At 57.0% G+C, this 70,251-nt stretch overlaps 1 protein-coding gene and 1 long non-coding RNA gene across 2 annotated transcripts; one reads left to right on the forward strand and one right to left on the reverse strand.

The window, feature by feature from the left end:
- Positions 1 to 8,806: 8,806 nt before the first annotated feature.
- On the reverse strand, positions 8,807 to 47,529 carry LPCAT1 (lysophosphatidylcholine acyltransferase 1; the record flags this gene model as incomplete). The annotated part of the gene is made up of 14 exons (XM_082652509.1): positions 8,807 to 9,064; positions 10,253 to 10,394; positions 12,800 to 12,898; positions 13,207 to 13,360; positions 13,902 to 14,027; positions 16,348 to 16,430; positions 18,141 to 18,195; positions 19,047 to 19,081; positions 20,624 to 20,682; positions 20,976 to 21,036; positions 22,353 to 22,465; positions 24,754 to 24,968; positions 30,589 to 30,731; positions 47,395 to 47,529. The coding sequence occupies 14 exons, from the start codon at positions 47,527 to 47,529 to the stop codon at positions 8,880 to 8,882; spliced, it is 1,605 nt and encodes a 534-aa protein (XP_082508635.1). The 3' UTR covers positions 8,807 to 8,879.
- Positions 47,530 to 69,382: 21,853 nt separating this feature from the next.
- Positions 69,383 to 70,167, forward strand: LOC309819693. The gene is made up of 3 exons (XR_014296457.1): positions 69,383 to 69,477; positions 69,606 to 69,726; positions 69,980 to 70,167. It is a non-coding gene; the product is annotated as an uncharacterized lncRNA (long non-coding RNA).
- Positions 70,168 to 70,251: the final 84 nt, after the last annotated feature.

Consider the following 70,251-nt stretch of genomic DNA (forward strand, 5'->3'; position numbering starts at 1 on the left):
TGTTGTTACACGAATCCGTGAATTCCTTTTCGTTGCTGAGTAGTGTTCCATCGTATAGATAGAGCATATAATCTATTCATCCATTCACCTGCTGATGGACGTTTGACTCTTACAAATAAAAGCCCTGTGAACACTTGTGCCTGAGTCTCTGTGTGGACATGTGCTTTCATCTCTCTGAGTTAAGTGCTTGGTTGTGGAATGGCTGGGTCATTTGGTTGATGTGTGTTTAACTGTTTTCAAAAACTGTCAGGTTGTTTTGCAAAGTGGTGACACTGTTTGACATTTCCAAGAACAGTGCAAGAGTTTCCATTGCTCCACGTCCTTGGCAACACTTAGAACGGCCGGTCTTAAATCTTAGCCATTCTAATAAGTGTGCAGTAGTACCTCATTACCGTTTAGATTGGCATTTCTCTGATGACTAAGTGTTTCAGCAGTCCTTCATGTGTGTGGTTGCCATCAGTATCTCTTCTTGTCAAGTGGACGTTCAAATCTTCTGCACATTTGGGTTGTTTGTTTGTTATATTATTATTGAGTTTTGAGGGTTCTTTACATATTCTGGATACAAGTCCTTTATCAGGTGCTTTGTAAATATCTTTCCCAATCTTGGATTGCCTTTTCATTCTCTTAATAGAGTCTTTTGAAGAACAGAAGTTATTAATTTTGATGAAGCCCAACTTATCAAATTTTTTAATGAATCCTGCTTTTAGTGCCGTGTCTGAGAAATTTTTACTTAACCCAAGATCACAAAAATTTTCACAAAAAAAGTTTTCCTCTAAGAGTTTTAAAATTTTAGGTTCTACCCTTATGAATAAGATCCACTTAAAATTACCGTGGTGTAAAGTATAGATCAGTTTCGTACCCTTGTCCTATTGGTCATTGGGAGAGAAGCGTTGAAACCTTGAGGCACAGCCATGGGGGCTGGTCTTATAGTCCTTGTGGTTCTGCTGTCTTTGCATGGTTCATGTGGAAGCTCTCTTAGGGTTGCCATGGCCTCCTGGGAGCTGAATCCTTACGTGAAATGACCTCTCTTACACCCGCTGACCACTTGGGCTCTGAGATCAACGTTTGCCCTACCTTCTTTGGATGGAGTTGGCACTGTCCTCTTCCTTTCGGCCCTTTGGTGGCCGGGTAAAGCGTGCTTCCTGCAGGCCTCTTGTGGTTGGTTCTTGCTTTTACATCCAATCTGACGATTTCTGCTGACTGATTGGGGTGTTTGACCATTTACATTTAATGTAGTGCTGATACAGTTGGGTTACATCTACCATCTGCTACACTGTGCCCTCTGTCCCCCTTTACCACCGTTCCTGCTGTCCTTCAGACTGAGGAGTTTTCAAGTCCCACGTTCTGCTTCCCCTGTTGGACTCTTAGCCGTATCTCTTTGCTGTGTCATTTTCGTGTCACCTTCCAGTGGCATCACACTGCTGTACATGTCATTAGGACGGACCTGGGGCCACTTCTAGTCACCCCTCCCGGCCTCTGTGCCATTGTCACCTATGTGCTATGAACCCCAGAAAGCACTGTCAGTTTTACTTTACTCAGTCATCCTTTACAGAGATTTAAATGATGAGAAACAAGTGTTTCTATTACCCACGTGATTCCAGCTCTGAGCCTCCTCAGGCCTCCGTGTGGATCGAGATCTCAGAATGGAATCACTTTCCTTCTGCTGTAAGGACTTACTTTCACACACTGTAGTGAGGTCTGCCAGCCAGTGACAAATTTTTTTAGCTTTTGTGTCTAAAAACATTTTTATTTCTCTGTTGTGAAAGCTGTTTTTGCCGAGTGAAGAATTCTGGGTTGACCGTGTTCTTTTTCTTTGCGTGTTTTATGGACGTGGCTTCTGTCGTTCTGATGAAGAATCTGCTCTGTGCACACGGTCGTTGCCGTGTCCTTTTCCTCCGGTGGCTGACCTTCTCTTTATCATCTGTTTTAAGCGTTCGATTACGATGCTCCTGGTGTGTTTCCTCCATGGCGCCTGTGCTTGGAGTTCATTGAGCTCCTTGGACCCAGGGGTTTATAGTCTGTACTGGATTTGGGAAAGTATTTCTTCAAATATTTTTGTTTGCCCTTGGGACTCCAGTGGTATATATATCGGGCCACTTGAAGTCTCACACTCACTGGTGCTCAGTGCAAAATTGGCTCTTTTTTCTCTATTTTGTTTTGAATAGTTTGCACTACTACTCTTCACGTTCCCTTGCTGTCTCCTCTGTGATGTCAAAGCCACCCTTAATCCCAACCAGGGTATCTTGCGTCACAAACATCGTAGTTCTTACCTGTAGAATTTCGATTTGTGTCTTTTAAAAGACACCTGTCATGTCTTAACTACACACGGTTAGTCTTGCTTCCAGCTAGCTTTTGAACACGGATTTTGCATAATGATTGTCAATGCCTTCATCTACTAATTCCATCGCCCGAGTCACTTCTGGGTCTGTTTTCGTTGATTGTAGATCATCCTTCCTGCTTTTTTGCGTCTAGGTGACCTCTGATGGGATGCAAGTCATTGTGAATTTGACCCCTTGAATGCTGGGTAGTTGTACCTTCCTCTGAATATTCTCGAACTTTGGGCTGCAGGTAAGCTACTTACAAAGAGTTTGGTCATTCCTTCAGGTCTTGCTTTTAAGCTTCGTGTAGCAAGACCAGAGTCGAGTTTGGCCGAGGGGGTTACGACTTCTTCACGACTCAGGCAAAACCCTTCTGAGTTTCCACCCGAAATCCCCTTCCAGGATGGCAGCCTCTGCCCCTCCATCTTGACCAAAAGCAAAATTGTGGCCTCATTAACGTTTATTAAGTTGAAAAGAACTAATCAGAGCCCGAGCAGCTCTTGACAATCCTGTGGTAGACCCCTGCCAGACTCTCGTGTGGCTGGGGGGCCATGGAGGTCGGTCCTGCCCCTGGAATGTGGGCGGCTTCCTTTGGATGAGAGAACATACACTGTACGATTTAAATATTTTGAGATTTACTCTCGAGCCAAGCATGGAGTCTATTTTGCCAACTGCTTCATGTGCATTTTTAATGGCAATGAAGTCAATTTGGTAAACAGCATTTTTCAAATTTTCTACAGAACTGTGCTCCTTTCCCTGGTGGTTCTATAGACGACTGAGAGAATTGTGTGAACATCTCCAGCTATGTTTGCTGATTTACTTATTGCCTCTTTTCATTCTGCCTATGTTTGCTTAGTATATTTCAAGGTACGTCACTGGGGATGTACCCCTTTAGGAGGACTGTGTCCTCGGGTGAACTGAACCCTTCATGGCTCTGCAGTGTTTGTCTTTGACACCGTAATCCTTCTCCTCTTAAAGGTCACTTACTGTGATATTATTAATCCTGCTACATCAGCTGTCTTGTGGTTATGTTTGCACATTACATATATTTCCGTTTTTTGTTTTTTTTTTAAACTTTCAACATGTGTTTAAACAGCATATAGTTAGGGTTTTTTGTTTGCTTTTTAATTTGGTCCAGCGACTGTCCTTTAGGAGTTTTTAGTCTATATTTAATGTAATTACTGGTACGGTTGGATTTAGGTTTACCAGTTGCTGTTTGTTTTCTAGTTGTATCATCTGTCCTTTGTTCTTTATTTTTTTCTTCTTACTTTCCTGCTTAGTCTGGGTGAAATTATTATTTTAAGCTATCCCATTTTATTTATCTATAGGCTTATTAACTAGTCATACCTCTGTGTTTTTATTTTGTTTTCTCTGAAGGCTTCCAATACGTTTTTAAGTTTTCACGGTCTCTCTTTAAATAACACTAATTCTTTCTGCAGAGCCAGGTTTCCACATGCATGTCACTCTTACCTTCGTTCCATGATAGTATTTTCTTTTTCTCTGGCTGCTTTTAAGATTACCTCTTTACCAGCGGCTTCCAGAATTTTTTGTAAAGTGCCTTTTGCCGTATTTTTGTTATATTTCTTCTGCTTGTGGCGAGTGGAGCCTCTTGGATATCTGCGCTGCTAGATTTGGGAAAACTCTGGCCGTTACTCTGTCCAATAGGTTTTTCTGTCCTAGCCTCCCCTTCCCTGGGCCTCCGTCACCTGTGATAGGGCCCCTGGTGTTTCTTTCGGTCAGCTTTCTGCCCAGTCTTTGCTCCATTGGGCCCACACGTTGCTACACGATGGGCTCGTGGTGTTTTCTCTGTAGTGCGTATCTCAGGTGCCCCTGCCCAGGGCGGGATGCGGCTGGTGGCTATGGGCCTGCCTCTCTTCCCAGCCGACCCAGCGAGTACAGCACGGCAGGGGACGGAGGCGCTGGGTGAGGCACGGATGCCCACCCGGAGCCGAGCGACCAGAGCAGCCCCGGCTGGCGTGGCCGGGCCGGACCCCGCCTTGTCAGACACGGGCCCAGGACTTAGCTCCCAGCGCGGCCCCTTCTCTGGGCGTCGGCTTGCTCGCACCGGACCCCCGTCCTCGAGGGGAAATGCTTGTCGTCATCCTGATGCACTTGTGCCGGGGGTGGACGTCCTTCCCGCCCCTGCGGCTCTGGCAGCACGGCCTGCGGACCTCACTGGCGGCTGACTCCCGCCGCCCAGCTCGTGCTACGTCAAGAAGGGATTTATCTTACCGCAAGGGAAGCCTGGCAGCTCTGAGCGAGCCCCCACCAGAAGCCGCCGGCCTGACGGGAGGAGAACGACTTCTGACGCTTCAGAGACCGGCGTCCGTCCTAACGGGTGCCGCCGTGGCATGCAGGCTGTGCTTCTCACCCTCATGGCCGGGGACCGCGGGGTGTGGCCTGTGTGATTCTGCGTCTGTGGGATGCCCTAGCCTGTGGGACTCGGGTGCCACGTGCTGCGCTCCGGCCGGGGACATGTGAGCAGCGGTAGGGTTTTATTTCTGTGCAGAAGCGTCGGGCTCTTCTCTTCCCTGTGCGGCCGCCTGGCTGGACCCGGGAGAGAGGCTGCGCTGGCAGACGGGGACGCGCGGGGACAGGCAGCTGGAGCTGCCCCAGGACAGGTGAGCGAGGGGTAACCCGTCGCTGCCCTGAATCTTGGCCCAAGAGCCAGCCACATGCTTCTGTTCTCTTCTCTGCAGCTCTGGGCTTGTCCGTCTTGAGGGTCTCCGTTCCGCTGGATGAGACACTCCTACTCGGGACACCGCGGAGCCTCCGCGCTGCAAGTTCAGATGGCCACCAGCCGTTGGGCTCCTCCGGCCGGCGACGTGACAGGGCCGGGGGTGTCACGGGTGCTAACGGCAGCAGGGGAAGGGGGCCCGGGGCTCCTCTGGGTGCTTCTCCGCACTTTCAGGACAAATCCTGTGACCAGCAGAGGCAAGACCACAGGCTCCGGATACTTTGGAGTGAAAATGTGAGTCGTCTCACTGGGCAAAGACCCGACCGTCCAAGGTGTGGTGGGGGCCACAGGACAGGGGACGGGGGACGGGGTAGGGGGGACGGGAGGACGGGGGAGGGGGGTGGGGGAGCGGGGAGGGAGGCTGGAGGAAGGGGGATGGGGGCGGGGGATGGGGAGCGGGGAGGGGGTGGGGGAGGGTGGTGGGGGAGGGGGAGGGAGCACGGAGGAAGGGGGACGGGGGACGGGTTACGGGGGAGGGGAGGGAGGAAGGAAGGAAGTAAATACCGGCCTCAGCCACACAACCGGCCCCGGAAGTGAGGACGGCAGCGCCCTTGCAGCCGCCTTCCTGCCTGGCGTGTGTGTGTGTGTGTGTGTGTGTGTCCTCAGTTTACAGAGGGAACGGCAGTGTTGAGGAGCGGGCACTTTGGGAACTAGGGAAAACCTAGTTTTCCGTGTGACAGAGCATCGTGGGGTGTCTGCCAGCACCAGAAGAGTGAACATCTCCGGGATGGACGCGAGGGTTCCCGGGATCTTACTTTCTGGGAGGAGGCGGAGCCTCTGCGTTTGCAGAAGTGACCATTACATCACGTGCGTCACTCCCTCGCGGGAAGGAGCGAGGATGGGCCCTGCGTGGCTGGAGGGATGGGCTGTCCTGGCCACTGGCCGCCTGCTGCTCTCGGCGGCATCCCCGTGTGCAGCGCTCTGCCCCAGGAGGGGGCCGGGGTCTGCCACTGTCCCACTGGCTGGAAGGCTTCCGGCCGGATCAGCAAATGGGGGCAGGGGGTTGGGCAGAGGTGAACCTTCTGCTTCTGTAGGAATCGCCACCAGGAACACCTTGAGCGCCCACCACTCCTTAACACCCGTCCCCTCTGGGGCGCTGGGAACCCCCTCAAGCCGCAGCAGTGTGCCCCCCCCCGCCCCCACCGCAGCTCCCAGAGGCTGCTTGTCCCCTTCCTTCGACTGGGAAGCTGTGTCCAGCTTTGAATGTGAAATGTCCAGACCTTAGCTTGCTTTGGCCCTTTTTTTTACTTAAAGACTTGAGCAAACTTTAACCAATTTCAAAGGCAACACCCATTTGTTATGTTAGGAAGGGCCAATGCCTACCCCTGGTGCATGAATGTCATTCTGGTGCATTTCGTCCGCCGCCGCCCCGATGGGGTCAGACCACGGGCTCCCTCTCCGGCTTCCCTGACTTACGACATGAACACGATGCGAAGGGTCACTCCATCCGGAAGCCGCTGGCTACACAACCTCAATTTTCTCCTCTACAGTTTTCGGGACGGCAGTACGCCAGCTCTTTCTTTCACTTCTATTTCTAAATCCCTCACTGACTTAATAGGACGAATTCAAGATTCCTGTCTCTCTCCGCTCGACAAAGCGTACATAGAAGGTGCGTGTTTCGCAGAGAAATTATAGAAACCAACTCAGCAGGTCGGCAAACAGCCTACGAGGTTGAGTTCTGTGAGGCGTCAGCGGCTGTCTGCGTGCCAGTGAAACCTCCGACCCTCCCTCTGCCATCCAGAAAGCTTTTTCTACAGAAGTTCAATTACGATGCTTCCCCAACGTCCTAGAAAAGCACTAAGAAATCTCAGCGGGACTGGTTCTCCTGTCACAGCCTGCGTCACGTCCGCTGTTGTCTTTCTGATGGAAAAAAACCGCACGTAACAAATACGTCCTCAAGTACATAAGACTTTGCGTTTTATTCGTTCCATTGAAAACCCCGAGTTTGTTGGGAGGCACCCGTCCCACCCCCTCGCGCCCGGCAGGGCCTCTGCAGGCGGCGGGCGCCCCTGCGGCTCCTGGCCCCACACAAGGGGATTCAGTCCCGAGCTCTGTACGTTCACAGTTCTGGATGCCCGCGACCCTAAGTCGCTACGAAAGAGAAGAGTTATCAGGAGGAACAAACATCCATTCGATGTCTGTTTATCAGAGATTTTTTCCTGAAAACGCACAGCGGCATTTCATTCAAAAACCCTTCATCCACAGACGCAGGGCCCAGGCCCTTCCTCGGAACATCTCAGTTCGTTCACCTCCTTCATTGCCAGGTGTGGGTTTTTCTCTTTTAAAAACGAAACTCCACGCATCCCACGATCATGAAGTCAGTCCTGGTCGCTACCAAGGCCGTGCGGGAAGCTCTGTGCCCGACGGGCGGCGCCCTGGAATGTCAGTCACCCCGCACCCTGCGCGGGGCAGGAGGGGCTTCGGAATGAACGCAAGTTAAGGGTGTTTCCTTTTTCTGACGTCTAACCGTAGACACGCACATCTCCAAGCCTCAGGCAGTTAGTAAACATTTCCCCTGTACTTCTGGCTCTGGTGGTCCCTTCCTATGGAGATGCCCCCAGGAGAAATTAGAAACCAAAAAAAATTGCCCAAACAGACCCAGAGGCTTTGCTTCAGGGAACAGACTCAAGTGTGTGGTTGTCATTGTGCTTTGAGGACAGGTTTCTAGTTATGTCACAAGGACATGAATCAAGGTGGTTTCATGAGAGTGAAGACAGCACCTGGAGCCCCTCCCCGAGCCCGGTGGCGCTGCGCCCCACTGACGCCCCCGGACATAGAGAGCGACTGGAGCCCCCCGGGCCTCCCGGGCGCCCCAACTGCCCGTTGCCGCTGCTTCCCACCCCCTCCTTCCCCGAGGCTCATCCGTCTCCAGATGCCCCGAGAACCTGGTGCGAATGGGGGGACAGTCAGCGCAGGCGGGGCCTTCCAGAGTGTCACCATCCCCTGGGGCACCCGGCCCGGGAGACAGGAAACCCTGCCCCCGCCATTTACACCCCGGCCCACCTCATCTCCCCGACATTCAATGCTCTGATCGGAGCTGACACTTTGGTGAAGTAGATCATGTCGCACGGAAACAGAAACCCCAAGCTGGTATAAAAAGAGGGGGTTTGTAAAGGACCGAGGAGACAAAAAAGTGGTTCCGGGCCGGGTGCCTCAGCGGAGAGGAGTTCCCTGGTCGAGAGAGGCCGGAGGGAGAGTTAGCTCAAAGCCCCAGACAGCCTCAGGGTCTGTCAGGAAAAGGGCCTGTAAGTAAACATCCCCTGACCCTCCAAGGAAGATGAAGTAGAAAAGCAATTCTCTTTTCGTAAAAAAATGCTGAGTGTTTCCTGAAGTATCTAAATGAAGTTTATAAAATACTCATGAGCTCCTGCAAATATAGAAACGTTGAAAAATCAGATGGCGGGTCTGCCCACCGATTCCACCGAGGTCGGCAAAGACTTTGTGCCGGAATCGATACGCGGGTGACACGTCCCGCGTTCAGGTGCGCGTGGCAGCCGCCGGCCTGCGCAGCCTGGAACGGACCAGCAGGGACGGTGGGAGAGGATGGAAACAAAACGGGAGGCTCGAGGTGAAAAGAGAGCAACGCCCGGGCCGGCCCCCGAGTGCCGCCTGGAAGGGAGCTCCGGGAGCCGCCCCCATGAGCTCACCGCGCCCGCCCGTCAGGGCAGGGCACGCACAGCCACGGCCTCGGGCCCGCGCTGCTCTAGGACTCGGGCCCGAGGGCAGGAAAGGGACAGCGCGTGTGGGAGCGTGGAGCCCGGATGCTGTCACAGCAAACGGGGCGGCGGCTGCGGAGATGCCTCGTCTGTCCAGAACCTTACGTCCTAGTCCAGCTTCTTACGAAAAGGCTCCGTCCCAGCGGCCGAGTTTTCGGGGCTGAAGTCAGCGCAGAAGCCGTTGGGGGTGGGAGCCAGGGGTGTCTGTGCGCAGCTCTGGGAGTGCGTCTGCTCGGGGTACAGGTATTCCTCCGCGAAGTCGGGGTACGCTTCGGCAAACCTCTCGAAGTCGCCTGGAAAGACAAAGGCACCTTGGTTACCGGCCTGCGGGGGCAAAGGTCTAGAGTCTGGGGTCTCTCCCTGGCGCCCCACTCACACCCTGGGGGCGTCGTGGCATCTACATGGACCCTCGGGAGGCCACGAGAGGCACCGCACCTCAGTTTTCTGTGTGAAGACCAGGGTGGCTCTCACGTCATTTCGGCTACTCCTGCTTTGGGGAAACTAAAGGGTCAAGTCAGGGATGTATTCTGCGTGCTCACATCCTGGCAGCGGCCTCATACCCCCGAGGCAGGAGCCTCGATGGACACAGCTAGGCCCTGGGGACACTGGGTGCACAGAGAGTCACCCCGAGCCATCATGGGGCCTGCGCGGCTCTGTGTCTCCTCGTGGCCCTGGGTCCCGGCGTCGGGGTGGGGAGCGCCCTCGGGCTCGCGCTGGGGCACCCTGGGGGCTCGGTGATGCTCAGAGGCCCGGGCCCAGGGCACTGCAAGCTCCAGCGGCTGCAGGGAAACGCGTGCTCCCGCTGGGAGCGGAGCTGCCTCCACGGGGAGTCTGTAGTCGGTCAGGGCTCCGAGCCTCGGCAGTAGCACCCGCTCCCCGGGAGGCGCGGCCCCCTTTAGCGCAGACACGCGCGCACACCCGGACCAACGCGCTGCGGCACCTGCCTGACATTTGGACGCGATTAAAAACACATCCAAACACAACGTGCACAATGACCTTTCCTGAGCAAACGTCTCCTCTTACTTTAGGGAGATTATGGGCTCATCCTCAGATGTGCACGCGGGCTGGCGTGCTGAGCGGGCCGCCTTCTGGGGCTCCTGCTGCCCCCACACCCCCGGCCTCGGTCCCCAGGCGGGTTCCGGTCCCAGTTCCCGAGGATCTCGGCTGTCCCGCGTTGTGTGGCGACAGGTGACGCAGCCAAAACCCCGGGAGAGGAGATGCCCCAGGAATCGGTCCTGACGGGCCGGGCACGGAGTCCCTCCCCCACCGGGGACCCTGACCTCAGCCTGGCCGCAGCCCCGGGGATGGCGCCTACTTTACAGCTGGGCTGGGAACGTGCTTCTGTTAACGGCCTGCAGAAGCGAGACTGGAAGCTCGCACCCCAGCCCTGCCAGGTTTCAGGAGAGCCTGGCGAGAGTGCAGGGGGCAGTGCCTCCCCCACCTCGCACTAGGGGCGTCCTCCCCAGCTCCCAGCCACTCACCGAACGTGATCCTGCCCTTCTCCTCTTGGTCGATCGCCCGGAAGAGGTCGGTCACGGTCAGTTCAGCCACGCCCAAGGCGGTCTTCAGGATGCTGGACAGGGCGTGCTCGTCTATGCTGCCGTCCTCCTGCGACCCGTACATCTGCAAGGCAGGGGCAGGAGTCACCCCGCGGCCCCGCCAGCCCCGACTATCCAGGGCAGCTGCTTCTCCTCCTTGGCGTTCCCAGCTCTCCGGCCGGCCCAGATAGCACAGGGTCAGAAGGGCCGGAACTCAGCTGCACGACCGAGCCCTCGGGAGCCCTCAGCACCTCGGGCAGGTGGTAGCCGGGAGCCCTCAGCTCCCTGCTCGTGTGTTTTTATTTTTGTTTTTGTTTTTGCGGTACGTGGGCCTCTCACTGTTGTGGCCTCTCCCGTTGCGGAGCACAGGCTCCAGACGCGCAGGCTCAGCGGCCATGGCTCACGGGCGCAGCCGCTCCGCGGCATGTGGGATCTTCCCGGACCGGGGCACGAACCCGTGTGCCCTGCATCGGCAGGCGGACTCTCAACCACCGCGCCACCAGGGAAGCCCTGCTCTTGTGTTTTAAATCCACCAAGAAAGGGTGGTATATACACTGCAACGTGAGGACCTGGCGTTCAGCCTTTGGCTGCGAGGTGCCCACTTCACGGATGCCCACCTGAATGAACACTGCGGCTGTGAGTCGCGGTGACCAGTGAAACCACCAGGAAAGGAGCCAGGCCGCCCCGCCACCATGAGGTCCCCCTTCCAGAAGGCCCTGGGTGACCCGCATAACTGACCACCTCAGGGACCCCGCTTCTCCTCTCCCGTGCCCTAATTCCCACTCTTACGCTTTAAATTCGCCAAGAGTGAACCCCCAAAACCCTAGGCCCCTACCCTCAACCCTGACAAAGGCAGAGCCCCAGATCCACACTCTCGCCCCGTGAGCTGTGACCTCGCTGCCCCCAGGGCACGCCGTGTGCCTCCAGGACCTGTGAGTAACAGACCTTTCTTTTCCAAGCTCCCTGATGGCTGTTGCCGAGGGCGCACTGCAGTCACCCTGAGAGCCCCAGGGGCCAGTCCAGCCGCAGCCCTGGCTACCGACGGGCTGAGACCAGCACACGACTGCATTCCATCCTGCGCCGTGAATTCCTGACGTCCTCCTCCTGCTGCCCTAGTTTGGGAGGAGCGGCCCCTGCCCCCCCCCCCCCACCAGCCTGACCAGGGCTGCAGGAGAGCTAGGGGCCGTCACCGTTGCGCTGTCTATGGGCTCTCCTCCCCACGCTGGGGGCCCCCTGACCAATCTGCTCCCCAACCCCTGGAACTTCTTGGAGCATTCACTCTGCCCTCCCGCCTAGAGGTGGGCTTCCCGCGGCGGGATGTCCACATGAGCAGGACACACCGGCCCCGCTGTGGGGATGCCCGGGCGCGGGGCCGTCTGCCTTCCCGGGGGGCCCGTGAGGGGTGGTCACCGCAGGGGAGGTCGCCGTGGAGCAGTGCCGGGACCCACAAGGCGGCACAAGCGGTGTCGTCCTCCCCGCAGCCCTCGCACCTGCCCTCCGGTGGGGCCTGGTAGCGCTGCTACAAGGTGCTCATGCGTACGCTCAGCTGTTTCACTGAGCAACAAGCTGGCCACCTCCCTGCCAGCCACTGTCGTGGCAGCAGAGTCCACCGCAAGATGTCAGAGAAGCTGCTGCAGGGCCACCAGATGGGCGTGGCCGAGGCAGCACCGGCACGGGGGCGATGAGCCCAAGGGCAACCCTGGGAGGTGCCCGCCAAGGCCGGAGGGGACAGGCTTTCCGAGACAGGGCGCTACCAAGGACCGCCGCCGTCTGATTAGCCCCCGTGGCCTGGCCCGCAGAAGCCGCCCTGCACCGTGGGGGACTCTCCCAGTCTGCCATGGAGAGGGTCTGCTAGGGTCAGGAGGGAGAGAAGGGGTTCTCCCGGCAGTGAGTGACCGCGGCTTCCTGACCTATACATCATATTTTCGTGAGTCTGGCTAATGTGAGTTGCACCTGTGAGACACAGACAGAATGTCTCTAGGTGGCAAAGCGAGCCCAGCTCCACCCTAGGGGACTGACCAGGTGAGGCCATGCTTGAGGGCAGCCAGGTGGATCTGCGGGCAGGCCGGGACCCCATAATGGGCCTTCCCCAGACTCACTGCACCCATGGTGAACGGCCTGGCTCTGGGCTACGCTGGGGCAGGCGGCTCCTTAGTCCCAAAGCCCTGCTTTCCTCTGGTCAACACGCTGATGGGGAGGCCGTGTTGGGAGACAGAACCCATTGGTCCCGCTCAGGCGTCCAGGACTCAGGAAGACCCTTCCCCACACTCTTCTTACGAGTGAGGGCTCTTTAAATTCCAGGGAGAAATAAAGTAGAGGAGGTTTGCCGGCCTCTTTACAAACAACGGCTGCAGTACAAGCTTATGTGAGAAGAGCAGGCAGACGGCAAGTTTACCAAAGTCATAAGGGCTATAAAAGGTCTCACAGGCCTCACGTGACCCAGGTCTCACCGACCCCACAACTTACAGGTCGCGTAAACGCCACACTTACCTTGAACGCCAGCCGGATGGTGTCCAGGGTCTGCGACGGCCGGCAGACGACGGACAAGGCGACCACGTACTCCCGCATGTCCATCTCCCCGCCGCCCTTCTGGGAAGAGACGCTTTCAGGGACAGCCCTGCCCCCTCCCGAGCATGGGTGTGACGTCACAGGCCTTTTGGCAACCCGCTTACAAAAACCTCAACTACAGGCGTGTTTATCAGCAAACGTTGATTTAAAGCCAAATTTCTAGGTGCATTCGACAGCATCTTTTGGGGAGAAAATACCCCCAGAGACTGGGTGGCTGGCAGGATGGGCAACAAGGGCTGGTCTCCCCTTCTCTGCTTCCAAAATTGTCTGAAGAACATTTCTATCACAAGGGAAACAGCTGCCCCCAAGCCCCCCCAACAAGGCCGTACCTCATCAAACAGGGCAAACAGGTCCTCCAGCGCCCGGGACTCGGGGACCTCCAGCTGCGCCGCGAACTTGGGCAGCGTCAAGCTCCCGCCCTGCTTCATCCTCGCGCTTTCTGCATGTCGGTCCAGATCGCGTTCGAGTTTTTCTGGTTTTAGCCTAAACAAAAAATGAGGGGAACATTCTTTTTCAATAAAATTACAAAATGCTGAAAATGGCAGATTTACTGTCATGTATTAAGACCCAACAAAACATTAAAACGATTCATAGACCAAGCAGCAGTCAGTCCTCGAGAAGAGAGGCTCTTCCAGGAGCTTGAAGGCACGAGTGTGCCCTGTGTGAGCGTCCGCACAAGCACTGACACCCCTGTGGGTGTGCGGGCCCCACCCTTAGGCAGGTCCTCAGGGGATGGCGGACGGTGGTGGCGGGTGGGGCGCGTCCCTAAAGAGACAGCCAGGGCCGACCATTCAGGGTTTAAGACACTTACTTCTGTGTGGAATTTGAAAAAAAGAGAAAAGAAAAAAACCCCAAACCTCAGAAAAAGCACCATTAATTATCTCGATCGCCCGCCACCCGTGACCTCCAGCTCGGTCACCAAGTGCCCAGGCGGAGACCCTGCGGTGGCCTGGTGGGCGTCACAGGCGCCCACAGGAGCACTGCCTCCAACTGGGTGCTCGAGAGAAAGCAGCAGGGAACTCACCCCAGCCCCCTCACCAGCCTGGCAAACTCGAGAAGGCATGTGTCCGCGGGGAGACGAAGCTGGCCTTCCGCCAGGGCCAGCTGGCAGTCCTCAAACGTGTAGTCAGTTACGGAGACGCCCAGGGCCCTGCGGGAGAGAAGGGCACTGCCATCAGCCGGCCCCTCGGGGCAGCAGAGCAAGCGCGCTGGACGCTGAGGTGGGCGGGAAGGTGATGTTTAAAGGCCACGTTCAGGCGGTCCCCTGGTGGCCTAGTGGTTAGGATTTGCCACTTTCACTGCAGCGGCCCGGGTTCCATCCCTGGTCGGGGAACAGCCCTACATGCCTCGAGGTGTGGCCAAAATAGAAACAGACAAACAAATCAATAATAGAATAAAGACCACGTTCAGCTAAACATAAAGGCCGAAGAGCTGACCCCAAAGCTCAGTTACGTGGAACCTGGGGCCGCCCCGGCTTCGTGGTTAGCCTCTATCGCTGTGGTTTCCGCCCTCTAGGGAGCTAGCACGCATCTAGCGCCTTGAAGAGGGCGACGCTGCCCGCACTGGTGCTCAGCTCAGCTCAAGTCATCTTTGCGGGCAGCAGGGGCCACTGCTATCTGTGCTGGTACCACCCTGAAGTGAGAGGGAGAGTCAGAACCCAGTCATTCCAAGAGCGGCGTCAGATTTCAAGAAAAATGGCCTCCTGACTATCATGGAAAGCGCGTTCATGGCAGGAAATTTACCACATACAGAAAACTGGCCCCCAAGCCCGCCTCCGTCACTGAAAGGGCGTTTACTCATTCCGATGGGACAGTCGGCCCTCCGGATCCGCGGTTCCACATCCAAGGACACGGGGGGCGGCTGCACTAGACTGTCTCACAGGAGGGACTCGAGCATCCTTGGGTTTTGGTCTCCGAGGGTCCGGGAACCAGCCCCTGGCGGTACTGGGGCACCGCTATAGCTCCTTGCTGCCATGGCAACGCTGTGTGCGTCAGGTAATAAGGAAACAGCGAAGCTGAAGGCCTCTTTCCGGGGCTGCTAAGCTCCCCTTAGGAGCGCGTAGGCCTGGTCGCGTGGGGACGGACGCCAGAAGCGCCCCAGGAGCTCCCGGGCTATCCACAGGAAGGGGGACGGGGCTGGCTCAGGGCCGCCTGCAAAGCTGTCGGGACCCCGGCCCTTCCCGGGTGCAGCCCCGGTGTGACTAAAGACCAGGCAGGTGACGGCCCACGCCCGTGGTTCTGGCTGTGAGGCAAGGGGAGACCCGATGGGTTTCTGCCCTTTTCCACTGAACACGACGTGTCTCTGTTAACACCGATTATAGGATGCCATAGAAGTTTCTTTAGGATACATATTTAAAATATTTAGTAGTTAATTTGTCTGAACACGAACAACGACAACAAAAAATTACACCTAACCTGTCAGGCCTGCGACTCTGTGGGTATTATTTTCTTATCTAGAGGTTGATCAAGGGTGTCACTCACTGCCCTGACTTCCCAAACGCTGGGAGTTGAGAATCTCCCGCATGCCGGCAGCTCTGTGTTCGCATGTGGGATTCGGAGAAGGGGGGCCTGAGGGGAGCGGGCGCGTCTGGCTGGACTCCACTGCCGGCGCCTAACACTCTGAGGGCGCCTGGGCGGACTGAACGCCTGGCTGAGTTCAATTCACGTGTGCCGAGGTTAACGCATGACTTTGCTCAGCGTGTCTCACAGAACGCACTAGAGCGGGGACGACGCATCCCTCGTGAGGAGATGGACTTTCCCTTAGAAACTAAGTCGCGCCAGGCAGCCGTGTGCACCTCCCCACAGGTGACGCCGTCCGAGCACCCCTCCAGGCACCGCAGTGGCCGAACTCAGAGGCAGCCTCTGCCCCGGAGAAGAGAGGAGGGGAGGGAGGGGCTGGGACTGAGAGGAAGGGTGACGGCACCTGGGGTCTGCGCTGAGGCTGCCAGGGCCCGAAACAAGCGGGAACTGCAGGGAAGTAGGAAGTGAGAATATTCCTAGCTACACACACACTGTGGTACGAGCAGCGCGAGATTAAGTGCACAAATACCACACTCAGCTCGGCGGGACGGAGGCAGAACCTTAGTAACGCTGTCTGGGTAGATGGCACGTGTCGAGGACGCACCAGCCCAGGCCCCGCTGCCTGTCTCCAAGGGACGCACACGGACGCAGCCCCCGTGGGGACTGCTGGCTAATGGGGACGTTTGCAATGTGCAGAATTAAGTGGCAATGAACCATCTTCCAAATGTTGAACAAGCAGAAACGTCCTCCAACAGGATCAGGAGACAATGCACGCAGCCAAGCACACGCTGGCTGATGCCCAGCCTAGGCTGGCTCCAGCCGCCTCCCCGACGCCGCTGACTGGCTTTACAGCGAGGCCACGGCACTGGCGGACACGGACCCTGGGTAACAAATACTCAGGGTGGCCAAGGGCACCGGGGCTTCCCCGCCGCGGAAGGGGCGCGCACTCACTCTGCCATCACGTGCCGCACGTTGCTGGCGTACAGAGCGGGGTCCTGCTTCTCCTCCTCCGACGGGGTGTACACGGGAAGGAACTGTGCACACAGAGACGCCGGTTACCCGCACGAGCACAAGACACTGCCCTCGCCCCCCCCCACCACCACGATGACAACCTGCTCCCGGACAAATCAAGACCTCTGTCAGAGCGCCCTCCACCGGCATCGTCTCTGGAGTTGTCACTGCTGCCCATGCACGCACACGTGTGTAAACTCACAACCCACCTTTCCTCAGCAGGAGCACCACTCCTCCGACACAGAAGCCAGAGAGTCGTGCTTACGACTTCGCACAGGGGCTTAGTCTTTGGAATCGAAAGAACCGCAGGTGTGCTTCCACCTCTAAAGTCTCAGTTTTGTGTTGCGGGTAACACGACAAATTATTTCCACTTGAAAGACTATTATTAGCTTTTTGACAACTACTGCATTTGCAGAATATAATAAACTGTCCCAGGAACGTGTGTCTCTGCGTGTTTTAAATAAGTACGTCTCACAGCCTGTGCCGACCCCCCATTGTAGAAAAGGAAAATGACCATCACTGAGCCCTTTTCTCTAGTATGGACATTCAAGAATACAGGAACATCCCCAAATCCTATCAGTTCTCATCGTATAATGCTAGTCTCTCGCTTACTGCTACCTTTTTAAAAACTTTGTAAGTTGCAACAGTTCCTCATATCAGCACTGGCGTCTTGTAGGAGTGACGCAAAGAATTTAGAGTGATTTCACAAAGCCATACAGTTTCTTTCCAACTCTTCAAATTAGAAACCAGTCTGAAACAGAGCATCTTCCTTGGAGTCTCTCCCCGCTGCTGCCTCTCGGCCACCAGCAAACGAGCCACATAAAATACCGTGGGTTGCAGGCCAGCCACCCTTGGACCCGGGCCACGGCCCTTCCAGCCCAGTCCTTCATAATTAAGCGGCTTATGTTCTACTGAAGTGAAAAACCTGGCTGAAAGCCGGGCTCATTTGTAAATTCGGTATTACTCTGCAGTATTTATCAGAAGGTAGCAAATGAAATGCTTTAAGTTGTGTAAGACTCATCTCTCATGTTCAGGTGTAGGAGTAGCAGGTTAACTCCCCTTTGAAGAAAATAAACCCTATTCCTCATCCACTCAATTAAGTTTACAGGCTGCATGAATGTGACCATACTTATTTGAGTAGGGAGGACAGGTATTGTGACTTTGGAAACGGGCTGAATGCGGGGAGGCAGTCTACCTGGTCTGACCAAGTATTAAACAGGATAACAGTATGATAAGTTTAGCAGTTCGATATCAGCAGTGTCAGTACTGGGTAGAAGTAGAAGCCAAAAGAATCAGTAATTGCAGGTATGCCCTTAAGCTATGCTAACCATAATAAAAGAATGACGGGCTTAGCTTCCTGTTGATTTTTAAAATCCTATCTGAATGGATAAACAGTCACGCAAGAGACACAAAGTTGATGCAAACCCCCTGGGAAGCACCTTTGAGGAGCCATGCGAAATGGAAAAAGTTCAAAGCAAGACAGATGACGTATAACTTTGGATCTGTACAGATAGCAACATGACGTTGTATAATATTATATCTACAGAGACCCCTATATATCATTGTATCCATATAACATTATATGTATAGAGACATCAAAATAACATTGTGTAACGCTGTATCTATAGAGACCACAATGTAACATTATAACAATACAGACAGAATAACATTGTAGAACATGGCATCTGTATAAACTCCCACACAACATTGTGTAACACTGTATCTATACAAACCTCAATTTCCACTTGATTGTGAAACTGACACAACGTGAGCCACAGGATTTTCAACCTTAAAAATGAATGGATTTCAGCACTGGTTAAAAGCTTCCCAATTCCTTTTAGTTAAAGTCTCCAGACCCCGCTCCCCTGCAGAGAGCACCACCGAGCAGGCAATGCTCCTTCCCGAGGGGATGCGGTGCCTTCCTCAGCCTAAACCTGAACCTTAAACACACCGCTGAGTGACAAGGCTACTTTGATTAAACAGAAGCCGCCACTGAGCTTATTAAACACACGCACACCCGCCTGGCTGTGCCCTGTCTGACCTCCGGCTCAGGAGGTCTTGTCTACCCGACCCGGGCCCCTCCTGGCTGTCCCAGGCCCTACATCATGCCATCCCCATGCCCAGGCCACTGGGACCCTGAAGGATCCCCTTCCCAGACACTCCCCAGCTTCCGCCCACTCCGCCCTCCAGCCTCAGCACTGCTTCCCCCCCCCCACCCTGGATGCGCCAGGGGCCTCGGAGGGCTCTGCGTGGCCTCACCGCCCGGCCCTCCGCCTCCGAAAGCCAGCCCACATGCCGGCGCCTGGACCCCCGTACGCCCCCAGCGGCCGCGCGGGAGGAGGCCCCACGCTCCCCTCTCCTCTCCGGGCCGACCGTGTGCAGCTGATCGCCGAGCTGACAGACACAGGCGGGAAGAGAAGTTCTCAGTTACGTTCCCGCCAGGGCCCTGGAATCCAGGAGTGGGAAGAAGGCCAGCCTCGTGCAGCTAGCCTCCCTGGGCCGAACCGAACTGCCGCCCAGCAGCAGTGGCCCTGCGCTCCGTTTCTGCCTTTGCTAAAGTACGCAGCACAGCGGTCACTGGAGCGGGCCTGCTTTCCTGGGAGGACAGGACAAACAAGACAGGGCGGGGTCTGACTTACGCTCCGGGGCCTTGCCACGTCCAGGTGATGGTGTCCTGGGGGCAGGAAAGGAGCGATGAGTCAGGAAGGAAGCCCTGGGCGCCGCGCCCCTCCTCCTTGCCCGCGGGCATGCCGGCCTCGCCCCGCCCGGACCCCAGAGGCGCTGTCTTCCCTACCAGCCACGTCCCCTCTGGGGCAGGGGAGAAGGGGGAGCCCACCACCGCAGGTCCCCCCAGACTCGCTCACCTCTCCTCCCACGGCCCCGGGGTCACCCATCCCAGCATCCGCCCAAGACCCCGTCCTGCCCCCCTTCTGCCTCCGCCTTCTCCGGGCGCCCGGGGCAACTTCAGTCCACACCCGGACCTGCTCTGTGCTCTGCAGGCCCCGCCCTGCCCATCACCACCACCTAGCCAGGTGATGCTGTTGGCAGCCCCGTTCCAGCTCCACACCCACTTGAGCCCCCAGGGTCCCCGCCTGGACTCTCGGTCAGAGACGCGCCCCCGACGGTCAGCCCCGGACGGGGGCAGGGAGCACGGAACAAAGTCACAGGGCCGCATCTCCCCCACCCCGTGCCTGCCCGGGGTCCCACAGGAACATTTCAGATGCCCTCCATCCTCAGCCACCTTGGTGAGGACCGTGGGTGACACATGTGCTGCTTCTGCCCTGACACCGGTCACCCACCAGGGCTTCCTTCTCTCGCAGGCCTGACACCCACCTGCCCCCTTATGGCTCCTGGAAACCCACCTGCCACGGGGCGTCCCACACGCAGTCCCCAGCCCAGCCCCCTCCACGCAGGTCGGTGCTCAAACCTTAGCCAGCCGAAGAGCACGTGACACAGACTGTGAGCGCAAGGCGGGGGTCACCGTTCCCCGAAGAGCCCAGCGCCGTGCTTCCAATACGCGGATGCAACAAACTTAAAAAGGGGAAAATCTAGAATCCTACACACAGGTGACGGATTCTCATTCTCAGAAGCTGGCTAGCGAACGCACCTCTTCAGAGCTGTAGGAACAGCTGTGTCTGCCGGCCCGTGCGGCTGCCACTTCTGACTGGCGCTCACACACTGGGCCTGTCCACACCCATGGGCACACGGTCAGTGCACTGACCTTGGACCCCAGGGCCCTGGCCCGGAAGAGGGAGGGCTGAAAGCCCCTGGTGCCCACAGATGTCACACGGGGGTTACAGGCAGGGCGGCCCAGGAGGAGTGCCCACAGGCACCAGAACCTCGTCCGGGCCCCCCACCCTGCGAGCTGAGCTGGGGCCCGTCCAGATCACCTTTCTGCACCTGGCAGAGGGACCACGGAGGTACTTAGCCTCTTTCCCTCCTGCTGCCAGCCTCTGGGAATTAAATATTCTCAGTTTTAAAGTGTCCCAGAGTGCGAGCTGGGAGGCAAGAGCCACTGGGGACCCGGGGGTCTCACACCTACACGTCAGGCTCAAGGAAGGGCCAGGGCTTTGCGATCCATGAAAGCGGGACTTGTGAGCTAGTGCCTGGGAGTGTGGCAGAGTGCCAGGGTAGATGGAGACAATGTCCTGAGATACCGGGCAATTCTCAGGCCCAGGAAATTCACTGGACATTCATGCCAGGGAAACACACTCACCAGTTTGTTTGGGTACCGCAAAACCACCGGCTGGACGGGAACTCCTGGGATAAACGCACCTGCAGAGGGAGAAAGGGACACCTCTTATCTCCATGGCAGCAAGTCCCCTGCCCATACTTCCCGTGTGGGTCTCAGAACAAAGTGGGCTTCTCTGACAGGCCTTCCCGGTCAGCGGTCATTCAGTGCTGGGCAGGTTTCCTCAACATCTGTGCCAGCCGTGGACACTCAGAGAAAACCCCAGGGTCACAGGAAACAGGCACAAGGGCATCTCCTGGGTGAGGCGCTTTGGTGGGAGTGAGGGTCTCCCCCACCTTCTCGAGGCAGAAAAGAAATAATTAAGAAAACTACTTACCAGGCTTGAAGGTAATTAGGCAGGTCCTGTTGGTACAAGTGCCTTCTGGGAAAATCATTATCTTGAAATGGAAAAAAAAATCAGCATCAAAGGGACAGTTCCGAGTTCACAGGGGCCAATTTCACAACCTATTTCCTCCAGTCCTGATGTGACTTAGGCACTTTAATTATATTCAGTTGAAAAAGTTAAGATGCATACAGAAGGCTTCAGTAATTTCCCTTCTGACTGCTGGTTCGACTAAAACCTGGAAGCAACGCAGGTACGCGAACAGCGCGTGCCTCCTTGGGCGGTGGGATATGTGAACAGGTGGCCTTAGCGCCCACCTGCAGCTGCTGTGCGGACGAGATCCCCCTGCCTGGGGCCGGCAGCCACGAGCACAAGGCAGGACGAAGGTGCAGGGATGGAGAGCCCGTGGCTGAGTACGGGACCTGGGGTGGGGTCGGGGAGAGGCTGGGGCCGGGCCAGCAGCGCAAACACCCATAGCATCGGCGGCGGAGTAACGCCTTCCTCACCAGGACCTCCAGTCACTCCAACTCCTACTGACTTCCATCAACATAACGTAAGCTAACTTTCCCCTGCGTGGTGGAAAATACAGCCCGTGAGGCTGCTTTCAATCCTGAGCCCCAGAGAAAGATCATCTCCAAGGGGCACCGAGTCAGCGTGGGACCGACCCCAGCACGCCTGCGGGTCAGGCAGGTGAGCTGAATGGCGGAGGGGCTCAACCTGTTCTTGTGTGGATGGCAGCTGGAGGCCCCGGAAGCACAGCCCCCAAAGTGCTGCCCGTCCTTGGGCACGGGTGCCACAGCAAGGCCTTCAATGTCTTCTGAGTGGCCAGAACCCAGAGTCCTGTGGGACCTCCGGCTTCTCGAGGTCGGCTCGAGTGAAAAGAAAAACTACACATACGCAGCGTAGGTCGAACGCACCCACAGCTAACACTGGCCGAGGCCCCTGCTCCCCGGCCCGGGGCAGCCTTCCCGATGCCCCGAGGGAACCGGACGCGCCAGACAGACAGACAAGCCCGGAACTCTTAGAAGCAATGGGGTGCACCTTGCAGCCTAAGGCAGTGTTCAGACGTGAGACCATGCTGACCCCAGGGTCAGGGCAGCTGGCTCTTTCCGACACAGAACTTAAAAGACGATTCGGGAACTTGAGATGCATGAGAATCGTTTCCCCCATTTCTTTTATTTTTAAAACGCCAGAACCCAAACTACCTGATAGTCGGCACGTTCTTGGATTTGCACTCATCGAAAATAAAACGCAACGCAAGGAACCCAGCCTCCGGGGAAAGCAAGCTCTGGCCCTCGTGCTTCCCCTTCCCCTCCAATCCCTAAGGTCGCCTCTAGGAGAACTGCTGAGAACGCAAGCAGCGCGGCACACCTGCGGCCACTTCCCGCTGGACTGCGCCCTCCTCTTGATCACTTCCACCGTCTTCCTGCGCGAATCCTGGTCCATCCGGGACACGAACACCGGCCGGATGTACTTTATCAGAGCTGAAAGAGAGGGGGGCGGTGCTTGTGTTGCGGTGCTGCTCACAGCGCCCGGTGAGAGGTGAGCCCCCACAGGTGCCCCGAGGGCTGTGCCGTGGCGCAGGCAGGCAGCCAGCCAGCCAGCGCGGACCACGAGGGATCGGGGAGGGGGGGCACTGAGGCTTCAGTGGACTTAGAGGATGGCCAGAAGCCCTGCAAACTGCGGGGCCCACAGTAACAACTCCAAGCGTTCTCAGATGACAAATCAGGAGAAAGAGACAGATGGGGCTGACCCCATGGGGCGTGGAGAGCCTTTGGTCACCCGTGTCACTGGTGGGGGGCTGTGGGGGGGAAGTGGGGAGGCCCCAGAGCCAGAAGGGCCTGGGGCACGTGGCTCAGACCCCACCAGCCTTGCTGCGGGCTGAACTGTGTCCCTCAGAGACACAGGCTGACGTCCTAGCCCAGGTGCCTAGGACTGACTTCGTTTGGAAACAGGGGCTCTGCAGATGCCGTCAAGTTCAGATGAGGTCACACTGCGCTGGGGTGGGCCCTGATCAGTGACTGGTGTCCCCGTAAGGAGGAGAGAGGGAGAGATCGCCACGTGATGACAGAGGCAAGGACGGGGTGATGTGGCCATGGCCGGGGGAGGCCCAGGAGAGCCGGGACCACTGGAGACCGGAGGGCGGCCTGGGATGGACTCTCCCTTGGGACCAACCTGCCGACACCTTGATTTTGGACCTCTGGCCCCCGGAACAGTGAGAGAATATACATTTCTGCAGTTTTGAGCTCTGTGGTCTGTGCTGCTTTGTCACGGCTGCCCCAGGACACTCACACAGACCCCATTCCAGCAACACACACACGGCCCCCAACACGCGTGTGAGGTCAGGGCTCCCTGACCGAAGCTGATGGCGATACCCAGCCCACTGGTCCTCTCGAACGAGGATGTAAAGGCGGGAAGATACTTCTTAGAAAACTTTGCACTGATGGCAGGCAGAGGCCGTGGCAGTTGGTCCCTCCTGGGCCGGTGAGGCCACGTCCCCACCTGCTCTGCCCCAGGGCCACACCTCGCTGGTACCAAGATGAGCTCTGAGCTTCTTTTCTGAGCATTTCTGTTACTTGTAAAGAGTAATATTTCATGACTTACGTCTTGGAGGTCTTCCGAAAAGCAAAGAAAAACCATTTTAAAAAAGAATAAAATCCTATCTAGTTGGGTCCATGGCGCTCACAAAATCTAAGTGGATCTCAGTGATAGTTTTTCCCATGTCTCGAAACATTTTGCTTCTTCACCAAATTGGAACTCTTTTATCCTTCCGCACCAATTACTCCTGATGCTGCTAAAAAATGACCATGAGAAGGAAAGGGAGGTTCGGTGGAATCACCCAGAAGGATGGGGCGCAGGGAAACAGGTGAGCCCAGCGACCGGCCTGGCCGAGCACGGCGCCGCTTCCCAGGGGGCGAGGGGGAAGGAGGCCGGCTCACCTGGCGGGGGTGGGTTTTACCGGTCAGAGCTACTCTGTCTACACGGCAAAGAGAAGAAAGTGGATGAGGAGGCTTTTCCCAATTCCTGGACGGACGCGAGGCCCAAGGCGCGGAACCCCGAGGGCTCTCTGGACCCAGGACGGCAGGGGTCCCCGACTGCGCGTGTCCGTGGGGACCCCACCCGAGTCCCACCCGAGAACTGCACGCTTCTGAGGACAGAAGGGACACGCAGTCTCTGTCCCGCGAGCCCCGAGCCCGGACAACAAGGGCCCGATGCCCGCTTCGCCGAAAGGCCGCGGGCGGCTCTGTGGTCAAGACATTTGAAGCGGTGGGTAAATGCATGGGAGGGGCAGGAAGGAGCCTCCCCTGGAGCCTCCGGAGGGAGCGGGGCCCTGGGGCACCTTGATGGCAGGCTTCTGGTCCCGGAGCTGGGAGAGGACGAATTCCTGTGATTTTAAGCCCTCAGCTTTGGTGACGGGTTACGAGGTCTCAGGACGCTCATACACCTGGATTTACGGTACAGAAACTAACTCAATGGGACAGTTACTGAGCTGTCCCCAACTTCCAGAGCTTCTGTGTGATGAGGGTGACACGTTCTTCTTAGAACTTCAAGGAGCACTTCAACACCTCACAGCCAAGGGCACTTGCGTGTTCATAAAAAATGAAAATCACAACAATATCACAGAAGAAATCACAGAAAAGAACACAGGGATGCAAGGCCCAGGTGCCTGTTTCACGTGGGTGTGAGCTGTGTGGGCGTGGCTGTGCTGCCACCGTGACCCGGACTGGCCGGCACTGGGGCTTCACTCCCAGCAGGACAGGGGCTCACTCACTTCCCCATATCGGGATGTCCCTGCTCTCCGCCTTCATCACGATGGAGGACATCGTCATGGTGACGGGGATGGCATCGAAGTAGGAGGAGTGCGGTGCCAGGGTGAGGATGGCGGCCTCGGCGGGCAGCGCCCGCCGCCCCTTCACGGCCACGCGGTGGAAGCCGCCGGCAAACCACATGGTGCGCATGATGGCCTTGAGCAGGACGTCCACGACCCTGCAACAGAAGCGCAGCTGTCAGACCCAGGCCTGGCGGGGGACGCAGCCCCACTGCCCACACCCCATCAGGGACTGTGCCAGTCCCAGGAGACCTGCCGCCACTGTCACTGAAACATCCGAGGAGGGAAGGGAAGGCGGCTGTGCTTTCTTCCCTCCGACTGTGCACGTGGGCAGCAGAACGCTGTCGCATCCGTTCACTCAGGAAGACGGAAGCCGTCTCAGCCCCGTTACGGGGACAGCAGCATGTGAGAAGGGAGGCCCCCAGGACAGAACGAGAGACACAGACACGTCGGGTGAGCTCTCAGCATCCTAAGGATATAAGTTTTAAATGAAAAGAAATCGTCGGCACCTAAAATGCGCGCTGAAGTGTGGAGAGGCGGCAGAGCTGAGGCCAGGAGCAGAGACGCGCTGGGCGAGCCCCACCCTCGCCTCCCGCAGGCGGCCTCAGGCTCCGGGATGCAGCCTTCTCCGGATGAAATTAGATGGACAATCAACTTGGAAAACAGAGTAAAAATCGGGCTAGATTAACTGAATTTGCTTCTTATTTATTCTTTTTTAAACATATGAGAACGTAAGCATCTAAACCTGCACATTCCCTTTCACGGGAATCTCTGACGCTACAAACCAGATCACTGTTCACGTCCCTGAAACCGCGGTGAGTGACGGCCCGGCGGGCGGGGGACTGCAGGCCACGCACCCGAGTCCTTGGGAGAAGGACCCATGTCTCGCTGTGCTGCTGGGCTACGTGGGCGATCAAATTGGGCAAAAGCCACTGCATAGAAGCACAGGAGCCTCAATCCTTACTGGACTGATTTCCCAAGGGGCTTAACAACCCTCGCAAGAGAATTCCCAAGACGAGCCCCGACAGGTCTGAGCAGGTCTCTGAAGCGGCACCGCGCCTGCAAGGAGCCACCGGGAAACGACCTCCTCCGACCACGGGCAGGCCCCGCACGGTCAGTCGCCCACGCAACGCGGGGCCATGCTGGGCGCTGCGTCTAGAGCTAGGCGACCACAAAGCGCGCACTTCCATCGCCTGTTCTGCTGCACAGTTTTAAATGCACTTCTCTGCATGCGTGTTATTCTTCACGATAAAGTCATGTACAAAAATAAAAGCCAATGGATGTCAGCTGATGCACAAGGAGAAAGAAGCAAGACTGCGGGGGAGGCTGCAGTGGGAGCGCAGCCAGTCCCAGGAAGGCAGGTCCAGGAGGAGAGCTGGTGAAAAGGGGGTCAGATCTCAGCCCCTCCATCGGAGACACACCCGCCACCTCTCGGGTCCAAAGGTCAAACAGTGACCGTGATGTACAGGGACAGGAAAAACCAAATCTGATAATTCTCTAAGGTCTTGGAGGAATTCTGTCCCCAAGCTGCCTGTGGGGAAGAGATGCCTATGGGTGTGGGTACCGGCCTCAGAGCAGAGCCCCAGCCACTGCCCAGTGCAGGGCCAGCACCACGGTCCCCAAGGCAAGGGCACCAGTGACACCGGAGATGCCAGAGCTTCTCCAGGGGAAGGGAATCGGGAGACAGGTCTACATGCTCAAGGGCAGGGACCTGCACCCCGACTCCATCTGTCGTTCATCACACAGGTGGACACCTCAGACTTGGACGTGTGGGCAGAACCAGCTACATGATGGATAAGAGGAGTATGACCCTGAGGAGACCCGAGGGCAGGCATCGGAAGAGACGTGTAAAAATCCACACGAATCGGGACATTACAGTGCCAGGAGAGAGGGATGCTCTGAAAAGGTCCAGAGGACAAGAAAAAGAAAATACTCTTGCAAATCAAAAGTCTCATGCAGAAATACCGGTTCCCTAAGAAGGCTCAAAAACGCGGAGAAGGGGACCTCCCAGAACATGCAGGAAAAAGAAAAGGACGGAACTATCAGATACAAAGAAAACAGTTTCTCAGAGTTGAAGGAAGACCCAGATCTCCAGCACCATCGCAAGGTGCTCAGCAGAATGAATTTTACGAAGAAGACTCATGTTATTTCCTTTGAGAATTTTTCAAATTTCCAACGACAAAGAGAAGACTTTAAAACCTCCCAGAGAGGAACAAACGGGTTTCTAGCATCAAAGCTGCAGGTGTCAGCAGCGCATCTCCAAAGCTCTGGGGACGCATGACGTGAAACCTGCAATTCTATACCCAGTCACACTACCCACCAACACAGAGGAGAGAATAAAGACATTTCCAGACACAAGATGTGAATGAGTTCCTCCTGCACATCTTCCTTCTGAGAACCCAATACTCCAGAAAATCTTGGAACAAAGACAAAGAAAACAGGCCCAGGAAATGCAGATCATGCCTGAGAGCGCAGCAGAAGAGAAACACACGCCACGCAGCGGCCAGGGCCCCGGACCCTCCGGGAGGAGAATGAATCCCAGGCAGCGGCCGCAGGACTCTGGGGGTGGAGAATTTTGAGGCTACACTCAGGGCTCATTATTCTCTTGGTTAACAGGCAAAATAAAATCGGAAATTCTGTGAAATGGAAAACACAATACAAGAAGTAAAGTTCAGACTGTACTTCACAAAGCAGGCAGATGTGCAGGTGACTTTGGAAAACCGTGTGAGAGAGAAGCACATGGTGATGCCGCCCACCACCGTCACCCACCGCGGGGCCCCGCGTGTGCAGACGCGCAGGCCGCCCGGTGCCCCTCGGGGTTGGGGTCCGACCCCGACAGGCCCAGAGCTCATGGCTCCTTCCCCAGGGTGACAGAGGCAACGGCAGAAAAGCCACACACACGTGCGGAGGGCGTCTGTGTGGCGCTGGGAGGAGGGACTGCAGGCCTGCCCTCGGCCACCCTCCCTTCCCCACCACTTTGCCGTAACCACCAACTCGCGTTACTCCAACGAAGGTGAGAAACGCCACCAGCATACACGTGGCGACTCAGAGTCGTCATGGAGATGACCCAGGGATGGACGTCCCCACACGGGGCACTCAGGAAAGGGCATCCTCTGCGATGGACCGACTCATGTCACCCCACATTCCTGTGCTGGAGCCCTGACCCCCAATGTGACTGTATCTGGAGCTAAGCTCCAGTGAGGTCCCGGGGTGGGACTCTGATCCAGGGGACCGGTGTCCTTACAGGAGAGGAAGAGGTCTTGCCTGCGAGGACGCGGCGTCTGCAGGTGGACGGAGGTCCCGCCACGAGCCGTGGCTGCTGCCCCTGACCTCCCACTTCAGCCTCTAAAACCGTGAGAAACGAATCCTGCTGTCTGAGCCCCGCCGTGGTACCCGGTTATGACGGCTGAGCTGACCCTCCTGAACCCTGAGTCGGCCAAGGGCCAGGGCCTGCAGGACTGGTCAGCAGCGTCTCCTGCCCTGCCTGGTTGGGTTCTGTAAGAAGTTTTTACAACACTCTGTGTTTTGAAACACAGAGTCTTATGCGAAATTGTGTCGTTCCTCCTTTCGTTGAAAACCCAAGATTTTATTTTAGGAAGATCTGACTGACGTTAACTTATATTCAGCAAAAATCCTCCCTGATCAAAACAAAACTCTGCTCAAAACCACACAGCTGTGCCTGGCGTGAACCAACCCAAGGCCGCAGCTGATGACGTGACGTCCTCTACTCGGAGTCCCGTTACTGTAAACTTGTTTCCTCCTAACTCCCCGTGTCCCAAACTCAGGACCTGCTGTCACTGTGTTTCCTTTGAGGAGCTCGGGGCCGGGTGTTTGTTCTTGCTTCCATGGAGCCCAGGGCTGTGCACCGAGTTCCCGAGAAACACTGCTGTGTGGAGAGCCCGTGGGCTGCAGGGGGTGGGAATTCAATGTGGGCGGCATGTGCAGCTGGGGTACATGCCAGTGCACATATAAACACACACATATGCGCACACACTCACACGTACACAAACACACACGCATATACACACAGACACGCCCATACACACATATACTCAGGACGACGCTCAGGCTCTGCGTACCTGAGCACCCAGAGCTCCCGGGAACCTTAACCCCACATCTCCCCACGTGGGGCACATCAGGTGTGCACGTCACACACACACGCACACACACACGGTGCCTCTGTGAAGCGAGCGGGCTGTCGGAACTAAAGTTGGCTGTGGCCCATTTATCACCCGATGAGACCAAGTACATTACCGCAGACAAGAAAAGCTACAGGGAGTCAAAACAGGGAAACCGAAACAGCCCAGAGTCACCTGTTTTGAAAAGACAGACGCCGAGGTTGTGCGAGGTTTCTTCCTTCGTGGGAGAGGACAGCAGGGAGGCAGGGGAGCCCAGCCCCAGGACAGAGCAGGGGGAACAGGGAATTAAGACGCTTTTGATCAAATCATTCGTAATTTGTAAAAAACTACAAAATCTCTGCTTTCTAGCTCTGGGTCCTCAACCAAGTGAAAACTGAAATTCTGATTCCGATTTGGTCTGGATTTATTTTGCTTGATTATATATTTGATACCAAATTCATACTTTACAGTTAAAACTTTAAAAAAAAACCCCAAATCTCAAGGTAAAGCATGATTTCCAAAGAGGTTAGAAAACCCAGCTGTCTATGCACTCGTTCACTCTTTCATTCATTCATTCACTGACCCGTTCATTCATTCATTTGGGAGAGACTTTCCTGTCCCTCAGGCCAGGCTCCGTGCAGGGGGCACACCCACGGAGACAGCCACGTCTACCTTCTGGTTTCTAGGGAGGGGGAGAGACCATGGTTCACTTGAAACTGGGGATGGTCTGAGGACGTGAAATGTTACCACGAGGAGGGTGAGGGGTCCCCAGGCACCATGCTCGTGAAAGGCTCAGAAAACCCTTGAACCTTAACTGGCTGTCTCTGCCCTGCATGTAACTGCTGTTCTGACCATGGCACGTGGGCAGCGGGGAACCAAGGTCCAGGATGGGCGCCCGTTTCCACAGCCTCTCAGGGCATCAGCATTCCAGCAGCTCAGACACTGGGAGAGAAAGGAGGGGCCTGAGCTGGTCCATAAACCTTGCGGGCCGGGCAGCAGGTAGTTTAGGCTTTGTGGGCCTGTGGCCTTGGCCACAGTGACCCCTGCCCTCCAGGACAGCAGCCCTGGATGGTGTACAAATGAACGGGCAGGGCTGCACCCCAATAAAACCTCATTCACAAAAACAGGCTGCAGCCGACCCCCAGCCCTGCGCTAAACTAAGAACACTTCTGTTCTGAATAAACCGTCCAAGGACCTTAGGATTGATCGGAGATGCAGACACAGGAGGTGGCCAGCAACCTGGTTTTATGACCGGAACGGTGTCTTCTAACACACTGGAAATACTCACCAAAATCCTTCCCATAGCTCAACGTTTTCCTTCACTAGAAACGGCGTGTAGTTTGAGTTAAGGGACAGCTTTAGGTATTTAAATACACAAGAACATGCTGTGGTTTCATGTCCTCTTGTGAGGCCCCTGTTGGATCTTCACTTAAGGTGGATTCACACGTCCATCCACACGAAGCAGAGACCACACCAGCGGCAGCAGGCTGACATGCGGCCTCGAGGGCAGCGGACAGGCAAGCGCGGGACCCCTGTGCTCAGGGCACAACACGGCGGCCACTCGGCTTGCGGGGCCCTGGAGGGAGCCTCAGGGCAGGATGCTGGTGGGGGGAGCGCGGGCCTGCAACACCCCCCAGGGCCCCCACAGACGTGCACTCACCTCCGCCACAGGGCCAGGGGTTGCTCTGGTTCCTGCTCAGCGGATCCCAGCGAGGCCACAAGCGCCAGGGGCCAGGCGAGCAGCATCATGACGGCGGCGACCAGCAGCCGGATGGGAAAGAGCGTCAGCGTCATGACGGCCACCTGCGGGGACAGGGCACGGTCACGCGCGGGACTGTCCTCTGGGCTCCTCGCGCCGCCCCGGCACCCGCCTCCCGCGGACGCTGCGGCCCAGTCCCTCCTACAGCCACCGAGGGGACGCCTGGGGTCGGGGTGCTCTCCTGGCCGACGGCGCTCCGCCCACTCCCAGCACCCCCCGCAGGCAGCCCCGCCCCCGAGCCCCCTCCTCAGCGCGCCCAGCAGCCCCTGCACACAAGGATGCTTTCACGGGGCCACAGGCACAGAGCTGGCAGGACTGGGCTCAGACCACAAGGAAGACGGGGACTCGGGGACTCTCCAACCCCAGGAAGTCACAGACGGGATGGGGGCCCAGCAGGGAGGGAGGGGGCGTCCAGAGCCACGGGCCTGGTCCGGTGGACGCGGGGAAAGCAGGCTAGGGCTCCGTGGGGGGGCAGGCCCTGCGCACGAGGGGGACACACGGTGGACGGGCAGCTGTGGCTGAGGCACCAGCACTTCCGCAGGCAGTGATGTTCTGCCTCCACACTGGGGGTGGGGGACATTCAGGAACAGCGTGTTTTGTGATGAACTTGATCTCAGGCGGTCGATTAGAAAATAGGGGAGCGGAGGGATGACAAGACAAAACTCACGGAGCCTTACAACCAACAGATATGAGTTTTTGATTATTTGCAAGAAAATACACTTGAAATACGTAGGCTTGGTGCACAGGAGACAGGAAAGACGGGAAGAGACCCAGGTCCGTGGTACCGTGTCCAAGCTGCTCACCCCACCACCCGCCACGCCCGTCTCTGCCGCCTGCAGGCCTGCACGCTGACCGTTCCCTGATTCTCTGGGGTCTCCACCCAGGCCAGCGCTGCCCGACAGGAATACAACGCAGGTCACGTGTGCCGTTTTACATTTTCTAGCAGCCATGTTTAAAAACACAAAGGTGATGAAATTAATTCAACATGCAGTTTATTTAACCCAACACGCCTAAAATACCATCATTTCCGCACGCACGTAGCACAAGGCGTGGACGAGCCAGTTCACACTATCCTCATCACGTACAGGGCATCCGGCGTGTTCTGTGCTCATAGCACATCTCATTCACGCGCCACATCCTAGGTGCCCTACAGCCACGTGTGGCCTGTGCCGCCCACGGTGTGGGTCCAGATCTCCATGTGCTGTGACGATGGTGACTCTGAACGGCCTCTCCCCCAGCCTTCAGGGGCTGGGGTCCCCTGGCTGAACCTCTGGTTTCAGCACAAGGTGGAACAGGGCCGGTGACCCCGGATCTGTCGTGGCCGCCGCTGGGGACAATGCTTCCTGTTAAATGGTGGTGGTGGGGGCTCTGCTCCAGGGGGTCAGACAGAGCAGGAACGTGCTGGCGGGAACGTGCCTCCCACCCCGGGTTTTCTAAGCGTCTTGTTTTGGGGTCAGCGTGAACGGGGTGAATGTCACCACAAGTCTTCCCTGCGGGATAATTACGTGCTCATCTGTCACCCTGTCCACGTGACCCATGGCAGCCACGGCTTCTCTGGTGTCACAACCTCGGTTCCAGCGCTGGGAAGCCACCTCTCTTAAGGCCTCGCCAGGTTTGTTTGCCAACACGCGTCTGGAAGGCGAGCCTGGTCGCGTCCCCCGCTCCGCCGTCCTCGGGTCCTGCGGTCACCACGCCAGACACCAGCGCACCTCGTTGGAGGAATTCCTACGGAGCCTCCTGATGGCTGTTCCAATGCTTTTCATCATTTATCTAGATTTCCTATTTTCTGGAGTTATTTCAGTGTTTCTGTCAGGGAGGAAATCTCTGGGCGTCCTTAGCAGGCTTCTCCTCCCACCCGACTCCCCATCGTGCATTTTCAGGATAATCGTGCGAACCGCTGCCCTGAAGTTACATCAACCCTGCCCTGATCTAGGCGTCGTTCATAGCGTTTGTGCTTCTGAGACCCTTCAGGCCCGTGCTGACAGACAGCCCTCCCCTTCGCTAATCTGTTTACAGAACCACTTGCGCATTTGTTCCTCATCTCTGCTGTGACCTATTCAGTCGCATTGATTTTGTATCTTATAGGGGCCTCTCTCTTCCACTCTGAGTGTACCCTAATGTTCTTTCTAACTTCTTGAGGAAAGAGCCTGGAGCATATTTTCAGAAATACCTTATTTCCCCCAAATTCACATGGAGAAGGCAGCTTTCTCTAAGGACTTTAATTCAATCCCACAGGTTTTAAAATGTAGCCTTTCCTTCATTTCAAAACATATCCTCTTCCATCCTTGCTGTTGTAACTTTGCTGCAGAGACACCCCACCTCCTCGCTGGCGGGGCGCTGCCTCTCGGTCTGCCTGTCACCTCGACGGCCCAGAGCTCCGGCTCCGGGGGCTGTGCTGGGAGCCCCGCGTACCCGCTCGTCCTATGACCCGTGGCCGCTGCTCCTCCAGGTTGCAGGGCAGCTGAGTCACTGGATACTTTGCGGTGTGTCCCCATAAATGGACCCTAAAGCCGGTGCCCGTGCCTTAGACAGAATGGCAGGCAGCAAAGTGCTGGACAGGAGCTCCGGGGCCAGCACGCTCAGAGCACTCACGGGTCGCGGACACGCCCCGACTGTGCAGCCACATTCCATGGCCAGGACGGCTGCTACTGCAGGTAACAGAAGAGAACAACAGATCTCAGGGCTCCAGAAAGAGCACCCAGTTTCCCCACGGCTTCTGAGGCCCCGGGGAGGCAGCACCCCAGTCTGTCCGGACCAACTGGGGTGATGACGAGGCGTGAAGGGGTGACCCTGGAGTCGGGGCAAGTGCACGGTTCAAATTGCTGGTTGACGAGCGGATGGCTTCCCGCAAGCTGGCTCGCCGGCCACTCCCCGCGGACAAGACGCGACCACATTTGCCTCGCAGAGGATGCATCTCTGTGTGCCTTGGGGAGGCGGTCCTGGTGTCTGAGTTTTGCAGCCAGTGGGGAAAGGACGTGTGAGTGACCACACAGCCTCGACCCTCGGCAAACAGGCAGGCCTCCCACAGACGAGATGGGCAGGTACCAACGGAACGCGCCGGGGTGGGGGGCGGGGTGGGCAGGAAGCACGCGGGGGCCATGGAAATTGCTTGGAGGAGGCGGGTCCCTTCAGGAGCCCACGGGGGGTGGGGGGACCGGTTTCCTGAGATGTTGCCCACAGCTTCAGCCCTGGGCCATCACCGGGGGCCCATCACCCTCAAAAGTGCCAGATCAACTGTATGGTCACCCTTCTCGAGGGCCACACTAGGGCTTGTAACACAACCCTTGAGGGTGACGTGCAATGAGTGCCCAGCTGAGCTACTTGGATTAAGCCATTAGAAGTTGTCTGCGAGAAACCGTCCCATGGAAAAGGGGTTTAACAGGCACAGACGCAGACATGCGAGTCCTCTGCACGTCCGTGTCGTCGGGCAGCCGGCTCAACCCAGACCTGAAGGTGCACTGCCCACTCTCGCCCCGCACACTTCAGCACGAGCCCCTAGCAGAGCGGGTCCAGGAGGCGATCCCTCCGGGCCTGGGCACCGCTTCCTGCCCAAAGGACCCAGGGCCCCAAGCAGATGGCGCACTGGAACGCACGCAGGAAGAGCCACGTGTGGTGGGAGCCTCACGCCCGCACGCCTCAGGGCACACGCTCACGTCCACGCGCACCCTCACCCACACCTCTACTTACACACGCTCACACACGCGCCCCAGCCTCCCTGGTTGCCTTTGGACGACCCTACGAAACCATCTCCCGATCGTGACACTGGCCTAGGGGCAATGTCAAGCTTCGCGCCGCCTGTCCCGTGAGACTGTCCCTCGGGACGGCCAAGGGGTGGGGGGGCGTGTCCGTGGGGGCGTCCACGGAGGGCTCGCACAGGCGTCCAGAACCCACCATCCAGGCACGTGTGTGTGACAGAGGGTCCCGCCCGGAAGCAGACCAGCAGGTGGGCGGGGCTGGGCGTGCCCGGCAGGAATGGGATCTCTCTAGTTGTGGGTCAAGCCACCAGCTTCCAGAAGACACGGACGACCAGCACGCAGTCGGCAAAAGGAAGGCCAGGAGACACAGATGCACCAATACACTGTAGGAAGAAAACCAAGACGACAGGCTGGACGGGGACCCTCTGATCAGAGTGTGTGTCGCGGGGGTGGGGGGTGGGGGGTGGCGCGGCTGTAGCCAAGAACCGCCCCCGCCCCGGAGCCGGGGTGACAGTGGCCTGCACAGCGGCTGCCAGCGGCTTTGTCCTTGAGTGGCAGATACCCACGGGATTGCTACTGGTGAAAGGACAGAGTCTGGGCTCTGCTTGCAAATCACTGGTGGGGGAAGAGGGGGTGTCAGTGGGCCCAGAGGGGCCGTAAGGGGGGACTGCTGAGGTGGGGAGAGGGGGCGGCTCATTGCGTTTCCTCTGCTTTGGTGTCAGGGGCTGAACTGTGTCCCCAAATTCATGTATTGGAGTCCGAACCCCCAGCACCTCAAAATGTGACTGTCTTTGGAGGTCCGTCCTTTAAGGAAGTGATTAAGGTACATGAGGTCACTAAGGTGGGCCCTAATCCCATGTGACCGGGGTCCTCATAAGAAGAGGAGATCAGGACACAGACATGCATGGAGGGAGGACCACAGGAGGACACGGAGAAGACGGCCGTCTACACGTCAGGGAGAGAGGCCTCAGGAGGAGCCAGCCCTGTGACACGGGATCTCAGCTTCCAGCCCTGAGAACGGGAGGAATGAATTCCTGTGGTTTGAGCCGGCCCCTCTGGGGTGCTTTGCTACCGCCGCCCTAAGCAAAAACATTTGCTGTAGTTTTGACACTTCCTGTGATAAGAACTGTGAAAGTGACAATTTCGCTTTGGATGTAAACAGTCTCCAGTTCCCACTGAATTCATCGAATCCACCGGTCCAGAACTATCCAGGTGCAGCACCTGAGGTTCCAAAGCCCGGCTCAGACCAGCCCGGCAATCACCCCTCCTCCCTGCCAAGGCCACCAAGGCCGTTGGCATCACCCACGTGCAAGTCGGTCCAAGTGCCTTATGTTTCACAACCAACGAGGAAACATAATGCGTTACTTAAGAGACAAGCTCCCTAGAGAGACCCAGGCCCTCGCCCAGGGAGGACAGGCCCCAGGGGGCTGCGATGCCTGTGCCCTCGAGCACACGCCTGCTGAGGGACCCCGGTCAGCCGTGCGAGACCCTGACGCGACACGCGCGCAGGACAGCACTAGGGAATCGGTGTCAGCAGCTTGGAGAACACAGCGGCCGCGTTACAGGCAGAGCAGACGCTCCAGATGCCGGGTGCCAGCACGTCGGGGCCGTCAGCATGCTGACCGGCAGGCCCAGGAAGACTCTCCAAAGCCGCCTTCCGATGCCAGTGCTTCCATCCCGGGAAGAAATCCCGCCATTCCAAAGGAACCGCATTCACCAGGAGGCTGGAGGGAAATGCACCCCCTCCTATGATGAAAGGAAATGTAATAAGCCAGCACGCACACAGCCAGCTGGCCACACAAACCCGGCGCTGAGCCCACATCCTCAGCCATCATCTCTCTTCTCAGAAAGTTCCTGAAAATCATGCTGATAGAAATAGAAAGGGGATTTCCCTGGGGGCGCAGTGGTTAAGAATCCGCCTGCCGATGCAGGGGACACGGGTTTGAGCCCTGGTCCGGGAAGATCCCACATGCCACGGAGCGACTAAGCCCGTGCGCCACAACTACTGAGCCCATGTGCCACAACTACTGAGCCCATGTGCCACAACTACTGAAGCCTGAGCACCTAGAGACCATGCTCCACAACAAGAGAAGCCACCGCAATGAGAAGCCCGCGCGCCACAACGAAGAGTAGCCCCGGCTCGCCGCAGCTAGAGAAAGCCTGCACGCAGCAACGAAGACCCAACACAGCCAAAAATCTATAAATAAAATAAATTTAAAAAAAATCCTAGCAGGACTTAAGAAAAGAGAAAAAGGAATAGACTTTGCCCTCGTGCGCTGGGTGCTCGATTTACCACAGTCACCACAAACCATCCTCGGGCAGTGGGTAAGATCCATGAACTGAGAGAACAGATGTGGACCATCAGACGTGTTGGCTCCTGACGTCATGTGGCCAAGAGCTCTGCGCCACTGCCCACAAGGCCACTGAGTGCAGAGCCCAGGGCCCACTGGTTCTGCTGGAGTCCACGTGCTCCTGAGTTTCTGGGAATAACCACAGCTCAGAGTTGGTCCCCAGGCCGTGAGGACGGTGCTGGAGCCTCTGCTGTAGTTGAGAACTCGGGGTCAGGGGTGGGGAGCTGTGTGTGGACACCGGGCCAGCTGGCGGGCCCCGCTCCCCAGGGGCTGCTCCCATGGGCGTGCTGCTGGTAGCCGTGGAGCTGGATGCCACCCAGGGCGCCACCGGGGGACAGGTGTGCTGAAGGTCACCCCTGTGACAGACACCAGGGGCCAGCCAGGGGAGGAGCGATGAATTACACGGGACACAGCGGACACATCCCAGGGCGACAGTCGGTAAAAAAGGCACGAAACAAGACGGGACAGACCTGTGCAAGCCAATTAGATGACTTCACAACCTGGAATGAAGTGTTTTCAAGGATGGCGGACCTCGGTGAGCACACAGAAAATAGGCCAGTCACTCACGGTGGTGGCGTTGAGGGGTAGGTGAAGCCTGGCTTAACGGGGGTGCTACAGGCACTGCCAGCACAGGGGCCTGGGGCGCACGCAGCCAGCATCCAGGGTGCCCAGATCCCAGGTGTGAAGGACAAAAGGTGCCCTGCCCTGTGGGTCTCCCCAAACCGACGAGGATGGGAGCCCAGGACGCAGGCGCTGGGCTGACTGGTGGTCACAGGAAGCGCCAGAGGCCAGGAGAGCCCACACGGCTCCCAGCCAGAGAACCCGGCACGGGCGCAGCGAGCCACGGGGACGGCTCACCAGCTCACAGCGTGCAAGGAAGCAGCGCCAGGAACACGACCGTCAACTCCCCGCAACTCAGTTCACCCTCCCGAACAGTGTGGGCACCCCGTGCGGGACGCAGGCAGGCCGCCAGAAGGGGCGTCAGCGATCATCCTTCCAGGGAAGGCAGGGTGCAGGCCACCCCCCAGAGAAAGAACGCACCCACAGTGCATGGGCTCAGACGGGCGGGGAAACTGAGGCCGGGCCAGGAGGCGGGGCGGCTTCCCAAGGTCAGCCGCCGGTGGGAGCAAAGCCAAGTTTCAAGGAGCAGCCTGGACCAGAAGGGGCTGCCCTGGCGGCGGAGGGGGCGGGGGGAGCCCAGGCCTGGGACCCCCTCCCTCCCGTGAGCACCCTCACATTCTCGGACCCTGGCCTGATGCGGACGAGGCCCCTACACTGACGTCCCGGGAGAGCTGGCAACAACCCCCAAAGGGACACCCAAGCTGGCCCCGCCCACCCGCCTGTTCCTGGACACACACTTGGGAGTCACACTCGCCACCTCTCTTTCTTACCAACTCCTACTGGCTCCGCCTCCAAAACAGATCGGGGCTCAGAGTTCTGCACGGCTGCAGAGTAACCCTTTGACCCCAGGCTCCCTCACGGGCGCTGCTGGACACACTGGCCTCCTTCCTCCATCTCCCTGCACCTCCCTGCCCAGGGGGTCCTTCCCCAAGCTGCAGGGCCAGGTCCAGCACCCTCTCACCCCTCGGCCACAGACGAGGGCCAGAGGGTGAGGAGTGAGGGAGTCAGACAGGCGCCCTGGACCTGACCCGGAGGAGCCTCCCGAGACAGGTCAGCTGCAGTCCCGGTGGGGCACAGAGCTCACCCCTGCAGACAAGCACAGCTGGGGCGGAAGGGGAGGGAGCAGTGCGTCTGGGGCTGGTCTTGTGCTCTCCTGGGAGCCTGGCCCTGGTCACCTCCAAGCTCTTCCACGTGGAGCAAGTAAGAAATGAGCCTCGCAGATTCTGCAGAAAGATCTCCAAGGCACGTGGGAGAAACACAGGAAGGCCTCACCTAGGGAATCAATCTTTTCTTTGCTGTTACTTACATGCATTAAAACAAACAAACAAACTATAAAGCCAGCTGTTTTTGAGAATCCCACTTTAGAGTAGACAGAAGATGCTAAAACTGCCAAGGTGACACGTGATGCCCTGGGCAGCCGGTGGCCACCCCCCAGCCTCGCTCGGGCAGGAAGCCGGCAGAACCTTGAGGGAACCCTCCACCTGCTGGATGCAGCGGCGAGGGAGAAAAAGACACATCTAACTTTATTTATGTTTCTTAGAAAAGGCACAGTTATTGCCACGGAGTCTTACAAGCCGGCACAGTGAAGCCACAGGCCCTTGGAGGTCACAGCTGGGAAGGAGAAGTACCAGCTCCGGACCCGATGCCTGAGATGCAAAGCGAGCAAATCGACCCGGAAGCGCATCCCCCCCTCTCACCCCCATCAGCAAAACACCTTCCTTAACATAAAATGCCTTCCGGCCCAAATCATACACCGCCTTCAAACAGGAGACACGCAGTCCTTTTCCCAACTAATTCGAATAGTTAGCGAAACAGAAAAGGCTGGCGTTCTGAAACGTGGCTGTTCCCTGGACCTTGTCACACACAGCTGCTCTCCAGAAGAGGCTTCTCTTTACCAGCAGGTGAAACACTAGGTGTGGCCAGAGCTCCGAGGGGTCACCAGCGAGGGGGGCCCAGGGGCCCAGGTCCTGTCCTGTGCTTATGCAGCACTTTATGTTTACTGGGTACCTGGGCTTCTTTTGGGGGTTTGCCCACTTGCATGAATCCTGTGCCCAAATTCACACTGGACTCATCTGTCTTTTTCTTGCTAAGGTGTGACTGTCTTCTTGACCTCAGGCCTCCACTGGCTGACCTCTGAGGTCCTCCATCTACCTGTGTGTCTATTAGGATAACCTGTGCCTCCACTCGGGAAAACTCTCCTTCCAGAGCCCATGCTTACTGTGTATAGAAGCTATTTCTTCCTAGCTCTCCCACTCAAATCTAAAATTAAATATAGCTTTTCTAAAGAGCTATTTTTTTCTTTCAAACTCTCAAGCAGGCCCAACTTCCGCACCATCCCAGTGGTCTCTATTCAAGAGCTTTCAACTCAAGTGTTAGCGCGTGTTGCCTCATCCGGAACCTCCTGCAAAATGAGTGTCTTTCGGTAATTCACCGGGTTTACAAATCTGTCCCGCGGTCCGACGCAGAGCGATTTTCCTAGATGACCATATTCACCGTTTTCAACCACAGCTGACAGCGTGATCTTGTGAGGCCGCAGTGAACACCTGTGCAGCTCTTTGAGCGACCAGACCCACTTGGTCGGAGGGGACCCTAAGCGTGACGCCCTGCAGCCCAGGCGGCAAGGAGAACCACACACTGGCCCTTCCTCCTCCCAGCCAGGGTCCGAGGGCTCCAGGGGGCGGGTCGAAGTCTTCGCATCAGCTGATCCTGCCGGGCTCGGCCTGCGTCTGGCCGCGGCACTCACACTGGCCTTTCACGGGGCCGGGGCATGCCGGGGGTGGTGGGGCCCATGGTCCACAGGCAAAGGAGGTGGGAAGGCAGCCCCAGGGTCAGCGGTCAGCACGGAGGGGCAGTTCGGGGGCCTCGGGGGCAGTGCAGCAGAGATCGCAGCCCCGGGGGCCTGAAGGAGGCCGGGCAGGGCACTCAGGCCAGGCTGGAGGCCTCAGTACATTCCAGCAGATGGCAGAGGAGCCCACCTGGGAGGCCAGGGCAGTGGACGCTTGGGACACCGGGAGCCGCCTGCCACGTGGACTCTGGGTCTCCAGGGCTGTTGAGAAAGGCCCCTAGGATAATAACTGGTGGGATTTGAGCAAGGCCGGAAGGAAGTGCAGGGGGAGAGCCTCCCACGTGTGGGAGGGGAGGCTGGGCCTGGAGGGGCAGGGCGGACACGTGGGGGGCGCCCACAACCGGTGCCCCGCCCCTGCTTCTGGCCGCCGGCGCCTGCCGGGCTGGCCTCTGGGTCTTGCCCGCACCCTCCCTGGCCCTCCTCATTCCTCCTCCGACGCACCCAAGTTTTGTACCAAATCTCATCTCCTCCGGGTTTTCAGGACCGCTCTGCTGGAGACCAGAGCTCTGTCCCGGGGTCCCCGTGATTGCGATCTGCGGTCTCCAGCTGTGAAATTCACAGTAAAGCAAACCCCAGGCTGGAGCCCTTCTGTGGGAAGGACGGATGGGCAGCAGCAGAAAGGCTGGAAGGTGTAAGCCTTCTGGGCCGGACGCTCCACCAGCACGAGGCTCAGATCCCAAAGCAAGTGCTGGTTCAGGAACTCGGCGACACCTGACCTCCTTCCCCAGGCATCTCTCCTGTGGGGTTAGGACACCCGGTAATTCTGTGTCTGCAGAAAGGGAGCTTCCAAGGCTCCGAGCTCCCCACTGGCAGAAGCGGACCCAGGGGGCTGCAAGTCCCACACAAAGGTGCCGAGGCTCAGGCCCCGGGGTGCAGGGCCCACCCCACCAGCACCACCAGCAGCCTGGTCCTCGAGAATGTCTCCCCGAGGGGCTGAGACACACGGGAGCGGGGAGGGGGGCAGCTGAGGCGGGGCACCTCTGTGTCCACAAACAACACACTGGGCCGAAGGGTGCCACCCGAGTGAGTGCCAGGGCTCAGAGGTAACGTCTGCCGACTGGCTGGCTCACCGCAGGTGGCTATGAACCCCTGGCTGTGTCGCAGGACACGGCGGTCCTGCCCTCGGGGCTCTCGCGGCCGGCTCCTACCTGCACCCCTTCTCATGTTTGCACTGTCTGAAGCCAGGAGCATCCTACCACGCCTGGTGGGTGGCCAACAGGGGCAGGACACACGGGAAGGGGGGCCTGGGGTGGTCCCCAAGGCAGGGATGGAGGAAGCTGTGAGAACCCCGATGACAAAGGACCCCCCCCCCCCCGCCCACCGCACAGAACGGGCCTGAGAGGCTCCTCGCTGGCCCCTGCTCACTCAGCCCAGAGCCGCCCAGACGTCAGACCCACCCTGGCTTGTGGCTCAAGGAAATCTCTCATCTCCAGGGCCCTTACTGCAGGGTTTGAAGAAGAGAATCTCGCAATTCCAGACCTGCAGCATTTCCCGCTGCTTCCACCTGTTCAGCAAATACCTGCAGCAAGTGGCGGGGCCCTGGCCAGAGTGTCCTGGTCCCCCTGCTGTGGGAGCCTCTCCAGCAGCCTCGGGCCCGCTGGGGCTCCCAGCTGCAGGCAGCCCCCCAGCTGGGCACCTCCTACTCACCCCACCCTCAGGTACCGAGAGCACCCCCAGGACATCCCAGCTCAACCCCAGCCCGACGGCTGGAGGCCCCTCACCAAAATTCTGCCTCCAGGCCCGCGGCTGTGGGGAGCCCCAGGGAACATCCTGGCCCTACCCCCAACTGCAAGGGGTTCCTCCCAACCACATCCTGGCTCTAATCCCAGCTCTGGGACGGCCCACGGGTACGTTCTGTACCTCCCCAGCAGCAGGCAGCCCCCCAGAACACCCCAGCTCTGCCCACCCCCCCGCCCTGGTTGCAGGTAGCCCCTGGCCCGCCAGTTCCATCGTCATGGGCTGGGCTGGGCCCGGCACTGGGCCCTGGGGCTGCTCAGGGTAGCAGGAGGCGGGAGGAGCCTGGGGCAGCCCGTCCCCCAGCCAGGCAGTCACTCCTCTGAGCAGCCTGGGGAAGCGGGGAGGTGACCGGTCGGACAGCTCCTGAGGACCAGGTACAGGTGAGGCAGTGATGGAAGGAGAGGGCGGGGCCAGGGCAGGCAGCCGGGAGACCACTGCACTGCGGGAGACCGCTGCACTGCAGGAGACCACTGCACTGTGGGAGAGACCACTGCACTGCGGGAGACCACAGCACTGCGGGGAGACCACTGCACTGCGGGAGACCACTGCACTGCGGGGAGACCACTTCACTGCGCGGAGGCCACTGCACTGCGGGAGAGACCACTGCACTGCGGGGAGGCTGGAAGCAGAGTGGCCCCGGCTACTCTGGGGGGAGGGAGGAGGGGCTCCACATCCCACATCAGCCCCTTCGTGCCGGGTGGTCGCAGGCCAGCAACCAGCCGCAGGAAGGGAGCCAGGGTGGGGGACCAGGGCTCCAGCTGCAGAGACCCAGTGAGGATGTGCAGATTATGAGGCCCACAAACAAAAGCGGCCACTGGCTCTGCCCTCTTCGTCAGAAATATCTACTGCTACCGAAAGAAGGTTCTGTCGCTCGCTCTGTACGTGGGACAGCTGTTACCCCTCCAGGGCTAGCAAACAGACCCCCGCCTTGGGCGGGCGTTCAGTGCCTGGTCCAGCCCAGCGGCATCCCCGCTGTCTCGGGCACTGAGGTCGCTCTGTGCTCCCGGGCTCCTCGGGTGGCAAGGAGCAGCAGGGCCCGCCGGGTGGCCCGACCTCCCCAGCCGGACCTCAGGACCCCGAGCTCGACCCTGCAAGGTGAGGCCCAGCTCCAGGGGCTGAAAGGCTAAAAGCGTGAACGCTGTAGTGTAAAGAGCTCTTAGGTGGCAACTAACTTTTTAGGGAAAATAACTCACTCCTCTGGGTCTAACATGGAAACACGAGTCAGGGGTACACAGGCTGCAGTCCCAGGCGCCTCGGCTCGGCCCCCATCCAGGACCCCTGCGGAGCGCCACCGAGGATGCTGGGCCCAAGGGGGGCCCGGAGGCCGGCAGCCGTGTGCGCAGTGACGAAGGGTGTTCAGCCACGGTTCCAGCCCGGCCCACAAGGCTGGAACGTGGTCAAAACACCAAGGAACGTGTGAATGGGCAAATTACCGCAAACCTCGCACTGACGGCCGAGCGGCGACTTGGGCTTGAGGACAAACCCGCTACCGCATTCCCACAAGGTATTCCCAAACACACGCTTTCCTCTGCGCTCATTTCAGAGTAACTCACAGCAAGACTAAAGGTTCACGGGACACGGAAACACCAGCGCTAACCTGCAGCGATCCCGTGAGAAGTGGGCTGGGCCCCGCCCGCCGGGGATGGTGGCCTTTGTCCTGGCTGTGTGGTGACAGCCCGGGGGCAGGTGGGCAGGGCCCGGCTTCGTGACAGAGGCTCCTGGAGGCCGTGCTGAGACTCGCTGGGTACAGGAGCCCAAGGTCACCTCCTCAGACGGTCCCCGGGCCTGGGGGGCCGGCGCGGGCCGGGCCCACTCTCAGGGACAAAATCCTGCTTTGTGAAAATGAGAAATAAGACTGTGCTTTGCTCAGCACTAAGGAATTAAAGCGAGTGTAAGAGGAAACTGTGTGCACGTGCGTGTGTGTGTGTGTGTCCCACTTCAGGGCAGAAGAACGCAACGAATGAGAAGTCGAACCCACACCCTTGAATCCCCCGTCTCATTCCTCAACGTTAACCACCACGGAGTTTCACACGTGCATCCTTCCAGAAAATTAGGAGCCGATTACAGGAGGCTCCCGGCGAGCTGTAAGAGAAGCGGCGGGTCAGACATCTGCCCTGAGCCAGCCCGCGCTGCCCGGCGTCCAGGGACAGCACAGGACCTGGGCCTCGGCTTCCTCACCTGGACATGAGGACACGGCCCCCGACCCTCCACCCGCCTGCCTTCCAGGGCCGTGCTGCCGGGTCCTCAGTAGTCCTCAGAAGGGGACTCTGAGATCCCCAGGGACACAGCCTGCCCCTTCCACAGGACACATGCTCTCCTGGAGGGCCTCCGTCTCCTGTTCCCAGTTTCTATTATCGCCAGCCCCTCAAGAGCACCGGCTTTAGGCCGGGCCACCTCCCCATTCATCCGTCCCCCCGACCCCGCCACCAGGCACAGCGCTGGGGCTGTGGGAGGGGCTGGATGAAGAGCTGCTCACTGTGGAGTCTCCTGCGTGGAGCACGCAGACTTGCGGGTCACGAGGGCGTGCAGGTGGGCCTGGTGTGTGTACATGTGGGGCCTTCCCTTGAGTGGCTGGGGCGTGTGCGGGGCGCGGGCTCCCTGCCCCAGAGCGGCTGCCCCTAGCTCGGCATCCAGACCGAGCCCCAGACTCGGGCATTTGGATCAGAACTTGGAGAAAAAGATCACCCGCTTCTGGGTGACTAGACTCCACGCAGGCTGCCCAACAGGTCTGTCCCTGGAGTCACCCTCCTGTGATCCTCTCTGAGGACTGGACCGGGGGAGAGGTGCACGCAGGGCCTCTCCCTCCGAGGGCTCAGTTCCAAGGTGTTTGGGAAACCAGGCTGCTCTCCAGGAAGTAAACTCTCGGTGACACTGGTTCAGGGGGTTCAGAAATGGGGAAGCACCAGAGCTGGAGGGGATGTGCTCACACCCGCGGCTTCCAGCGGGAAGTACACAAACACCCGGTGACACTGACCCACCGCCTGACTCCGAATCACAGGGTGATGATGTGATATTCCACTCTTCATGGTCTTTCAGGTCTTAACATGTTGTTTTCTGTCCAAAGAGATGCTTAAGCTCCTCACTAAAGCTGCAGTTAAATGACAGATGGGCCAACTGGGCATTAATCCCCAGGCACGCAGCAGCCCCTCCCCTACAGCAAAGGCCAGCAGGTAAATATAGGCACGCTTACTGTTCTGTCTCAACTCAGAATTCAGGTGAGCTCTGAGCGGCCCCCGGCTCTTTCGGACACTGCAGGATCCGTTTATGTACTGACTTCGGGAGGTGGGCTTTCTTTGCTTGCATAGGCCAAGTCCACTCTGCTCAAACTTTACCGTAACAAAGTATGGTAAAGGGGGAGAGTTTTGCAGAACATTGCTGGTAAAAAGCGAAATGCCTCTGCAGAGCTGGACTTGGAAATTGGAGAGTACAGACTACACCTGGGGCCTCAGACCCCTGGGCAGAAACAGGGCTTTGTTACAAATACACCAAGATTATTCTGACCCGGCCTCTGAAACACTGCAACAAGGTACAAACAAAGTATCCCTCCCTTGGAGGCAGGTGAAAACATGCCACCCACCTGTTCTTTTTTTCCCACACACCTATTCTTCTTCTGAACTCATCCAGATGCTGAGACAACAGCCCACAGCTGGGATCCTCCAATTCCCAACCCTGTGGCCCCCACCTGAAGGGGGTCAGGGTTTCAGACTCTGCTCTGACATCTGTCCCTTCGCCCGTTCATTCCCTCAACAGCCAGCTGGCTCTGCGTGCGGCTCCTCCATCCCCTGGGGCAGTGAGCACGGTCTCGGGCAGGACAGACCTGACCCCCCGCCCCGTGCGCCCGCAGCAACGGGGGCTGCCAGTGTGACAGGGACACGGAGGAGGCCCTCCAGGGCGCAGGGGGCTTCCTGCTGGTGGAGACAGTTCACCCCAGACCTGAGGGAGGAGCAGAGGGGCCGGGAGAGAGGGTTTAGGAGCGGAAAGGGGCCAGCTCTGCAGCAGCAGGAGCAAGGGTGACAGGCCTGGGGGGCGCCGGAAACCGCCCGAAGGCTTCAGGGCTCCATCCCAGGGAGCCCCCTCCCGAGGGCTCTAAGCAGCGGGAGGAAGACCCTGGAAGCAGGGGGCGGGGGTGTGACAGTGACGGGGGCTCACTCAGGAGCTCAGAGGAAGCCACTGTGAGCCCCACCTGGGGGAGACAAGGAGGCGTGTGAGCCAATGAGGACGAGGGGGGAGGCACCGGGGACCACATGGCGGGCGGGGTGGGACGGCCCTGTCCTTTCATGTCTCCAGGGGGGCTGCCACTCTCCGTTCTCCGCCCCCCACCAGTCTTCTGCCCGTTTCTGCTCCCCACTGGCAACCATCGGACCCACCAAGGGGGCTGTTAGAGAAGAGGCAGGCATCTGGGGAAATGATAGTTTTAGACTGACTTCAAGAACTTTTCACTTTAATATGATTTCAGATGAGTTACTTTACACATTTAAAAAACTCCGATCTTCCCACAGAAAGTGTTGCTGGAGGTGTACGCCCCACCGGCTAGACAACCCCTGAAGACCTGAAACTTCCGTGCTTCTATGCATAGTTTTGGAGTCAAAGAAAGGCCCTCCTGTGAGCAATCCTCCAGAAATGCGGACACAGCTCACGGTCAGCTCAGAGATCCCAGCAGGTCAGAGAAGTACCCCTCCAGGTCGGGAGCCACGTGAAGGCAGGGGACAAGTGTAGGGGCCGCCCTGCCTCCTGCAGCCGCCATCCCTCAGCCAGGACCAGACCACCCCGCAGATAAAACGAGCCAGAAGCAGGCTGCCTGCGCGCTGTACCCCAGGCTGCACCAGGCTGGCCGCGACCGACTCTGGCCGCAGACTAACCCCCAAGGGAGTCCCCCAGAAACAACGTGGAAACCCGCAGACGCAGAACCGTCCTGCCGGCAGCTCCAGGGAGCCCACAGCCCGCACCCCACTGCCGCCGGCACTGACTCAAGTGACCAAAGAGGTCCCCCCACACGAAGCGCATCAAGTGACGAAGTCACATCCAGGGGGAGCCGCTCCGGTACCGCGCGGGGCCTGCACGCGGCGGCAGTGGACGCCGGGACCAGGAGAGCGCGCGGCGCCGACCGACCGGGGTGCGGGTACGACATTGGGGTGCAGAGGCCAGGGCAAAGGGCTGCGGGGTCCAGGGATCAAGGAGAGGGGGATGGAGCCGGGAGCGGGGACCTGGGGAAAGGGGATGCGGAGCCAGGTTCAGGGCACTGGCGGTGGGAACCAGGGTGACGGGAACCGGGGATGGGGTGAGGACGGCGGGGGATGCAGGCTGCGGGTCGCAGGGAAGTGTGGCGATCGCGGGCCCCGGGGCGCCGCGGGGCTGGGCCGCGCCCAAGGTCCCCTTCCCAGCCCCCTCCGGCCGCGCATCCCCGACCCTCGGCGCGGCCCCGGGCCCGGGGCGGGCTGGGCACACGACGGACACCCACCTGGGCCTTCTGCAGGGCGCTGAGTCGTAGCTCGTGCACGAAAGGGTTCCGCCCCGGGGGCGCCAGCCGCCGCGCGTCGCCGGCCCCCGCGCTGGAGGCGGGGGCGGCTCGGGGATCGCGTCCCCGCAGCCTCATGGCCGCGCCGCCCGCGGCGAGGGGAGCGGGGCGCCGGGCCGGGCGAGGAGCGGGTCGCGGAGCCGGGCGCTGAGCTGGGCGCGGGGCGCCGGGCGCGGGCAGAGGATGCGCGGCGTCTGGAGCGGGCCAGGCGCGCGGCCGCGCAGGCGCGGGAGGGGAGGCTGCATGACGTGGGCGGGGCGGGGCGGGCGGGGGGCGCCGGCGGGGTGGGCGGGGCGGACCGGGGAGGGGCGTGCTTGTTCGCCCCGCCCCCCGCGGGCCCGGAGAGACCGCCCCAGCGCGCGCGGACGGGCCGGGGCTGCGCGCGCTGCTCCCGGGTGTGCCAGCCGGAGCCGCTGGGCGCGGGTCCCGAGGGGCGCCGAGGCCCTGGCGGAGAGCCTCTCGCGGTGGCCTGACCACAGGGACTCACGAGGCGGGCCTGGTCCCGGAGAAGGGGAGATCGAGTCCGCAGCGCGGCGCGGCCCGCCACGTTGCCCCCTTCCGCCGCTCAGGGCGCCGAGCCGGGGCGCGGCCTGTGGAGCGGAAGGAGTGCAGCGACGTGGAGATGGGGCGGGCACGCGCTACCCCGGGCTGTGGGTGCAGAGCCCCAGAGCAGTCCCCAAGGGAGGCAGCCCCAGCTGCCCAAATCCCGAGGGGCGCTGTTGAGCAGCGCCTGGCCAGGCGCACGTGTGAGAGGTTCCACTGGGTCCCCGTCCCAGACCCAGCTCCCTTGGCTTTTCTTCCTCCTCACCTGTCCTCCCCAGATGGGCTACGCTGCGCTGCCCCGTGGTCCTGCCAGCCCTGGCTGTGGGCTGCACCAGGAGCCCCTGAGGGCAGGCCTCATCCCAGATGCACGGGGTCCACTCAGACCACAGGGTCCAGGGACCCAGTGGTTTGAGAAGGGGGTGATGAATCTTTCTCATTCCCTGAGGACTCTAGTTCTTGGGATTACTCTTTTGGGTGAAGGGGGTACACAGGGGATCCCTAACTTGTGGCACAGTACTAACTAGGGCAAATGCAGAATAACTCCCTGTTCAAAGTCTATAAATTTCAGAAAGTCACCGCAAACCTTTAGTATCAAGAACAGCCACGTTTCCGCAGATCTCTCCTGTGGCCCGACAGGCACGTGACGGAGAGCAGGAGAAGGCAGTGGGTGGCGGGTGAGGAAGGACTCCCGAAACCTTGGAGAGGAGCCCCAGTTCTTCCCACATCGTTCTGGGGCTGCCTGGCTGACCTTCTCCAAAGCCCTGGGCTCCTGGGGCATCTGCGTTCTCCTGGGCAGCACGTCAGGGAGTGATCTGCCCTCTGATAACACAGCCAATACCCTCACGGATGCCGTGGTGAAGCCTTGCCATGCTGAGGACCCTTCTGTGTTTTGATGGAGAGAGAGAGACGTTGGGGCAAGGAGGGCCAAAAGGGAGGCCAGTGGTCCCCCCTGAAGTCGCCGGCATCCTGCGTGCATTGTTAATACAGAAGGGAAAGTGCAGGGCTGGGTCCAAACTTCTTCAAAGCCTCATGCTCGACCCGGGCGAGTGAACACTCCTCAGAACCTCGGTTGTCACATCTGTAAAAGGCAACTGGAGCAGTGCCTGCCGTCGCCACCATGCTGTGACCACACGAAAGCACCGGGGGTCATGATGGGCCTCGTTTGCTGGTGGACACAGGTGGGCTCCGTCTCCTCTGCCTCTAGGCCATTGGCCCTCTGCTGACCTCCTGGACGTTCAGTGCTCAGGTGATCTGACGGCTGGGAGAGCTGGTGGGATGGTGCGGGGGGCTGGGCAGTGTGAGGGGAAAGGGGTGAGGGAGGCATGCTCCACTCATTGACAACGAGCAGAAGCCTGGTGGGCCCCGAGTGGCCGAGGAGGGCGGAAGACAGCCAGGAGAGCAGGGCTGGGGAGCCAGGGGTGATGCTCTGGAGTCGCCCCCGCCAGGAGGACCGACCAGGATAGAACTGGGATGGCCACTCAGTGGCAGTAGCCAGCGGTGGAGACCAGCCTGCACTGGGCCGTGGGGAAAGTTGGGTGACAGAGGAGTAGGAGGGAAGTGGAGGCCTGGGGAGGGGAGGGGTTCGGATCCAGGACTGTCTCTTTGGGGAAGGGCTGGGGGCAGGAGGCAAAAAGCCAGCCCTACAGGGGAGGTTGAAACCACCACTGTGGCCCCATCTCAGTCCTGAAGGATCCCGGATCAGGGGAAGGGACAGGACGGGCTGGGATGGGATGGGGAGCCCTGTCTGCTACAGCTGGAAAGGAGGACAGTTACCCGCTGGGGATGAGGGACCTCCGTGCGGGGGGTGGGGGGGAGGGGAGTCAGTTTTGCGGACTGAGAAGGCTGGGTAGGGGCTGGGGGAGGGTGCTGCGGGCTCGGAAGAGGGGCTGGGAAGCTTGTTGGCTTGCACTGGTCATTCACACCTAGGCTTCAATTTTCATAGTGTGATGGAATGTTCCGGAAGTCCCAGAGGGCTCTGGAAGCTTGGTTGGGAGAAGCTGGTCTTGGGCAGGCAGTTATAAGCAGTTCCTTTTGCTAGAGGAGAAAGAAAGCTTTCAATCATTTTGGGCCTTAGTTTCTTGGTTTTGGAAAAAACCACCAGGTGGGTCCTTTAACCACTAAAGCCAGTCGCCTGGAATCCCCAGGAACTCTTGGACCCTGGACACTGGGAGCCAGGAGCTGCTGGCTGTGCCCTGGGGACACAGCTGTGTCCCTGCAGCTCCCCGCTCTTGCTGTGCTCGGTTTGGTGAAGGTGGATGTAGAGAGAACCACTTCCTGCGCTCCAGATGCACGGAGCGCGGGAGGTACCTGCCTGTTCCTGGGTGATGAGGTAGTTTTGGTTTGTTTCGTTTTTGAATTCCAGAGTTATGTACAGGAGAGGAAGAGACATTCTTTCATTTTCTTCTAATATTTATTTTTAGTTCTGCCTTTCACGGTTGTTTCTAACCCATCTACAGATTTTTCTTCTTACACAGTGACCCAATATTTTCAACACCGTTGATCAATCTGTGTCTCCACTTGTGGTCTCGCTTTGGGCATGAAGAGAAGTGTTTATACAGCTATTTCTGGATGCTCTATTTTATTCCATTGGTTTGTGCGTTCCTGGGCTGGTACCACACTGTTCTAACATCTGTACCTTTGGATTAATGTGCCTTAGTCGCCAGTAGGATGAATTCCGGTTGGCCCTTCAACAATTGTCTTAATCAGACTTCCCTGGTGGCGCAGTGGTTAAGAATCCACCTGCCAATGCAGGGAACATGGGTTCGAGCCCCGGTCCGGGAAGATACCACATGCCGCGTAGCAACTAAGCCCGTGTGCCACAACTACTGAGCCTGTGTGCCACAACTACTGAAGCCCGTGCACCTAGAGCCCGTGCTCCGCAACAAGAGAAGCCACCGCAATGAGAAGCCCGCGCACTGCAACGAAGAGTAGCCCCCGCTCACCGCAACTAGAGAAAGCCCGCACGCAGCAACGAAGACCCAATGCAGCCAAATTAATTAATTAATTAATTAATTTAAAAAGTGTTATAGTTTTAGCTTTAGCCTTGTAGGTCTAGATTCCATTGGAAATTACTGTTTGTGAAGCCCTGTGGTGAGGGTGGAGACAGAGGCTTATATTGTTTTCTCTCTGGATATCCAGCACCATCATTGACGAGAACATCCTTGCCCCGTTGACTTACCTTGGCAACTTTGTGACGTGAGTATGGGGTCCATTTCTGGACCCCGTGTAGTGTTTCATTTATCTGTACATCGACCCCTGTGCTAACATCACACTGCCTTGATTACTGAAGCTTTGTGTTAAACCTTGAAATTAGATAATGTAAGTCCTCCAACTTTGTTCCTCTTCCAGATCCTTTCACTTCCCATAGAAATTTTAGAATCAATTTGTTAATATCTCAAAAACATCTGCTGGGATTTTTAATGAGATTGTGTGAAATCTACTGATTAATTTGGAAAATTCAACATCTTAGTAATATTGTTATCTATCCCTGAGCATGGTATATATCTCATTGATTTAGGTTTTCTTTAATTTTTCTCAGCAATGTTTCATGATTTTGCTTATCACTTATAGGTCTTACCTATGTTTTTCTAATTCTGCCCCTAATTGTTTTATGTTTTGATGCTGCTGTAAATGGGACCTTTTTTTTTTTTCTTCCTCTTGACTGTGCTGCTCAGCTTATGGGATCTTAGTTCCCGGACCAGGGATTGAACCTGTGCCCCAGCAGTGAAAGCGCAGAGTCCCAACCACTGGACAGCCAGGGAATTCCCAAATGGGACTGATGGGACGGTTTTTATTTATTTATTTATTTATGGCTGCGTTGGGTCTTCGTTGCTGCTTCGTTGGGCTTCTCATTGCAGTGGCTCCTCTTGTTGCAGAGCATGGGCTCTAGGCGCGCGGGCTTCAGTAATTGTGGCACGTGGGCTCAGTAGTTGTGGCTCGTGAGCTCTAGAGTGCAGGCTCAGTAGTTGTGGTTCTCTGGCTTAGTTGCTCCACGGCATGTGGGATCTTCCCGGACCAGGGCTCGAAGCCGTGTCCCCTGCATTGGCAGGCGGATTCTTAACCACTGCGCCACCAGGGAAGCCCCGGGACTGATTTTTAATTTCAGTCTCTAGAAGTTTGTTGCTAATATCGAGAAGTACAACTGAATTTTGTGTGTTTACTTTGTATGCTTCAACCTTGCTAAATTCATTTCTTCGTCCTGATAGCATGTTTGTAGATTTCTTAGGCTTTTCCCTATTCATGGTCATGCTACCTGTGAATAAAGGTAGTTTTGCTTTTTCCTCCTTAACGTGTGTGTCTTCTATTGTTCTGATTTTCTCTCATTTCACTGGTTAGGACGTCAGTACACGATGCTGAGCAGAGGTGGTGCCTTGTTAACAATCTTAGGGGAAGGGATTCTGCATCGACCTTAGCTGTGGGTTTTCATAGCCACCTTGAATAAAGCTGAGGAAGTTCCTTTCTATTCGCAGTTTGCTGAGAGTTTTTGCCGTTTGGTCAAAGATCTATCATATAGTTTTGCTCCTTACCCTGTTAATATGTTGAATTAAATGGGTTGATATTCCAATTTTAAACCAACCTTGTCTTTCTGGATAAACCCCCACGTGTTCATAGTTACATTTATTTTGAGTTCTGTCTTTCATGGTTATTTTTAATCTATCATTTCTTAAGTGAATCCTGCGTTTAGTGTTATATCTAAAAATATTCTTGCTTAAGCCAGGGTCATGAATACTTTCTCCTGTTTTCTTCAAGAAGTTTTATAATTTCATATTTTATATTTAGGTATATAGTCCATTGTGAACACATTTTTTATTTGATGTGAGATATATATATATATATATATATATATATATATATATATATATGGCTTTTTAATATTTTGCCCGTGGCATACATGGTTCCAGACCATTTATTGTAAAGACCATCCTTTTACCACGGAATTGCCTTTGTACCTTTGTCAGGAGTTAACTGACCACATGTATGTGCTTCTATTTCTGGACTGTCTATGCTGCGCGTTGATCTATTTATCCACTTTGATGCCAATTCTACACCGTGTTGATTACTAGAGCCTTATAATGTGTCTTGACATCAGTCAGCATTGGTCCTCAAACTTAGTTTTTCTTTTTGCGAGTCGTTCCAGCTATTCTAGGTCCTTTCCATTTCCATGTGAATCTTAGAACCAGTTTGTGAATTTACACAGGAAATTCCTTCTGCCATTTTCATTACGATTATGTTGCTTTTGTACATCAGTTTTGGGAGAAATAGCATCTTAACAATATTGAGTCTTTTGATCCATGAACATGGTTTATCTCTCAACTTATTTAGGTTTGCTTTAATTTCTCTCAGCAACGTTTTGTAGTTTTCAGTGTATGATCTTGTATATCTTTTGTCAGATTTATCAGTAAGTATTTAAATTTTTGGTGCTACTGTACACAATACTTTAAAAATGCCCCTTTTTATTTTTTTCTTTAATTGAAGTATAGTTGATTTACAATGTTGTGTTAGTTTCAGGTGTACAGCAAAGTGATTCACTTATGTGTGTACATATAATATATATTTTCAGATTCTTTCCCATTAGATCAATAGATTATTACAAGATATTGAATATAGTTCCCTGTGCTATACAGTAAATTCTTGTTGAAAAATGTCCAATTTTGATTGTTCACTGCTAGTATATTAGAATACAATTTATTTCTAATACAGATTTCATGTCATGAACTAACTAGATTCACTTACAAGTTCTAGTATCTGTATTTTCTCGATAGAAAGTCACGCTCTCTGCAAATAAAGACAGTTTTACTCCTTCCCTTTCTAATTTGGATGTCTTTTGTTTCTTACTGGTTGGAGTCTTGAGTATACTTTTTTATTTTTTTTGCGGTACGCGGGCCTCTCATTGTTGTGGCCTCTCCCGTTGCGGAGCACAGGCTCCGGACGCGCAGGCCCAGCGGCCATGGCTCACGGGCCCAGCCGCTCCGCAGCATGTGGGATCTTCCCGGACCGGGGCACGAACCCATGTCCCCTGCATCGGCAGGCGGACGCTCAACCACTGCGCCACCAGGGAAGCCCTTGAGTATACTTTCGAATAGAAGCGGTGACGTGGACATCCCTGTCTTCTCCCACCTAGGCTCGATGTACTGTCCTTTGTTTACATTGTGGATTCTATCTGCAAACATTTTAAAAGAAAATTGGCATCTGTATTCACGCAGGATGCTGCTTCCTTTCCTATAACATCCGTGTCTGGATTTGCAACCAGAGTGATGTTAGCCTTAGAAGCAGTTGTTCAGTTCTCTTGAAATTTCTGGAGGAGTGTGTGTGGAGCTGGCTCTATCTCTTCTTTAGATATTTGGTAGAATTTCCCATGAAGCCATCTGGGTGTGCAGTTTTCTTTCTGGGAGTGTTTTTAACTGAAATGCAGTCTCTTTAATAGCTATAGGGCAGTGTCTGTCTGTGGGTCTCCAGCCGCCCTCTTCTTTCTATTAGGAGGACACCAGTCATTGGGTGGAAGGCCTGCTCTAAATCCAGCAGGGTCTCACCTGGAGGTCTTACTTCAATCACATCTGCAAAGACACTGTTTCCAAATAAGGTCACGCTCTTTCCACAGGTACCAGGGGTCGGGACTTAAGCACATCTTTTTTGGGGAGCATGATCCAGCCTATTATGGCCAGCTAATCTTGGGCAATCTTGGCAAAATCCGTGAATAGATCTAAAGATAAAATACAGCCTCTGTCCCCTCCACCACCCCACAGAGGCCAGGGCTCAGGGCTCCCTCTTCCCGTGGGCTGGGGGCTATCACCTCGGTGGAAGCAGCTCAGCCAGAACGCCACGTCCAGAAGCAACCTGGTGGCGTCTGCAAAGGATGGCTCGGGACATCACAAGCTGCACCGGCCCTGGAGCAAGTTCTTCTGTGGGCCTCGTGGCCCCACTTGCACCGGGGCCTCGTCTCACTGCACGCCCGCCGCTCTCCTTGTTACGTTACCTTGCTGATCCCTTGGGAGAGTTTTCCGTATGCATTTGGCCACAAAATACCCATAAAATACCCCAGCACCCAGTGCACTGAGGATTCTTCTGCTCCAGGCACCCGCTGCCCGTCCAGTCCTCGGAGGGTTCCAGGTGGGGAGGGGTCCCCGTGCCGCCCGTGAGCCATGGGGACAGGGCTGCAGGGCCTGAATCCTTCCCCCGGGGCCCTCCACAGGGCAGGGGACGGGTGTCGACGTGGGCAGAAGGGGACCGTGTGTGTGAGCGCGTTTCTAAGGCCGTGAAGTATCCCCCGTCGTGCTTTCTTATTCAACCCAACACTGATGCAATTTGGAGGGAAAAAAAAGAAAGAAAATATTACCTATCTGGGGACTTCAACCTATCAAAATATAATGTTGATGGACGTCAGCCAGCTGAGCGTTATTACGCAGCGTTTGTCTAGTACACAGTGAAGAGCGCCATCTTCTCTGTACTCAATTTAGATTCAAGGTGCACAGTCCAGCATGGAAGCACAAAGACAATATTGCTTTTGCACGCTCAGGAGTTTACGTTACGTGGTCCCTTAAAGAAAGCCTGGCTGTGTCGGTGTCCCCTAGGCTCTGGATGGAGCTCACGCCTGCGTCTCCGCGAGCATGGGCTGAGCCACCAGCACACACAGGGGAGGTCTGGCCTCTTGTTGGAGGATTTCAGAGCCCTTCCCCCTCCTCAGACCTGGCAGAGGCGAGGATGTGCCCGCGCAAGTCTCGTTGCCGGCGTCCAGCTCCACCCGTGGCCGTGGCTGGAGCCGGGCTGCCCGGGTGCTGGTGGCCTGGGCAGCATCACTGTCTTGCCTGTGTTGGTTTGGTGCCCTCAGCACGGGCTGCTCTCTGGCACCGGGGAGGGCCCAGAACCCTCTGGAGGTGGCAGGACAGCAGAGGGGCCCGAGGTGTCCGTCTTCTCCGAGGGCTGGCGCAGCCACACCCCCGGCCGCCCGGACCCGCTGCCACCCCGGGCTCCCCACCCTCCCACGGCCGGTCCTGGGGCCCACACTGCTGGGCCCTGGTCCGTCGGCATCTGGACGCTCCTGGGCATCTCACTGCCGGCCACGCCCCTCGTCCACCTTACTGCCGGGGCTCCCAGACGCCCCTGGAGTCTCTGTCCACTCTCCCCTGGCTGGCGGCTCCCCTGACCTCGTCCACCCCCGTCAGCACCTTCCCCAGTCTCCCCCTTCTCTCCCGACCGCTTTTTCCCTCCCTCCCCTCCCCCTTCCCCTCACACTCGGGCCAAGTAGGACCATTTTATAGATAGGAAAATGGAGATGCAGAGACTGAGGTCAAGATCTAAGCCAGGACCAGCGAAGGCCGCGGCTGTGTTTCCAGGCGTCGTTCCTTCAGCTCACGTGTCAGGATGGACTTGCCCTGTGGTCATCCATTTCTGCAGGTGGCCTTCCAGAGAGAGGCCCTATTTTTATAACACTTGAATTCCAGACAAAACCATTTTCCTCAAAGTTACGGACATTGGACATCAAGTAAGGATCCAGATACTTGACATTTTTCTATATTTTATGTGTAATTTTTTTTTGCGTTACGCGGGCCTCTCACTGTTGTGGCCTCTCCCGTTGCGGAGCACAGGCTCCGGACGCGCAGGCTCAGCGGCCACGGCTCACAGGCCCAGCTGCTCCGCGGCATGTGGGATCCTCCCGAACTGGGGCATGAACCCGTGTCCCCTGCATTGGCAGGCGGACCCCCAACCACTGCGCCACCAGGGAAGCCCCCTTATGTGTAATTTTTGACTGTCATTTAATATTCAGGTAAGCACTTACAACTCATGTGGGGTAACGCTGGTGATCTGAAGCCACTTACACAGAGATGCAGCTGTAAGGGGCCGCAGGGGTTTAAAGTCTCGTCATCCCACGGCCCCTCTCTTAGCGGTGTCCCCTTAGCAGCGTTCCATTTTCTGTGGCATTAAGAAGACGATCCTTGGAGTGGAACATGAGCTAAGATGATGCTCTTCCGTGGGCCTCTGTGCAAACTAAACAGATTTTGGAACTCAGAGGCACAGCTTCTTCACACATTGGGTTTGCAGAACAAATGTTTGCATGTAATTTTGCTTCCCGAAATGTCAAAAGAAAGCACAAATATGAAAATATATTCTCAAAGGAGTGATCTTTTATGAAAAAAATTGCTTACAGTAATTGTTTCCAGTTGGCATTGAGAAATACTGTGTCGAATTAGTTTTACAAAGTTGCAAACGGAGACCTCACTTTTCGGAAGAAGGGCATATTCCTGAAGGAGGGCGTTCACGGTGAGGAGGGGGGTAGGGGTCAGGCCACACCCATCCGCACCTCCTTCGTGATGGAATACGCACGTTTCACAGGGAAGCACGGCCACCCAGGATGAAGACTGCATTTCCTAACCTACCTGCCAGTTAGTTGTGGTCATATGACTACGTTCCAGCAGCAGATGGGGCAAAAGCACAAGATTTGTGGAACTTCTGGGAAGTGCCCTTAAGCAAGGGTGCCTTTCTGCTGGCTGGAAGGGGAATGTAATGGCTGGAGCTGCAGCATCCATCTTGAGCCATGAAACAACTTTGGGAGTGGAAGGCATCCTAGCAGACCAATCGGAGAGAAGGAACCCAAGTCCCGGACCATGAGGAGGATGCTCCCAGCCCTGGGTGGCTACCGCTGGCCTTCGTGGTTGTGAGAAGTACGCTTCTATCTTTAAGTGGTTATTGTTTCGGATTTTTCTGTTGCTTGCAAGCAAACTTAATCCTAACGAATCTATAGGCCACTAGGGATGCTTGGACTGAAAAAGCCCAAGCAAAACCAAAATAAACAAAACAAAACAAACAAAAATCCCCACAAAACCTAAGCAAAGCCCAGGGAGGTATGTTTTTGATCTTTTGTATCGACAAAATAGACTTAGGTATTGATCTTTGTACACTGAAATAGACTTAGGAGGCCCCTTGAAACCCCTCTGAATATGCCTATCTCCTGCTTCCTCTTCAATCCACTTGTTGGTTCTCATCCCAATTTCTACAGGACATTTTGGCCTGGCCCCTCTCCACCCCTTCCCACACCACTTCACTCCCCAAAGCCCACCCTGCTCTCCCATCAGGAGGGCCTCCTGCCCTGGGTGGTCTGACATCTCCCGAACCTTTTTATTCGCCTCAAAGCCCTAGAACGTCGTAGGGATTCAGGAGATGTTTCTCAAAGATGCCACCTTCGCTCTAGGCTCCTGAGACATTTTGGTTGTATCACATTATTGTTTGAAAAAGAGAGGGAGAGAGAGAGAGAGAGAGAGAGAGAGAGAGAGAGAGAAAATAGACTCATTTAGAGAAGCAAAAAGTTTCTTCTAGATGGGTGTAGTGGCTTAAATCTTCATATTCATGATTGACTAACCCTTAGTACATCCCAAGCTCTGGCCGGGAGGTTGGGGCAAGGATGTGGGTTTGCCCCGAGCTGGGGGATAACACCTGCCCAGGTGGGCCCAGCAGGGGCCTGGGGGAAAAGAGGGGCTGGAAAGGCCCAGAAGCTTGAGGAAGGGAGCAGTAACTCCTACTGGAAGGTCACGGAGGTCTCCAAGGAGGAGAGGGCATTTGGGAAAGTCTGGAAAGAGGTCCAGGAGGAAAGTAGTGAGTGAGGAGCTGAGAACCTCATCCACTCCAGGCCCCAGGTGTCTGCAGCACGTGGGGCCAGGAGTGGGGGGGCGTGGCCTGCCCCTCCCTCCCTGTAGTCCTCTCTTGGGGACATGCGGGCTGGGCACCAGATCTCCGGCGAGACCTCTTACATAGACGGGTAGTGCGACATCCCTCCCTCACACCTGGAAGTGAGCAAGTATGGCAGGTTTGGGTGGGTTGGGCCGTGGAGGCATGGGCACCCCGGGCTGTGCTGCTCACAGCCTGTGCCTGCAAGCACACCTGCACCTGTTCACACACCTGCACACATCCCTGCCTGCACACCTGTCCTCTTCACGTCCTCCCAGTGCACTGGCGCCCCGGCTGCGGCAGCCCCGGGGCTCACTTTGTACAAGTGGTTCTTGCTTCAGCAAACAGGGGCGTCGTCCTGAGCAGGGGCACGTGGTCTCCGAGAACAGAGGCTGCAGGGAATCACCTGATCCGGCTCCTTGACCTCGGGGTGTCGGTCATACCAGGAGCCCTGTGCCTAGTTTCAGCACTTAAATTGATAAGGCCGGGAACTTGTATTGGAGCGTAGGGCTTTCATAAGCCACTTGATTTAGAGACTCAATAAGGAGGGTGTATCTCTTAAGACGAGGGGTGGAAAGGAGCTCCTGGGTTTGAGGAAGGGCTTCTGAGTCAGGACTCTGCGCTCAGAACTGGGCGTGCAGCCCTTGGTTCCCGGAAAGCATGTTTAGTCCGAGTTGAACAGCATATATTTCACGTCGTCGTGTGTTTTTAGAATGACGCCCATTTTTCTGGCCTCGCCACGCGGCATGTGGGATCTTAGTTCCCTGACCAGGGATGGAACCTGCGCCCCCAGCAGTGGAAGCACAGAGCCCTAACCACGGGACCACCAGGGAATTCCCAAATGACCCCCCAGTTAGAACAGGCATTGAAAACCCAAAATGAATCCGATTCTTCTGCAGTTGTAGTCTTCAAGCTGTAAAGGAAATACTTTCATACCGTCCAGCTGTGCCAATCCCCGTGCTAGGGCAAACTTGTCTGATATGAGCGGGGTTGTTTTCTGACCATGGTCTCAGCAATTCTCCTTTCATCCGGGCTCAGAATTAAAGGGTTATCCTGGAAATCCTCTTGTAACCAATGGTGATCTCACCGTTGGGACAAGTTGACCCAAGTCCCAAGTCTTTTTTAGTCGTGGGAGTTACATTCTGGACACAGCAATACAGCAGAGTAGGGTCAGGAGCGTGGGTTCTGCCGTGACCTTGGGAGGGACCACCTCTGTCTGCCTCATTTTCCTCCCTCATCTGCAAAATAAGGATGGAGCTGAACCCGTCTGCAGGGTTTTTGTGAAGCCCCGAGTGAGCGCAGGTGAGGTGCCTGGAAGGGCATGGAAGGGCGCCTGGCGTGGCCTGTGCTCTGAAGCCCCCACGGTCTTCATCAGTGCTCGTCCGCCAGTCAGTGCTCTTTTCACAGAGAAGCGGGAATTTGGGGTGGACAGGAGCACATCCCTGAGTTCTTGGTAGAGTTTGTTTTGATGCGGTTGGGAAAACACAAGGCGTCAACTGCTTCATGAAGGTTAGGGAATCAGTTCTAGTTCTCTGAGAGTTGGGTCCTGGACGGCAAACGGGGTTTTGTGGAGAGTTGGATGTGATTTTTTTGTTTGTTTGTTTTTGTTTCTTTGCGGTACGCAGGCCTCTCACTGCTGTGGCCTCTCCCGTTGCGGAGCACAGGCTCCGGACGCGCAGGCTCAGCGGCCATGGCTCACGGGCCCAGCCACTCCGCGGCATGTGGGATCCTCCCAGACCGGGGCACGAACCCGCGTCCCCTGCATCGGCAGGCGGACTCTCAACCACTGCACCACCAGGGAAGCCCAGTTGGATGTGATTTTTGCTACTGACTAGATTACTGGGGAAAAGCAGTGCCAACTTCGTGTGTTTAGCAGAGAGCCCCAATTCTTACAGGAGAGGTGGTGTGTTTCGACGTGGGCATCTCCCCACCTTCTCTTTGAGCAGAGGACTTCCTCCACATTCACATGCAGCTTCGTGGGTCCTACTCTGACCATGTGCCCGGTATTCTTCATTTTCACAGTTTGGGTTTGTTCCTGTGTAACACACACGCATTTCTCTGGACATACATCCCCAGCACGTGTGCACGGTGACATGACTTAGACACATGAACATGCTCTCTGACCAAGGGCACCGGAACAAAGGCTGCCCCCCAGGGGCTGCCCGAGAGTTGGGGCTCGGGGTGGCCCTTTGCCGTGAGGGGAACCTTGGACAAGTTAAGGGGGTCAGTGGGACGGCGTGTCTCAAGGGTCCCTGCAAACAGCGTCTTCATGTCCAACCTTAGCAAAGGTGGGCTCGCAGGACGTTCTTAGTGAACGATCGCTGTCAGCGCCGGCGTGAAACGCGTGAGCCGCTTCCGCACCTAAACCTGCAGTCCTGCTGCTCCTCGCTCACCGTGCCAACCGCACGGACCTCCTCTTCCGCGAGGTGGAACATCGTGGCCCGCGTTGGCTCAGGTGCCGCTCAGTGTTCGTGACCGTGGGCCTCTGTCCTCACCACAGCCTCTCAGGAACAAATTGCGCCAATGCGCTGTCGTCTTTTTATGTTTTTCAAATTATTATTATTACTTTCAATTGCAGGCTGTTTCCTGTCTCTAAATGTGCTGTGCGCTTTTATTTTAAACCGTTAGCTCACACGTTTGACTCTCACAGGCATGCTGTGCTTCTGTGAGAAGCTGAAGTCGACAGGGGCTGAAGGCGGCCGCCTCTAAGCCTGGGTTCTAATTCCCCCCCTTTCTCACTGGAGTCCATGGGACTGGCTGCGTCCAGATCTTGTTGCCTCTTTGATGGTTGTCAGGAGGGTTACGGAGGTAATCACTAAGTAAATGGTCCAGCCTCGTGCCTGTCCTGTCCCCGGGGGAGTGAGCTGGGGGAGGGGCTGGGGGGCGAGGGTAGGTGGGGTCTGGAGCCCCCAGTACGACCGGAGGGACCCACCTCCCGCATATGAAACCACCCGAGACAAACGGACATTGAATCACACGTGGGCGGGCAGTCAGGTCTTCTGTCTTCCCTTTTTAAAAAGGAATCCGGGCAAAGGCTGCGTACAGCAGCACAGGATGTTTGAGGTGAACTCGTGCAGCGCTCACAATGCGGCTTATTGTTCCAACCCATCATTATGATTCATGAAGTGACTTCAACCAAACGGTTTAGGGCCACTTCCTCGTTCCTGGCGTCCAGTGCCTCTTCAGAGGTGGGGGAGGGCATCGCAGCTGCACAGCACAACCTGGGGTAAAGGACGTACGTCCCACGTGGCTAAGCGATCATGAAGAATTCCTGTAGGATCCCGACAGGTGTGATGGTGACAAGACCCACCTATGAAGCGAACACGGGTAAAAACACAGGGACCCCGTGCAGCCCTTGCGTCTGCTCCCCCAGGCATGTCTGCAGCCACGGTCGTACTTCACAGGCGTAGAAGTGTGAAAAGGCAGCTCCTTGCAGGTCCCACACTGGGCGATGGGATGGGTCTCCCCACACCCAAAAAGGGTGCCCAGGGACTTCCCTGGCGGTCCAGTGGTTAAGACTCCAGGCTTCCACTTGGAAGTCAGTTCCAAGACTTCCACTGCAGGGGGAGCGAGTTTGATCCCTGGTTGGGGAACTAGATCCCGCATGCCGTGTGGCCAAAAAAAAAAAAAAATTCCTTGAACTGAATAAAAGTGAAAATACAACATATCAACTTAAAAAACCAAAACAAAACAAGCAAACAAAAAGAATGCCCAGTGAATTTGAATTCCAGTGAATTCCCAGGTGTCTGGGCCTGTTGTCTAAGCAATTAAGTTTTCAGGGTTAGGGCTTGGAGAGCAGAGGACAGACCCGCCCCCAGGGCTTCGGAGGTGGAGTCCCTTGTCAGGTGACGCCTGTGCTGGGATCCCTGGGGACACAGGTACGTTACACAGCCACTCCTCTAGTTTATCCAAAGTCCAAATGTAAAGACACACTGTGAGAATGTGAACCAGTCAAACATTTTTCAGGGGCTTCCCTGGTGGCGCAGTGGTTGAGGGTCCGCCTGCCGATGCAGGGGACGCGGGTTCGTGCCCCGGTCCGGGAAGATCCCACATGCCGTGGAGCGGCTGGGCCCGTGAGCCATGGCCCCTGAGCCTGCGCGTCCGGAGCCTGTGCTCTGCAACACGAGAGGCCACAACAGTGAGAGGCCTGCGTAATGCAAAAAAAATAAATAAATAAAACATTTTTCAAAAGGTCCTTTTTCCAGAAATGATTTCTTTCCTTGGAAGCGTATTCTACCTTGAGATATAAAGCTCTCAGTAACATCTGCAGGCAGGACAGACTTGCAGATTTACCCTCGTAACATCCTTGCCATTTCCCTCTTCTTTTTTTGTCAATCCCCCAAGCTGTATGTAACAAGGTTCTTAGGCTCCAACTTAAATCTTTCTATCTTAATCCTTAAAGAAAATTTTTTCTTTAGCCCAGTAGTAAAGAAAGTTTCTAGTAATAGGAGATTCAGTAGAAAATAAAATCTGTGGACATGTTACCATTTGCTGTTGCAAGCTCTTCCTTGGTTGACTGTGGACCACCGCACGGCGTCTTTGGGACCCACACGTTTCCGTTCGAATCTCGGTTGTCTGAGTAACCAACCGTGGTATTTGTCACCGTGGGGGACACTAAGGTTTACTTTGGCAGTGGTTTCTTTCAGATCCTCAAAGCCAATTTCTTTTCTCTCCTCCAGGCGTGGAAGGGATGCCCAGATGTCTGGCGTGGCTCCAGGACACAGATGGAGCGAGGCAGAGTGGACGGCGGTGTCCGTAGAGGAGACGCAGCCCCGGAGAGGAAGAAGGAGGGGGAGACTGAGGGGCAGTGGGGTCACCCCCCAGCACTGGACCAGGTGGGCACTCACTTGGGGGCTGGGTTTGAGGGGATCGAGGTGAAAGGAAGGAAGTGACAGCACTCGTGGGGGCCCCGAGGTCCCCCATGAGCAGAGGGGAGTGAGCCACAGAGCACGGTGAGGGGACAGCAAGGGGGCCCAGGTGACAACTAAGACAATTGCAGCGCCGGAGCCCAGTGCCTCTGCTCTAACCGTGCACGCAGTGAGAAAGTGCCCAAGTCAGAGAAGCAAACCCTCTTCCTTCCTCTTTCTGCCAGGAAGCCGCGGGGCCTGGCCCCTGCCAGGTGCCCACCCCACTACCACAGCATCCCCGGGAGGTGCTTCTCCCCATTGGCCAGGGAGTGATGCCCGTGTCCTCACCCACAACCCCCCGGCCCAGTCACCCTCAGGGCCCCTCTTTCCTGACCCTTCCAGAGCGTTCTCTGGGATGTGGGGCAAGGCCTAGGGGGTGCCCCTCCCCTGGGCGAGGTCCTGGCTTCCACATGACCTCCCCACCCCCCAGGCCCCATGGCCCACGTGGACCTCTGTGACCCTCGAGGTGGAAGAGTGAAGCAGGGTACCCTTGGGGCACCCAGGACCTGGCCGAGCCCGGAGGCTGAGGCGGGGTGAGAAGTTGGCACAGCTGAGGTCAAAGTGTTGCAGGTAAGAGAGTGAGGTGTGGGAAGATGGTCACCTCCCGGGTCCCATCCGAGTCCCAGGCACGGCTGCCGAGTGCGGATCTTGGCTTCGCACAGGAAGGAATTCAAGAGCGAGCCGTGGTAGAGAAAGAAGGTTTATTCAGGGAGAAACACACTCCATAGACGGAAGTGAGAGAAGCAAGAAACCGAGAGAGCCAGGGTGCGGGGTTGTCGGCCTTTATGGGGCTGGGTAATGTCACAGGCTGGTGAGTAGGAGGGCTGGAGGGCTGGGAAGTGTCTGGGAGTTGGGCGTCGCCCGCTTTGGGCCTTCCGTGGTCACCCTCAGAACTCTCCTGGCTCCTGTGGGTGAGTCACGTAGCTGATGTGTTACAATGAGCGGATACTGGGCTCGGGGTCTAGCGGAGCTCTGCTTGTCAGCCGTCTGGTTGTTCCAACCAGCTTCTGTCGTGTCCTCGGGCTATGTCGTGCTTTTAAAGGCTGTGCCCTGCCCCCTTCCTGCCTCAGAAGGGCAGCCCTTCCGCAGGGCAAAGCGGAAGGAAACTTCCCTAAGCTGTCAGTAAGCGTGGCCTGGCTGGGCTGGGCTCGGCACTCCCTGTGTCCAAGGTGTGGACCAGCTGGGGAGCGGAGAGGGCGCGGCCCCGGGGAGGGCACTCCTCCCGCATCTGACCTTGTCCTGCAGCTTTAGAATGTTTGTGCTGTGTGGCCTCGTCTGTTCTCACTGCACACAGGTGTTCAGTGCCGTCCTGATCTATTACTGTAATTGTACACCTTTCTCCTTAAAGAAAGCACCTGCAGTTGTGTAAGCTCCAGACCCCGTGAGACACGGAACAGCCGCCTTCCTCCCCAGTCCTGAGTGCCGTCATGTGAAGGGCACCCCAATGGCCTGCCTCGCTCTGGGGACGGCTCCCCGATGGCTCTGTTACCAAGGTCCGGTGGAACTCGCCGCTCAGGAGAAGGCGAGTGAAAATCGGCGACGCCTTGGGCGGCTGGAGTGACACAGTCAGGACCAGCCTGGCTGCGGACTAGGGGGCTGACCCGGTCGGGGCCTCTTGTCCGCACCCCAAGCTGGTCCTGAGCCATCCCCCGACCCTGTGCCTCTGTCCAGGGCGCGTCCCGAGCCGGCGGCCTCACTGCAGGCCGACCCTCCCTCTACCCACCGGACATGTGGCCGAGGCCTGTGCCGAGGAGCCCGTGCCGTCGGCAAACCCGGGGGAGCCGTGGCCGCGCCGTGGCCCTGCCGGCTGCACATGAAGAAGGTGCCGGGGGCATCCCGGGTCCCCCCGCCCCACACCTCCTGGGACCCCAGGGCTGGGCTGTTCTCGGAGCCGCCCCTCCTGCCGCCCGACCCCGGGCCAGGATGCCGACCACACCGTGAAAGCTGCTCTCTGAACAGAACAGAACAGAGCAGCCGCCTGCCTCCCTCCAGGATGAGCCCTTTAGGGCTGGGGCCCCTCTCACCAGCTCATCTGGTTCTCATCTCTGCTCCAGAAGATCTGGAACCTGCACGGAAGGAGCGTCATCTGCCCACAGACAGCCCTCATCAGCGGCGTCCGGGAGCTGGTTTGTGCCACCAGGTGCTCTCAGCAGCTCTTCTCTGGGGGCAGCTCCTTGAGATGCAGCGGCATCTGGTCCGCAAGCGGGCCGCCCTGCGTGGCCGGGGTGATGGCCCCACGCGTCACCTCACAGGTCAGAGGGGACAAATCTCGGCCCTCGGGCAAAAGCCGGGGAGTCCCCGCTTCTCACCGCTGACGCGTCCCCGAGGGCCGGCCGCCGAGGACAGGGGGAGGCCTGTTAACTCCTTCACTGGCTGTCCCAGCGTCTTGCCGGCCCTCCTGACAGCCTCCATAACGTCTGTTGAATAAACGGTTTAGAAAACAAATGAGTCCGGGGTGAAGAAAGAGCCTGTGATGGTAGCATAGCGTTGAGAATGCACTGAATGCCACTGAAACATACACTTGAAGATGGTTAAAATGGTGAATATTATTTTATGTTTATTTTACCACATTAAAAAAATAACCCACAAGTGAATGAGTGGCTAATTGTGCAAAGTGTAACCTTAAAGTTAAAAAAATTGGAGATTATTGGGCTTCCCTGGTGGCGCAGTGGTTGAGAGTCCGCCTGCCGATGCAGGGGACGCGGGTTCGTGCCCCGGTCCGGGAAGATCCCGCATACCGCGGAGTGGCTGAGCCCGTGAGCCATGGCCGCTGAGCCTGCGCGTCCGGAGCCTGTGCTCCGCAATGAGAGAGGCCACAGCAGTGAGAGGCCCGCGTACCGCAAAAAAAAACAAAACAAACAAACAACAAAAAATGGAGATTATCTTTATGACTTTGGGATAGGGAAGGATTTCCTAACGAGTCCACAAAAATCACAAGCCAGAGACACCAGCACGCTTCCTAACATTGTAAGAGGCTCACTGCAAACCAGCTGAAGATAAAAGCCACAACTCAGCCGGAAAATAGTTACAATGAGCATCACGGGAAAAGGACCAGCATCGTCTGATAAAGTAAAGAAATTCTACACGGCTCTAAGAAAGCAAAATGACCCCAAATGGGGAACGCTTACGCACAGGCAGTGCCCAAGAGAGGAAGCCCGCGGGGCGGGAAGAGACGAGAAGGCGCTTGAGCCTGCAGACCCCCGGGAGACGCACCCGAGGAGATGCGGCATGAGAGGGGCTGGCAAGGTGGTGCTGGGGACCGGCCAGGACCTGGGGCGCGAGGCGAGCGCGGCCGCCTGGGAACCAGTGCGCAAACACCCAGTCGGTGAAGAAGCACACGCCCTGTGGCCCAGGAACGACGGCCCTCGGGACACATCCCAGAGAAGCCCCACAGCTGAGAAGACGCTTTCTTGTGGAATTGTGAGAACTGGAGTGTCCAGCCAGGGGCAGGTGGTAAGAGGAGTCCACAGAGTCCCGTGTGGAGCCCTGAGCTGTCGACTAGTAGCCGAGAAGGAGGTGCAGCCCCGGCTGCTGGCAGTGGGAACAAGGCAGAGCCGGAGAACCACAGGGAATGGGGATTGTTTTTCGTGTTTAGAAGCACGGAAACAGTCACAACCTAAGACCAAAGAAGAGAGGCACAGAGTTCCAGGGGGCGTCCTAAGGCTGCACGTCGGGTGGGGACTCGGACTCCTTCTAAGAAATGAACAGATTTTGACAAGCAGATGCAGGGGGTGGTGAGACATCTCCTGAAAGTTGAAGCAACGGTAAATGACCCCAGCAGTAAATGGACGAAAGCAGATGGTGAGGGGAGCAGCATGAAGCTGGGGTCCGTCGGAGTCTCACTGTGGCAACTGCCGTCCTGCACAGGAAAGCAGACGGGCTGGACCCAGGAGGGGGTGTGACACCGAGACACCCACGGGTGTTTATGTAACTGGGAATGTACGTTTAAGGACGTGAGCTTTATTCTTTTTTTTTTTCTTCTTTTGCAGTACGCGGGCCTCTCACTGTTGTGGCCTCTCCCGTTGCGGAGCACAGGCTCCGGACACGCAGGCTCAGGGGCCATGGCTCACGGGCCCAGCCGCTCCGCAGCATGTGGGATCTTCCCGGACCGGGGCACGAACCCGTGTCCTCTGCATCGGCAGGCGGACCCTCAACCACTGCACCACCAGGGAAGCCCGAGCTTTATTCTTTTGATCATGAAGCTATGGCTTTTTATATTCAATACTTTTAATTTTAATCTCCGGGCTTGAATTGTATTTTCCGTTGGAGGGTAAATCCTGACAGTAGGTTGTGAGACCGCTCACAGCATTTACATGACTCGTTTTCGATGCAGCTCCGCTGACAAGCTCTTTCACTTTAAGCATAAAATTAAAGAGAACTCACATCTCGTCTGTCCTGCCGCGCTTCTGGTGGCGTCAGCATCTCTGTGGTCCACTCTCTTTCACAGGGTTTGTAATGTCAGCAAAAGGATTATTTCAGGCTGACACTTGGCACAGATGGTTCTCCGCCAAATGTGATTTCGAAGGGGAGGATTTGATCCCAATTATTCCATTCAGCTTTGTTGAAGGAGAGTAAGAAAAAAGAATGTACTCAGCTTCCGGTTCTGTAGTATTTTTATTTTCGATGTAACTGCCGTGACCCTGGCTGGCGGTGAGCTTTCAGCATGGACCGACATTTTGGCGGCTTCGGAAAAAGAAACCTCGTTCGCACAGTCCAGGGTTCTGGGAACGGCCGCCCCGCTTTCCTGCCGTGGCTGCGCTGTGCTGTGGACCCAACACAGATCCCTCTGTCCCCCGCTGGACAGCGGCCAGGCGGCCAAGGTCTGTGGAGCAGGACCACTCGGTGCGCGAGGCCAGCTCAGCCCTGGAAACCGCAGGGCAACAAAAAGCCTCTGTTCCCTCACGACAGGCTCTGCACAGAGAGGGTCCCGGCCGCGGCTCAGCCATGGGGACAGACTTGCAGATGGACCTGGCGGGAAAGCCCGCGGAGGGGGACAGAGGGTGCCCGATTCTGGTTCGGGGGTGGACCGGAGGAAGGGGACTCTGTCCCACGAATTTCTGCAGCACCTCCAAGTTCACGGGACCCTCACGACCACCTTTCCTTTCCTTCCTGAGGCGCTCGGTCCCGTGTTTAGTTTTTGGGGAGGGGGCGTTGGCTCACGTCAGCCCCACAAACTCAGGATCAGGAACTTGGTTTGGGGGAGACCCCCATTCCTGCAGATTTTGTGGAATTGTTGTATTCAGTTCTCAATCGCTTTTTTTTTTTTTTTGGCTTTGAAACCTTAGCTGTCTGGACGTTGCCTGGAAGGAAGGGAGGGGGAGGAGTCCCTGACCCCAAGGGAAAGCACGTCTAGGGATGCCTGGACCTCAGCCAATGCAGCCAAAGGGGCCGCTCTGGCCACCTGCCTCTCGCCCCACCCAGAAGGGAGGGGCCTGCCCACACCCCACCCTGGACAGGTGAGACCGGCAGCAGGTGATTAGTCACGGGCACATGACCGATGGGCCCATCTGGGGGGCTGCAGAGGAAGCTTTGCAGTTCCCAGGGGGACGAGGCGGGCTTGTATGGATAACCCTACAGCCTGGCAGGGGCCTGAGGCGGACGCATCCGGCTGGGAGCTGGGAGTCTGCAGCTGGTTCTCCGCTGGGGGTCGTGCTCTTTCAGGCCCTGGAACCTTAGAACGTGGTGGGGCAGGGTGCTTGCCCACCACCGTGTGATCTTTCTAGGCTGTCTTGCCGTCCAGTCGACACAGCAGTTCCCAGGACGGGGCGGGGCTGCATCTCAGGGGCGGAACCTGCTGGGCCCCATTTTCAGAAATCAGCGGAGCAGAAAGAGAAGAGGGCGCGTTTCCTGCTGCTCCTCTGGGCACAGTCCTCGCAGCGACGCCGGCCCAGGCCCTGTGGGGCGGGACTTGCAGCTGGCGGTCAGCCAGGGCGTGGGGGCGGGGCTGAGGGCTTGTCCCTCCAGGCAGACCCGCTGCAGCCCGGGTGGGCTCCCCGCAAGGGGTGTTCCACCCGCCTAACCCCGTTCCTCCCTTCTCTCCAACTGAAGCTTCAGGGAAGTTCCTTTTACACCGTCCTGCCCCTCTGAGGCCTAGGTAGGCACAGGACAGCTCTGAGTGGTTTCCAGGTGTTTTCACCTGAGCACACCTGTCCGCCAGTGTGTGCTGGAGGTGGGTGTGTTTTGAACTTAGCCATGTGGGGCTGGGAGGAGAACGGGAGACTGTGGAGGCGGGTGGCTGGTGCAGGGCCCACGTGCCAGAGGTTCTGCAGAGCCAGCCCTGGAATGTCGGCGCGGGGCGGGTGGGGTCCCCGCGGGTCCCTGATCAGGGCTGGGGACTTGCCCCTCGGTGTCCTGCTCTGCAGAGTGATGGGATTGGTCCCCCCACCCTGACACCTTTGCAAATTCTAACTGTGTTTTTCAAGGCTAAACACCTTCATCCGAGGCTCACCCCGAAGGCGACACCCTGGGTCCTGGTGAGAACCCCCCGTGGAGCTCAGGCCCCCACGGCCGCTGATTAACCCGACGGCTGCTCCTTTCTGACCATGCTGCACGGCGCCCACAGTGCATTTTCTGCAGGACGGTCCAGCGTGTGAGGCTTTCAGTTATAGAACAGGGTAATCTGGAAGCTGTCTTTTCTGTCAAAACAAGGATTATACAACCTCGCAGTGATGATTCCTTAGTTTCAGAGTTTCTT

The sequence above is a fragment of the Grampus griseus genome (assembly GCF_964374135.1).
Source record: "Grampus griseus genome assembly, chromosome: 3".
Classification (NCBI taxonomy): Eukaryota; Metazoa; Chordata; class Mammalia; order Artiodactyla; family Delphinidae; genus Grampus; species Grampus griseus.